At 35.1% G+C, this 72089-nt stretch overlaps 2 protein-coding genes and 1 non-coding gene across 4 annotated transcripts in view; 2 read left to right on the top strand and 1 right to left on the bottom strand.

Moving 5' to 3' along the window:
- Window positions 1-16039: 16039 nt before the first annotated feature.
- On the bottom strand, window positions 16040-50647 carry LOC123523311 (putative inhibitor of apoptosis). Of its 2 annotated transcripts, none has more exons than XM_045300999.2 (2): window positions 50569-50647; window positions 16040-19770 (listed from the first exon to the last, which is right to left on the bottom strand). In XM_045300999.2, exon 2 carries the CDS (start codon window positions 19760-19762, stop codon window positions 18815-18817), a length of 948 nt encoding a protein of 315 aa, XP_045156934.1. In that variant the 5' UTR covers window positions 19763-19770; window positions 50569-50647; the 3' UTR covers window positions 16040-18814. The 2 variants fall into 2 exon arrangements, with proteins under 2 accessions (XP_045156934.1, XP_045156932.1); XM_045300997.2 differs by lacking the exon at window positions 50569-50647 and adding an exon at window positions 36188-36296 and having other exon boundaries at window positions 16041-19770.
- Window positions 50648-66414: 15767 nt separating this feature from the next.
- The window catches only part of LOC128556001 (proteoglycan 4-like), a 7257-nt gene continuing 1582 nt past the window's right edge, over window positions 66415-72089 (top strand). The window contains exon 1 of the mRNA XM_053539880.1: window positions 66415-66486. Within this exon, the coding sequence (XP_053395855.1) occupies window positions 66415-66486 (72 nt within the window). The remainder of the gene's footprint in view (window positions 66487-72089) is intronic.
- On the top strand, window positions 69121-69192 carry Trnae-uuc (transfer RNA glutamic acid (anticodon UUC)). The gene has a single exon. It is a non-coding gene; the product is annotated as a tRNA-Glu (tRNA).

Below are 72089 nucleotides of genomic sequence, written 5' to 3'. Positions count from 1 at the left end.
TCCCTAAATGATATCAGCAGATGAATACATGGTCACAATCAATCAGTCAGTCATTCAGTCAGTCAGTCAGTCAGTCAATTAATATCTCTCCCAGCGTTTTGAAAACAGAACGGTTAACGGAACCTAGTTTCTTGTCTGAAGTATGATTTGTGGATGTTAAGTTGTTACGCTATGGAAGTATTTGTATACCGCAGGACTGAGTAATGCACGATCTTTTGTTGGTATTCATCAAAGGTGTTCAAGCATTGTTGTCTTGATCAAACAACGAAATAACAGTACTAGTATATGTCTAACTGTTTATTTACTATATAAGCCACTTTTTCTCAGTACGTGTAACGATTTATCCGGTTTGGTCTAGTGGTTAGGATTCCTGGTTTTCACCCACCCAATAATCTGTAGATTTTGCTCCTCAAGTTCCATGGAAGATCAGAAACATTTTTCTACAAAATTGTGATGGGTACACTACCTTAAGAACAAATATATTTGGGGACATACTGCTATCCTAAGACTTTGTTAATTTAATAGATGATGACAAATTAAAACATTTGATATGTGAATTACCTAGAAAATGTGCTCAATTTGTTGTAAGTGCTTATCTTCGCAGATGTTCTGTCATGCATTCTCTCTGAATTGCCTTTGCTATCTTAAAATATACAATGCTGAACTATTTGCTAACCAAACTGTATAAATACGCACTACTATAACTGTTATACAACACTTGATGCATTTTGTTTAACCTTGGGTACATATTGTCTTAGGTCATACTATAATTACACGAGTTATATATGTTTTATGTACATCAACTTTTCAGGATATTGTCATCATATCTTATAAAGAAACGTGAATCCATCTTAGAATACAAACCTAACATAATACAATTCCTTTCTTTCAATCAGTTGTTCTAAATATGTGTTAATATTTTCAATTTCGTTATTAACAAGGTTTCTAAACATGAAAGGTATATACATATTTCTGGAATCATTTCACGTAAATAGTTAGAATCTTTAAAGTTGAGTACTCTTTCATAACATTTTTCGATCTGTTTTCGTTAATAAAAGAGGTAGACAAAGATTAAAGATTCTACTGCATATTTTTTTTCAAATGTGATGACAATGATTGACGATGTTTAATGATTTAATTAATATGTGATATATTCAACTCATTACTACCTACAATTATCATGTAACATTTTGTATTTGGTCTAAGGAATTTTACTTTTAACTTATCGTGTGTTGGTAATGGTTAATACAAAAACAGAATATTTGCATTTTTATTATGTATATATACAGTATTTATTACCATAAATGGTTTGTGTTAAGGTTGAATTTTTGTAACAAGCCAATAAATCTCAACGAAACTATGAATTCTCTCTAGTTCACTTAAAATATGAACGATAGCTATTAAGGAAGCAAATTAATCGCAGAAACATATAGAATATACTTTTATCAATATAATCAAACGTTTTTTTTTTCTGAACACGTAATCCTTCAAATTCTTTTGTTTCATTGTTTACATGCACTGGTTTTATCTATTTATTTATTTATTAGTTACTTGTTGTCCACATATGTCAATGATATATATTTCTCAGTTGATAGTAAATTTGTATATTAAATATGAACCACAGAATATAGGGTAATACATGTACACTATATTTACTTTAAAATAATTATATAAATGATTTTAGGTGACTTATAGGCCCGTTGGGCCGGATGCTGTACTATTTTTGTATATATGTATTGTAATACTTATGCAAGTGTCACGTTAATAAAACATTTACTTATTACTTACTTACTCACTTACTTACTTAATCACTCATGTGAAAATTGGTGTAATCAGTCAAGTGATGTTAGAGGAGATGCGTTGAAATCTTTGTAACGGACAGACAGACTGACAGATAGACGGATACACTACATATAGGGGACATAATTATGTTCACGTTTAAACGACAGCTTGAAAATAAAGTATCTGAATTCCATGTTACATTTGAATTTTGAAATTATCGCTAAAAAGTTAGATTGTACTGTATGTTGAATATATAAACTTAATAAGCATTGTATGTTGATAAATAGCATTATGTTTTACATTATTTCACAATTCAGCCCTTTGTCGGCAAAGTTCAATGTATAAAAATCAATGAGCACATCAGAGTGTATGACGCTGAAATAGAACCGGTGTCTCCAGTGTATTTCAATATATTCTGTTTATATTATATAGTCTGATTTTGCAGATAATTTTCCTATTATAAAACTATAACGGTAAGTAGCCCGTCATGCAGTTTAGTTCTGTGATCAATTTACATCTAAAAGCGTCCTTGTTATTGTGATGAGATTCAGAAACCATTAGATATTCTAGAAACGAAAATGTTATTTTGAGTTTTAATTGATGTCATTAACATGTTAGATGCTACCAGAACCACATCTAGTGAACAAGTTTGAACCTCAGTGTGGTCATAAATGAGCCATGAGAAAACAATATAGTGCATTTGCGACCAGCATGGATCCAGACCAGCCTGCGCATCCGCACAGTCTTGTCAGGACCAATGCCTTTCGCTCTCAAAGACTGCATGGATGCGCAGGCTGATCTGGATCCATGCTGGTCGCAAATGCACTCTGTTGGTTTTTTCATGGTGCGGCTCATATTATCTTCAATAGTTTTCTTGCATTCTGGTCAATAGTGGGTATATCATCTGTCTTGACCAATGACTGTAGCATCATACTTTGCGTCTTAATTCTAGAAAAATATTACTGTTTATAGTTTCGAGAGAAACTCCTTACTTCGCGCACATTTGTATTAATGTTTTAAGATTGACGTTTGAGATCATACAAGCGATATGCTTGATAACCTATGTGTTGTAATGGAACGTGTCCTGAATTCAACTAATACTATATTTGTTGTACTTTAAAAACGTTTTCTTAGAAAAAAAAATAATATAATTAGCTTAAATTTATCTAATGGGTAATCTTTCACTAAAATATCTTATCTTTAGATATTTACTTCAAATGTATAACATCCTCATCAAATATATTTAATTTTACTATAAATATATAAATTAAGTTTGCACAAGGAGCTACATTCATACAGTAACAGTTTATTGTTAAAAAAAACTGCCAGGTTTTTTAGTGGAAAAACATATTTATACCGTGTTTATCTGTACAATCGTGTATACAGTGCGCACTATTTTAAGCCTAATGCATAGCACTGTTAATAAACATAAAATATTAATTCTTTGTTTACGTAAACTATATGAAGTAATTGTTAATTCATATAAATAATAAATTTGGATCTTATATACCATTAAAGAAATGTTAACTATCTGAGCTCATTTAATTAGTACTTTTTTGTACTGTAATATGACAATTTATCGTTATTTTCGTGAGTACAAATGAATATATCGACTCAAATTGCATGTTTCTAAAGTTTATTTTAATACCTCTCTAATTTTAAACTTAAACGTTCTTAACTAAAAAATGCATATAGCTTCAGAATTTATTACTTCCAACCTTTCATTGTTGAGCAAACAAAATAGGCAGAGGGAGATAGCAGCAATTTTACAAACTTTTCTGATGGATTTCGAATATGATACAATTGTTTTTTCTTTTCATTCGTTCTCTGACCAAAGTATATTTATAAGAAATTAGTTAATGCTTTGACAAATTAGGTTTGGCAACAATATTGGAAAATAAATTTTAACATTACCTCAGTGAAAATCTTACATGTATTAAGCGCTCATTGATCATATATAAGTGTAAAATAATTAGATGTTGAAGTTTCAAACAGATCCATTACTCGACCAAAGTCAAATTAATCACCTTATGTATATCCTTGAACTCAATTTTTCACAATCCAAGGCGTCACGAAATCATATCGTTTCATAAAGGTTAATTTTAGCAATTTGTGCAACTTCTAACTTAGTTTCTTTGTTTTGTTTCGTTCATATATCTCCGCTATTCATATACATGTATAAATTGATATATTGCTAACTGCGCCTTTGGTGTCAATGAGGTGTTGGAGAGTACGGTAATGGAGGCATTTCGAATTCTCTGTGTTAGCTCACCTGGGAATAAACTGCTCATTAGGAGGTCATTGTGAACATCCACCGTCTGGTGTACATCCGTCGCTCTTCCACATATCCCTTCAAAAGACATTTTGGTGAAAGTTAATGAAATTTGGCCCGGATTCTAGATGAATGATTCTCTACCAACCTTGTTTAAATAAATCTATTTTATGCAGAACACTTCTTGCCGCCCTACAAAAATATTCTTTTGGCGACTCTCTGTATTCTTTTTCTTCAAAAAGCACAGATACCAGATAGCTTAGCCACTTTTCAATATGTAGACTTTAAAATGGGAATAAAAAATCCTGTCACGAACTGCTTGTCCAATTTCGAAATGATATTTCACAAATGTTCCTTTGGTGACCCTGTACAAAACTAGCTCAAATTGATTTGATTTGTCAAAATTAAACATGGTCGCAAGAGATCAAGGTCACATTTCCTGATGTGTATGCTGTGGGAACTTAAGAAAAATCTTCTTTTACAGAGTCTGTCCTAATATGAAACGTATATTAGATAATAACATTTAATCAATAATTACATATAGTTAATGTAAACATAGAATTTACAAGCTTATGTGTAGTAACAGTGTTATGCATTCTGTTTAACCTTTTGCCTGCTGCGGCGGCAAGTCATTCTGCCTTTGCGACCAGTGCAGACCAAGGTCAGTCTGCACTGTTCGCTATTCAGTACGTACGTTTCAGTGAACACCTCTTCGAATAATAAATAGATCGCCCAAAATAAATGATGGACCAGTCCATTTTAGATATTTAGCATCATAGCACACTTCATACATGTATAGCTATACTCAGTAAGTGTTAAATAACTCTGGTGGTTGACCACAACTGAAGTAAATATTCAAAGATAAAATATTTATGTGAAGGATTAGCACTGGATATCTTTCTAGAAAGTTCATTTAATGTTACCTGGATGACATTACATGTATACCAAAATATGAAACTTTAAAAATCTTATTAGAAACTGATTGTATTATGCCTTTTAAAGTTACACCAAGTTTGTTAAAATTATTTGCGTTAGAATGATGTACACTAAAGTTAAAAGTTAAAATTTGCTAGATAACTCAGGGATTTTTCAAACAAAGTCTTTTAAGATGATGACGATGATGATGGTCAACAGATGACGTTGTCTCTTCCCGTTATATATAAGATTTGTAGTGGAAACATAACAATTGATGTGTTTGTCAGAAACCCGTTTTTTAACGTTTTATACAAACAATATCATGTTTAACATAAGCTGATATTCGTACATAAAATAAAACATGGCTGTTAGGGGTCGTGCTCATTTTTCCGTGTATGTATGTCACATAAACATTAAATGTCTTGTCATATGCTGCTTTTTAATGTGTATAGTAAATAGTTAAAACAAAATAATTATATTTTAATACCCAAGAAAGCATGGACACATCTGAAATATCAAGGACAGGTGAAAATATCCTTTACAGAGAGTTATGTAACTAAAGTAGAAATCGATTGAAATTTTATACCACGAGAGAAATCATTTTAGAGAAGATCAAAACTCAGCTGGGATATTATTACAATTGATGGTTGTGACAGGCATATCGTCATTACATCTGACACAAATGCAAATTAACATTTAAATTCAATTATATATGTACGAAATATGTGAAAAATCCTTTAGAAGCTTAGAAAGCAAGCAAGTAACACAATGGCCGATTCGGTTTGATTTAGTCTGTTCATGTGAGACAATGGAAGTTAAACATTCGTAACGGCCCCTAGCATCGATTTAAGCGGAAATTCTATTTTAAATGACAGGACAAGATTTGATCTATGGGTAGAAATTGTACAGCCGCCACACGTAAGAAAACAACCATCACATCATTGTACATTATCTAATTCATTGCCACTGTCTTTACTGGAATAGTGTATTGTTAGAAGAAATACACTACTTGTTCTACCCCTCATGACAAAGTAATGTTTTAAACATTTGTGTGCTTAAAGCAATATAATATTACATCTTTCAAACTTTGCAGGATAATAAATTTCCTAATGAATGTTTTGAACATGTTCTAGGATTTCTAAATATAATAATATTATTATTAAAGTATACATCCGCTTTTATTATTTTCGGCATACAGCCTCTATCGCATTCATTCAGTGTGGAAACGTGTTAACGTATATAAATAACGTTATAGTGAAAATAAGCTTAGCGTAAGCTGACTACTATTCTGCAGCAGAAACGCAGCAATTAAAAGTGATGAAACCCCATATTTGCCTCAGCAATTAAAAGTGATGAAACCCCATATTTGCTAGTTTAAATACCACAATAATTCCATTTGGCAGAAACTTTTACCACATTACAGTTGAATCATGATAAACGTGTTTTATTATCCCTTATTGGGTCACAGAGTCGACTCCATTCAAGATTCTTAATTTCTTAACATCTGATTGTTCGTGTCATCAATTTGATTTTGATACAGGATTTTCAAACTGATTTCAACATCTTTATTTCAAAAGTACAAAATATAATTATGAGATGGCTCTAAAAGCAGCTGCTCCTAAAACAAACGTAATTGAATGTTGTCTGACATTTGAAAACTGACAGATTTTCGTGATATTTCTGTCTAGCAGCACAAAACTGATAAAGGAGTTGCAAGTAAAGCTGCTGTGTACTATTTACATATCTTTTAAAGAATTTCTGATTTGTTTATTTTTTATGTGTCTGATAGACCGTAATATTCAACAAAGAGTATTTACTAGCAATCGGTGTTTCATGTACAACTTTTAACAACAGCTGACTATTATTCCATATTTAACTTTGATTGAAATCAATGGTCCTCACTCATGTTTAAATAGTTTACAAAAACATCAAAATCCTCAACATGTCTACACGCTTTTGCAAATCGAACTATTTTGGTATTATATACAGTCAACTCGCCAATAGAGAATCACTGCCAATAGAGGGTCAATTGAAAATAAAATGTGAATCTCTCTTAAACATATTTGAGTATACAATGTTTAAGTATCCAGTTATATACACTTATCATTTAGCAATTAATAGACAAAAGAAGATGGATCTAATCTAATGAGTTTGAGTTCCATGAGTAGATAACTCTTGCAACCATGTTTCCTGACTTGGATTTTAGCACTCTTGAATTCTTCAAAGTAGAATATTTTTTAGCGTACCTCACAATTTTTCCGATAAAACCACACAAATTTGGTATCATTTTGAAGAGTGAAACGCACACTTTCATAGGAATAATATGATTATGAATTTTAGATTGACTTCGATGGAAAAAAGTGCCATGAAACAGAGGCGGCCATTCAGCCAATAGAGAATCACCCATTTCAGGGATAATCAAAAGGTTGTTTATTTTGCTTAAAAATACAAATCAAAGGTTGATTTGATGTTGTACTGGTTTGAACTGGCAAACTTAGATAAATCAATAAGGTTCTGTGAATCAATATTTTGATTTTAGTTTTAGATATAGGTGGTGCTACTTATGCATAGAAATACAACTGTGAAAACTAATGTTATATTCTTTGACTTAATATCTGCTGTTTGAAATGTAAATATACTGTCTCACATTATATTCTGTCTTGAAATGTTTATTTCTAATACCACAGTCATGTTTTGTCAGAAAAAAAGACTATTTTAAATGGATAGAAAATATGATAAACCAGGTGACCCCCTATTGGCAAAAGTGACCCTCTATTGGTGAATCAGACAGGTATAAATATTTCATCATAACTTCAGACATAAAAGAATGATTCAAACAAATCAAACATTGATATGAATGCAAGCGATAGTTTAAAGTGTTAGTTAGTTTAGATATCATAAAAGTCTAAACATTCTTCATTATATGCTAAATGTTTAGATAGTGACCCGCTATTGGCGAGTTATCTGTACCTGATAAGATGTTGCCTGGGGAATATCAACATTCTAATAGGGAATATTTACAATGCAAAATTGAAAACATTCATATTGTCATTTATTTTGTGCATCATACTGCTATAAAAAGACATCTGAAAACAAAATATATAGAAATAGTATCCTTTCTTTGCTTTATATAATTTGAGCTCCTGGGGATAAAAATATCTACCAACTGAGGAAAAGTCATTTTCAAACAACGTCTCCTGTAAAAACATGATGTGTTTTTTTTCTCCCAATTTTTTTTCTGCTCTGTAACAATAATGTATTCAAGACATTCTTTGATTAACAAGGTTTTTCTTAAAGAAAATTAGAGTATGATTGAGATATCATTAGCCAATCGTCAATGTAGACAAAATGATGTATTTTAATTTTGATAGGAAACGATATAAACAACTGATGTAGTGTCATTTGTCTAAATTTCATTTGTTAAAATAATTTAGTATAACTTAAAGATATAAAAAGGTCTACAGAAAGTTGTTTTTGTCACACAAACAAATGTATGGTCTTGATTCTACAGACACCATTCTAATGGATGACAAAGAATCTACTTAGAACAGGAAGGAATATTCGTCGAAAAAGTACAAAAGAAGTTAGAATAGGTATTATAAAAGTATCGAATTAAAACTAAACCAGTTGTAGTTCAGGAGCAGCTTGCAGTAGGAATGAAAATATGTCTGTCATAGATGAATATTATTTCTTTGGTTTTAGACCGGGTGACTCATTTAAAATTTAGTATCTATTTTTGTTCAAGTAGTCCTAAACTTGGATATATGAAAGTACTTCTTGAGTATTCAAGTAGGTAGACTGACAGATAATCGCATTCGTTTATATTTGTTCTTCAAGTTTTATGTTTTTCATGCTTACAAAGCTTCTCCAAATACATCTCAACAATTAAACCACGTGACCTCGCTTTGCTATTAGATAATTCATTGCTCATCAGATCATATTCCTAGTTCATCTGATGATAATATAAAGGTTATTTATTGTTCATCAAGTGATAATATAAGAATTATCTATGTTTGATCAGATAAGAATGCAAGGGTATTAAACAAGACTCAGACATCGCTAGAAAGCCACAGGTCGACCAACACGACATAGACAAAAATGTTGCAGGCTCAGTTTAAGTTAGCATGTTAATGGACGGTAGTGGAATTGCAAGATACATGTACCGTCTACACCCCTCTAGCCCCGGGTTAGCAGAATTTAACATTTATGCATGTTACAAGTACCGAAATATAATTACAAAACACCCACAGATGTATAAATATGGAGGTACACATTGAAACTTCAATGGTACACAGATTGCAATTCCATGAAAAGCAGCATGTGGTCCGAATTGAAATAATTGGTTTGTCCTGTTTGTCCTAAACAAGAAAGCAATGGACATAACTAAACAAAGAGTGGGCGCCTGAGGTAATGGGGCCTGCATATCAAAGAAACTGCCAAAAGACAAAATGAAAGACAAGCACAGGGTTATCCAAGGGGTGATTAAACAATACCCAAAACTATTTAAGCGGGAAAATGCGAACCAGCCAAGCTGAAGAACTCTGACATGATATAAATGATGTGCTGAACGATTTGAAGAGATCGAAATATAACAGCTCTGAAAGCTTACAATAATTTCTCAGCAAATTTCGGTTGTAACAACAGAGTAAAATTGATTTCGGTAAATACAGGAAAAAGTCTTGATATTTGTGTTACAGTGTCAGTATTTAAATTCGGGATAAAAACCTGCCGCGTCCAAACTGTCTTCGTTTTTTTATTCATGATAACACTGGCTTCTTCTACGATATATGCGTTTCGCATGTAAACTTGCAACCACCAAGGTGTTTCCTAGGACAGTAACGTCTTTTAAAATGTAAATTTCGAATAAGTAAACAAAAATATTTGATCTTAATTTTTGTATTATATACCTTTCTATTCCTCAGACTTTATAAAAATAATTTCTCATTATTTATAATTTGAATCACGTAAAATTCACTCAGATCTTATCTTTCAAATGACATAAACTGTTTCGAAAACGAGGGTGTGAACGTATCCCCTCGCCCCTTCACCTCTCGACCTTAAATAGAATTTGATTTCTTAAGCAAAAACAGTGTGTATTATCAACAAAATTCATCATCTTGGTATTGGAGCAAAAAGCTTGTTCAAGAAAGCTTGTAATGAGGTTAAACCCTTATTAAAGGTTGACAGAAACAATCGTTAGCCTGTCACATGTTCGTATTCAATTATGCAAAAAAAAAGGCTTTCAGAATTTCTGCTGATCAGGGAAACGTAAGGAATTACAGCTGCCAGTGTTACTCTGAATGATGGTAGGAATACGTATTCATTTTATTAAGCTTTCCGAATTATAAGCGAATTGCGATGCTGTACGTTTTACCAGCCACAGACAGCGATTTCATTTGAAAAGAAATGATTTTGGTTTTATAGTTGATAAAATCAAGTCTTAGAACGAGGATACCATAGATCGGCTAATGAACACATTGACTTGTAAAATGTTGTATTAACGAAAACTTTTAGGTTTGTGAGTTTTCAAGATATATCTGGACAGTCTACTTAATCATCCATTAGGAGTAAATAAATCTTTACTTCATATTGTTTGCCAACGCCAACATTTCGTTTCAGAAGGCTGATTTAGCATAAATTTGCAAAAATGTATATATCTTACCAATTGAATATCTACCTCTGTATTTTGCCAACGCCAACATTTAGTTTCATGAGGCTGAACAGCAATGTATTGGTAATACATGTCACAAAATTGTGTTTATATTACTTTATGGTAGCCAAATCTAAAACACTAAGATACAGTTTAGTAGCATAGTTCGTAGTTTATCATGACGGTAGCTCCAACAGTATTGTTAATAAATTGATAACGTCCATTACAGTCCTTAACATTATGTCACGCTTTAGCAAGTCTTACTCACTGTTTGCAAGTCATGCTATTATTTAATTATGCTACATGTAGCTTTTGTTTTCTTTGAAACTTAATTTATATTATCATACTTACTCACTGGTCATTTTCAATTACCATATTTTAAATAAGAATATTTTTCTTTTACTTTCTTAACATTTTAACATTTCTAGCCAGAATTGAATTGTTTTAAGAAATAAAAGCAACTGCTTTGCACTAGTATTTTAATTTTACAAGTATATTGGATTTTCTCAGAGATTTTGACAGCACAGACTACGCTTAGCAAATCTTCGTTTTTGTATCTAATCTTAAATCAGCTACAGCGTAAATAAACCAAGGTCGTCTGGGAACCTTAAAACAGACGCATTTAGCTGCAATTTATTGCGGTAAAGTTCAGAACTACAATGCAATAGCGGTCACATATGAATGCTCTCTCTACAAAGATGACAATAAATCAAAGCTACTCCCAGGTTGTTTCCATAGTATTCGCAATAAATAACATATAAAAAATATACAATAATATGTATATTTGCAGCAGCTGTTTGAAGGTCATTTCAATTCATATATTATATGTATATTATAAGAATAATGGTATACAGTTCTTTGATAGGTCTCACGCAAATGACATTTAATAAAATACGGACTGCATAGTTTCAGTTCTAAATTAAACAATATCAATGCTGAGATAACCCATATTCGACGTTTTGGTTTTGTAACAGCTGCAGCATCTTGACAGACTGGTTAGTGCCTGAGCGCGATAAAACAAAAGATAAAACATTAAAGGTAAGGGGAAAAGCCTGATAAAATATGTCAGTCATCTTTTGTGCTGATGACGCCAAGCGAAACTCCACCTTCTCAATCGTTATTATAGGTGTGCTGTCTAATTATGCGTTCGGAACAGTAATGAAAAAATGACATATCTAATCCACTGGTTTTCAATGTATGTCTTGGAAGACATTTTTCATTATTCATAATACTAATATTTCAAGTTGAAAAATAAAAGCTAATTGCAGTTAAATAGTTCCAATACAGATATGTTTTATAATATTTCACGTTGCTTAAAACATAACATGCTCATTAGATTTACAAAGAACTTGAACTTTTCTTGTAGATACCGAATCTGTGATCGTGTGATCTTGCAGGAAAGTAAGAGTTCAGACAATTGATTCTATTATAACATTTTTTCTACTTTCTAATTCCTCTTTCAATGCTCAGAATATAAGACTTTGTTTGATATCCAAGTTTTAGTCATTTAAACACGAGTCTGTCTGAAGACTTGCCGATATATATCCTTTTATCGTAATCATTACTGAAGGTCTTACGGTTTATTTACCATATGAAGTGTCTGTCTGTTCAATAATTAGCAAATGATTACAGTCTTACTGTGATCTTGTTATCTTGCAGAGAATAAGACTTGAGCAGAAAATCGATTAAATAATTTTGGATTTTACAAGCAAGAGGTAATAAGAATAGTTACATTTCTGTGGTTTTATTTGGGGGACACATTTTTAAAAAATTTAGATAATTCAAAACTTAACGTAAAGACATAACTGTGCAAGCATTAGTCGTTTTTTATGGAAAATGCGCTTGGTTTCTTTCTGAAGGAAAACTAATTTTACAATTCAGCTTGTACAGCAGATACAGAACAATGAAAATATCAATAAAAGTCTTTAGTAGCATAGATACTACCAATATCTTAAACAGCTTACTGATTAATAAAGATACCACCTGATATCACACTATCCATGTATTATATTTTTGTTATATAACATTATTTACTTTCCCATAACAGACGTAAAGTAACATGTTTTTGCGTCATTTAAGGTGGAATGGCACTTTGTAATCATTTTACAATCCGCATATGATTTTGATATCATATTCAAGTAGAAGTTACCCCTGGCATAAATGTGTAACTGTTTTCTTTGTTATAAGTAAAACTTTCTAGCTGTGACGTCGCAAACATTACCATGCATGTCTGTTTTGGAGCCACGTTAAAAAGCGATAAAAAAAACGGTTTATTTTCTCTCATTTGTTTATTTTTCAATTTACAGCAACGGAACTTACATCTTTATGTGTATTATACAAAGGTCTACGGCGCTAGACAGTATTTGTCACTTTTTTTCAAATTATGGGGAAAAAATGAAGAAAAACGACATTCTCATTTTTTTAGATTTTTAAAAATTAAATTATTAAATGGTGTGTATTAAAAACAACGACGAGCTTCAGTTGGTCTTCTAACGTTTTCGCCACGATCATACTAACCTAACATCGCTATAGCTACTGTGCAATTTATACTTTTATTATGCATGTTTGACATTGAAATACGCCTTTTGCGGTTAAAACGTAGCTAGGGGAATAACGTCCATACTGGTTGGGAACCATTTTCCAGACACATTTTCATATTTCGGCTCCATTATTTCCTAAAAAGATATTTGACATAAATGAATCCCACACTGCACAAACTTCAGCTCCTTCCACGTCCGATGTTGTAATCAGCATCGCGTTGTTACGTAAAATATGGGTTCCATGGAGCCTCAAATGGGGTCACTAAAATAAGTTATTTTTCCCGTCAGGTAAACCAGTATCCGGACAAAGATTTTGACGGTGTTTTGTTGTTAATTTGATATCAAAATAAGTATTTAAACGATTTCTACACATTTCTTTATCATTTATCTCTACAAAATTGCACATGAAACATAACCCGACGTTCAATAGCAACTACGAAAGCAGACCGAGGTTGACTATAAAACTCGAATTTCGTCTTATACGAATTCTTGATAATTCCAATAGATATAGAATAAAATTAGTGCAAAAATCGACAGCCCTGCATCTTACATAACTTTTAGCGTGAAATTAAAAGTGGAACATGTTATCAGCGGACAGTCATTATGTAGTATGATTATTTCTTCCCCACATGATACCTCGGCATGTGTGAACTACTGCGCGTGCGCAATGCTATCTACATGCCCCGTTAAGACTGAAAGTTGTTTTGCAAACGTAGGTGAGTTATCATCAAAAACCCAAACATTATACAGCCTTATAAAATAGCGGTTTGTTTTTGACATGAAGAACAATCATTTAAATGATCTAGATGAAACAATTACATAGAAAACAAAGAAATAAAGCGCATATTACATGTGTCCGAAAACTGGTCCTGTCCGGAAAACGGTTCCCAACCAGTAAATACAAAAGACGTCATGACGTTTTACAACCGAACAGCAGTACAAAAGTCAAGTTAAATTGTATGAAGTTTAACATTACGTACTTTCTTAAACTATTCTTAAAATTGCAAAATATACTACAAGAAACATGTGGCTATATAACATCCAATAAGTCAAGGTCGGGTGGTTTAAAAATATTCTGGCAATGTTGCATTTTCTTGTTCGGGCCATATCACATCAATATGAGGTGCAGTGCAGGATATAGCTTGTAATTGATAATGTAATTTTTATTTTAATTTTGATAGATTTATTTATAACAACACTGTGGTATGCACTTGAAGTCATGAAATCTTGTGCCCGCGACATTATATTATTTCAGGCATTAGTTTTCACTTTTAATAAATTGAGAATATTAAAGTCCACTTTGGACATCAGATATGAGTTATTTTACAAGCTTTTATTATTGTAATGGATTAATAAATGAAGCAATATACATTTATTAAAACGATCAGGGTTGACCCTGAAGTGGTACTTATCATGACTAACCTACAACGTACACGCTAGAGTGCAAATATAGGTTTAGCGGCTTTGTAACTAAGTCTGACAGGCCATTGCTGTCCTATGCAATTGTGTTACTGTTTATAGTAAGCTACATAATAATACCTTATACACAATGATTTCATATGGTAGAGATGAATTAAGGTAAGTAGTACCATTTCCTATGGCTATATTGTAAACGTTTTATATAAAATATGTATTTCGACATAATTATTAAGCACGTTTCCAAGCTTCATTTGATATATAGCATGTACACTCAAAGACTTTAAGAATGCTTTTGATAAATGGATCCAAGATTTTATGTATTATGCAGAATGGTTGAGGGTAATAAGATGGCGATTTTCTGTGCTACACGAAGCGTGAATACCATTCATGAAGCTTATATTCGGATAAGATTAATTTGGTTATACAGATATAAGGTTTTTGGGACAGAATACTAAATGTCCGTGTAAGTTCGTTAACATATAAATAATATATCTGGTAAAAGAATGTCCCATGAGGCTGTTATAGGACTGTTTAAAAGTAATCCATTCAAACACAATCTGTTAATTTCTCCTTTAAATGCAGTACCAAAGAAGTCGGTATCAAAAACACGAATTATTTTACATCTCAGTAGTCGTACTTAAAATGCAGTCAATGACTATATAGATAAAGATTTTTACTTGAGTGAAACAGTGTTTCCAAACATTGATGACTTTATTAAGGTGTCAAGATGTTTAGTGTTTAAAAAAAGACTTAAAACGAGCATATAGGCAAATCAGTATTTGTCCTTCACAATATGATTTAATGTCTTTTGTTTCGGAAAAAGCATATTTTTGTAACACTTTGTTATCCATGGGTTTAGTGACAAATGCTTTAACATTCATTTTATTCAGTATTGGGATATGTATTCTTAATTATCTGGATGATTTCGCAGATGTAGAGAGGTCAGAAAATGCTCAAATGTCATAGCATATTTAATATTAGGTATGGTTTTAGAACACAGTGGTATTGAGGAATCTATGGAAAAGGGTTGTGCCCCTTCACATATCATGACCTTTTAGGTGTATTTTTTTGATACAGTGAAAATGACTATGGAAATTACCCCTGATAGCTTGAGGAAACTTTGTTATTAGTGACAGAATGGTTGCAAAAAGAAAAGGCCTCAGTGAAGGAAATATAGTCATTATTAGGGAAACTTAATTTCATAGGTTCTTGTGTAAACTCCAGTCGGATTTTTGTTAATCGTATTTTAAGCTGGTTTAGAGAGCTTCATAACACGAACCGTCATGAAATACATGAAATTCCGGTTGAGGTCAAAAAAGACATTCAGTGATGGAGTGTCGTTTTACCTTTATACAATGTAGTGTCCATGATATCTCTAGATTCTTGGTCAAAATAATTTTGCACGAGATAGTGACAAGATCTCAAGAATTTTCAAGAAGTGGTGCGAAAACTCTTGCGCGTCGTTAGAAAAAAAATCTATTCGGACAGATAAAGATATTAACGAAGTAAAAAGGGCAATGCTGTCCTCGTCAATTAAATATTTTAATACATATTAAAATAGTCCAATGCGAAGAAACATGAATGTCTGTGACAGGAGAGCGAATGATATGTAAAGTCAAACAGGATTTTGAGACAATATGATACAAACAATACACTTTGAAAATGCTGTATACTTTCAATATTTAAAGTTCAATTTATACCTATCAAATATCTAATGAACCGATAAGCAATGCAAAATATCAGCCTTGATACACGTCACCTGAAAAATGTTAATATAGAATACCATCTTAAAGGTTTCAATAAAAAAGTTATTTTTTGGTTGGGTTTAACGTCGCACCGACACATTTTAGGTCATATGGCGACTTTCCAGCTTTGATGGTGGAGGAAGACCTCAGGTGCCCCTCCGTGCATTATTTCATCACGAGCGGGCACCTGGGTAGAACCACCGACCCTCCGTAAGCCAGCTGGATGGCTTCCTCACATGAAGAATTCAACGCCTCGAGTGAGGCTCGAACCCACATCGATGAAGGGCAAGTGATTTGAAGTCAGCGAGCTTAACCACTCGGCCACGGAGGCCCCCTCAATAAAAAAGTGAAACTAAACAAACATCTTAAGTAACGTCAACGCCGGCAATAACCTCGTGATACCTCGATATTTTTTTAATCATATGAGCTTAACTCCGACATTTACCACTCGACTTCTTGTGTATGTGCATGTACACTTAATATAAATATAAATGATTTATATCATTTTGTTTTCATTTGAATTGGCACATTAAATGGATAGAAACTGCAAGATGAGTTGAGCACACAAGGTAGAGATGGAGCATTTCAAAGTCCAAATAACTAAAAAAATAACCAGTGGCTATAAACGTCCCACAAGTTGTGTATGCCAACTCCATCATTTGTCATTGATGATGTATACCAGTTTCAACTTAAAGTAATGCAAAATGTAGGAGTGACTGAGCACACACGGTACATGTGTGGTTATAATAAAGTACAAATCCATGATGGCCATAACTCAACGTCAAATGATCGAATATTAAAGTTCCGAAAATATGCGTATGTCCACCTTATACGTATGAAGGTTTATCTTTATATCCGATTGAAACTAGAGATGCTTTTGAGAAAAGCGCATGTCTCCCACAACTGCCCCTATGAAAACTGTCTAGTTTCTCTAGATGGTTTAGACGAGTGGATCCAAGAAGATGGTCTGGACGAGTGGATCCAATCAGGAATTCAAGGACCATAATTCGAAAGTGTCTGGGCGGATTTGGCTAGTTATCAAACTTGGCCGAGGTCTCATGGTCAAACACATTTTGTTCAAGTTTGGTGAAAATCGGATGAGAAATGTTCGACTTAGAGAGAGGAAAAGAGTAAAAAGGCTGATTATTCGGTAATTCAAGGGCCGTAAATCCAAAATGCTTAAACCGATTTGGCTAGTTATCGTACATGGCCGAGGTCTCATGGTCAAACACATTTTGTTCAAGTTTGGTGAAGATCGGATGAGAAATCTTTGACTTAGAGTGCGGACAAGAGTAAAAAGGCCGATTTTTCAGTAATTCAAGGGCCGTAACTCCTAAATGCCTAGACCGACTTAGCTAGTTATCAAACTTGGCCGAAGTTTCATGGTCAAACACATTTTGTTCAAGTTTGGTGAAGATCGGACGAGAAATGTTTGACTTAGAGTGCGGGCAAGAGTAAAAAGGCCGATTTTTGGTAACTCAAGGGCCATAACTCCAAAATGCCTGGACCAATTTAGCTATTTATCAAACTTGGCCGAGTCCTCATGATTAAACACATTTTGTTCAAGTTTGGTGAAGATCGGACGAGAAATGTTTGACTTAGAGGATGGAAAACAGTAAAAAGGCCGATTTTTGGTTATTCAAGGGCAATAACTCCAAAATGCCTGGACTGATTTGGCTAGTTATCGAACTTGGCCAAGGTCTTATGGTCAAACACATTTTGGTTAAGTTTTGTGAAAATCAGATGAGAAATGTTAGACTTAGAGTGCGGACAAGCTTTGTGACAGACACACACACACACACAGACTGGAGTAAATCAATATGTCTCCCATACCACTGTGTGGTGGGAGACATAATAATAGGAGGAGTCGAGTACACAAAGAAAATGTGATGGACGGACGGACGGACACTACACGTCTTCCTGGTCTTCCACAGAACTTTCAGAAAATTACTTTCGAAATCTGTACACATATTAAGAATATACTGACACAATTACATTTAGGTACTAGATTATCGAATAACAGAAATATATCAAATATCACGTGCACAAAATCGATTTACCTCTCCAATGACTTTATTGTGCATTTATATTTAAGTAATTATTGGGCAAACAACGCGTAGTAAATAGTCTAAACTTAGAAACAGATCATTTGTTTTCGAATAATCCAAAAAATAGATTAAATTTATTTCAATGATAACAGAAATTTAATTCGAGCAATCGTTGCAGTTTTTATTCGAAAAATTCATAAAAATTAGTTTAATCAAAATGTTTACGAAATCATAGACAAATGTTTAAGAAACTTTACTTATTAAATAAGCTTTTTCACAAACCTTAATGCTATCAGATATTTACTTGCCGAAAAGTAAGTTATATCTATGTAGTGATGCTTAAAGTATGAGAAACTTGAAGATTGAAAATGAAAGAAAGCTATCAACTTTAGCAGCCTCTTTCTTTATCAAAATCAGCAAATTTCATGTATTAGTATATTATTTCAAACAGCCATCAGAGCTCGGACGGTGCCTTTTATTTGGGTTCTACAGACTGCACATTTAGCTAGTGCTGAAATACATTGGGAGCAACAAACCATGTGGCCGCATGGTAACGTAATAATACATGCAATTGCATCATAACATATTTTGCAAGTTACTGGCTCCTTTAGTTTTCTGTTTGTTTCTTCCATATCCTCTTCTTCTTCTTCAGATCCTTCATCGTCTGTTTCTGTATCGTCTTGCTCTTCGTCATCGGTAAGCTTTGATGTCGCGTTTGCAGTTTCGTTTGTTTCCTCAATTTCTTGTATAACTTTTACAAGTTCGACAGCTGAGAATTTTTTCTGTGCGTCTTGCTTGATCAATGCTTTTATTGCCCTTTTTAAGATGTCTTCATCTGTACAATATTCTCTTGCAACAATAACAGCATCTTCGTTTCTATTTATAGCTAGCTGTACAGTGTCCACTATTTCATCTGAATCATCTACATCAACATCAGAGTCTTGGTCTCTTTCTCCAAGAATCTTTCTGATATAGCCTTTACCTTTACAATTAATTACGTGACCACAGTTGGGGCTGGCAAGAACATGTTGTTCCCAGGGACTAGCTCCTTCAGGCCAATCTCTAAGTCCTATACTGCAATAAAAACACCTTACAGAGTCGTCTACTCCTGTATACCCAAATCCAGCTTCAGCTAACTGCCTTATCTCCTGTGTTTTATTATGTGGCCAATTTTCGAATGAACCAATTCGTGACTGTAGAGTACCGTACTGTTTATGTTTTGGTTTATCAGTTAGTATTCCCAAGGTATCACACTTAGATTGTTTGTCTCCATTTCTTGGTGATTTTGTACGTGACGTACTTACTGAAGTATGGCTGTTTCCCTGTTGTCGTCCTCTCTCTTTGCGAAAATAATTCTGAATATCCTCTGGTCTCGATAGAACTCCGGCCATCTAAGAATCTATAAATAAATAAATTGTTTAAATATCTATTAAGGTTCAATGTGATTAAATCCATAATAGTGTACCTCCTTTTAAAGACTGTTCAATTCCTACGATAAACCTAATTTGATTTTAATTTTTCAGGGGGCATAGGTTCAAGCCCTACTAGGAACATTTGTTTTCCTTTACATTCCTTTTATCTAGTAAGGTTTTTACATTTTCATGAATTATCGTTGATTTGTTTTACAAAAGTGAACATTTTTCATTTGGAAATCGATTTCTTGGTGCTCAAAATGAACTTACTTCTGAAACAGAAGGGGGGAGAGTTAGACATCTTTAAAAATACTAAGTTACATGCGGCAAAGGTGGTCTATTTTGTCTTTACTCGATCGATTACATTTTAGTGAAAAAATGTAGGTAAGTTTTACTTCTGCCCCAAGGTTATTTTATTGCACGAAGTGAGCAAATCTTAAAACAGTCCCACAGGACCTGGCCATATATTTTCAATGTATGAGTTACATTCTTTCTCATAAAATTACTTTTACTTGAGGCACCCTAGAAGAATGATATTGACACTTTTATTTTGTGTTTTATAATAGTTCGCCAATAGTTTGATGTTTCTTTTATCAAAATTAATGGGATAACGAATTCTCTGCAAACGTTTTGGACAGTAGCCGTCACTCTGAAATTTGTCTCTACTTGAGCTTGAGGAAGTATCATAAATTATTCAATGTATAAAAAAAACGGTACGATAGAAGCTGTTTAAAAATTGCAACATAGTGTGAAACAAGTTCAACTTTACGAATTTACCAAGCAGATGCCATTTTTTAAAATAACTATTGTATTAGGAGTCTAATACCTTTAGTTACGATACGAGTTACGATATTTACAAAACATATACTCGATATTTAACGGGTATTGTATTTGGCAATATGTTTCCTTTTAATGTCATTATGATGAGTACTCATTGTTTTCGATCGCCAACATGGTAAACAAAAGTGTTGTGCATTGCTAAAGTTAAAGACTCTGGGATATATTGCATTGTATCGCCGGATGAGAAATATGCATATACAATTGGCAACTCGTTTCACCAGGGTTTATCAAGTGAGCAGTAACACAAAATTCACACAAACAGACGCTGGTCACATGATCAACAAGAAATAATTTTTATTTCAATCTTTTATGCTTATTCACACTTTTAAAAGTATCTGAATTTTTTTCGGACTTTATCTGAATCGCGAAAGTCTTATTAGACATTTACAAATTAAGTCTACGTGGACTGTGAACACCTAAGACGATCGATTTTTCAAGGGGACCGTCTCAACATGATTATTTTAATTTATGTGTGGTAGGAAAACATTCCTATAATGATGGTAAGGTCTGGCTTATTATGTAACTGCACAGAAAAAGATTTGGATTGGTCTGCCCGTCCGTCAGTTCGCCAGAGAAATGTTTTGTTATACATATCGCAAAAAGTAATTGATCTAGCGTCATAACACTTTCCTGAAATGTTATTCAATATCATAAGTTGCTCATCTGCGACAAAGTTGAAAAGATGAGCTAGTCTGATCGTAATGTATCCGCATTCCATCGTCGTCTGACATGAAAAATCTAAACTGGGTCAGCTGGGATCAAAATGTAGATCAGCAGGTAAACCAATGTGAAAACTGTAGAAAACGTAATATCTGGCGTCTTCATTCCTTTGTTGTTATTATACGCCCGAAGGAACGTTTTTTGTTATACCCCAAGTGTTTATCTGGTCGTCTTTCTGTCTGTTTGTCTGTCTGTGTGTCCGTCTCTCCGTTAGCAATTTCGTGTCGACTCAGCTCTGTAACTCATGAACCCCTTGAAGGATTTTAAACAAACTTGATACAAATGTTCTCCACGTCAAGACTACGTGATGAACGCCTGTATCAGATGGCCCGCTTTAAGGTCAATGTCACACTTAGGGGTCAAGGTCATATGCCTTTTATTTTTCCTTGTCCGCTCTGTAACTCGTGATCTGTTTGAAGGATTTTAAATAAACATTGCACAAATATCCACCACATCGAGACGACGTGCAGAGCGCATGTTCTGGATAGCTGGTTACAAGGTCAATGTCACACTTAGGGGCAAAGGTGTAACTTTGTTTCGAGTGCGATGTGTAACTCTTGAACTGCTTGAAGGATTTTAAAGAAACTTTGCACAAATGTTCACCACATTGAGACGACGTGCAGAAAGCATGGCTCGCTTCAAGATCGAGGTCACACTTAGCGGTCAAAGGTCACATGACTTTGTTTTGTGTTTATGTTGCTTTGCATTGCGGTGCTCTTGTTTTTATTTGGCAGATCTCTTTTTTGTTCACTTACAATATTTTTCATTGAATTACTTCCCTTTTATGTTACTATAAATAGGTTATTTTGTAACTTTTTTATTATTGGCCGTAGGGAAAGACCGAGCCCACTTTCCTGTGGTACAACATGGATGGTACCTGCAATGTTAGGTGTATTTTGACATATCTGTACATGGTAATGATTTTTAGTGGACTTTAAGGTTTTTGGGGAATTTCTTCCCTTTGTTGTCCTTTTCCTTTTGGCTTCAACAGTAAAGTTCTTTAAATTTTGCTCCCATCCTCTGATATAACCCTTCGGGCTTATATTGCCCCGCTTGGCGGAGCACTTGTTATTTCTGTAACGGCCGCGTTAAAGACTTTGTATTCGTATAGCTTTATTGTTTTTATTTGTCAGTAGTGGATGGACGAAGAGATAGACAGCCTTTTTTGTTAGAAAAATGAACGGACGATAGGAAAAAACAAAATAAAATTCTTCCCATTTATACTGTATTATGGCATAAACCATCATTATAGGAATGTTTTCCTACCACACATAAATTAGAATAATCTTGTTGAGACGGTCCCCTTGAAACATAGATCGTCTTAGGTGTTCACAATCCACGTAGACTTAATTCGCAAATGTCTATTTATTTGCCGCTTACATACCTCTCGCTTTGTGTAAACCGGTTATACCGGGCAGTACTGTGAACATGGTTCCTTCGAAGATACGGCGTACGCCGCAAAATTTAAACGAACTGGCTTGATGTAAACTATTGTCTTCTCATGGGAAAACGTACATGAAGACAGCTCCTGTTCTAAATTATCTTTATTGAATATATCTGAGCGACAAAAAAACGCCACCAAAAGTATATGTATTAGAGAACATAAAATGTGAATGAATGAAAATATAATGAACGTAACTAGAAAATCTATATGTATGAAAAAAAATGTGGGCAGAACTAGTAACAGATAATACAAAAGGGTGGACCAGGGGTCGAGGAGATTATTTTTTAAATGCACTTGATGTGTATTAACTCTGTTTATATAAAGCTGTATTATTCATGAATAATTTTGCCTTAAAGTCTATTTGACCCGCGCCATGAGAAAACCAGCATAGTGGCTTTGCGAACAGCACGGATCCAGACCAGCCTGCGCATCCGCGCAGTCTGGTCAGGATCCATGCTGTTCGCTGACGGTTTCTCTAATTGCAATAGGCTTTTAAAGCGAACAGCAGGAATCTTGACCAGACTGCGGATGCATTTGTCTACAGGTTCTTCAGTCACTGCATCTACATCTATATAACATTTAATGTTCTTAAAATTACCCCAAAATACCATTAAGGCAATATTGTTTATACGGAGAACTTGTTGAGCAGAAATTGTCCGTTATCCATGTGTATATTTTCGCTGGAATAAATTTGTTGCTGTTTTATGCCCCCTAGGGTAGGCATATTAAAACCGCACAGTTCGTCCGTCCGTCCTTTCGTGTGTGCGGCCATGTAAATTCTTGTCCGGGCTATAACTATTCCACCCATAAAGGGATGTTAAAAAAATTTGGCATAAATGTTTACCATAATGAGACGACGTGTCAAGCGCAAGAGCCAGACCCCTAGCTTCAAGTTCAAGGTTACAGAGGTCAAAGGTTAACATGGTCTGTTTCGTGTCCGGTCCATAACTCTTGTCATCCATGAAGAGATTTTGAAATAACTTGGCATAAATGCTAACCATAATAAGACTACGTGTCATGCGCAAGAACCAGACCCCTAGCTCCAATGTTAAGGTCACACTTAGAAGTCAAATGTGAACAGGGTCTGTTTCGTGTCCGGTCCACAACTCTGCTACTCATCAAGGAATTTTGAAATCATTTGGTGTAAATAATCCCCATAATAAGACGACATGTCATGCGCAAGATCTAGACCCCCAGCTCTAAGGTCAAGGTCACAGTTAGAGATTAAATGTTAACATGATCTGTTTCTTGTCTGGTCCATAACTCGGTCATTGATGAAGGGATTTTAAGATTACTTGGCATAAATGTTCCAAACAAAGACATGACATGTCTTGCACAAGACATAGACGCTTAACTCCAAGGTCAAGGTCACACTTAGATGTCAACAGTGTTTCTTGTCTAGTCCATAACTCTTCCATTTATCAAGGGATTTGAAAATATTTTTCGACACAAATGTTAACCATATTGAGATGTGTCACGCTTATGACCCAGGTCTCTTAGGTCAAGGTCAATGTCACAAAATGATTTGTACTTCCGTAGCGTTCTTGGGCACGTTCGGGGGCATTCGTCACACTAGTGACAACTCATTTTTTTCAATGCCATCATTTTTCTAGATCATTAGTGAGTTAAAATTTTACGACGTGCGGCATAGTTTATATGAAAGAAGTACTCCATACTAGAATTCTGGAAATACCTAAAGTTATATATTAAAACTAGCTTAACAAGCTTGATACACTAGTTTATCTTTAGTCCCTGATCTTTGTTTTATTGAGAACTGTTGGTTTAAACTAGCATATTTGTGTCGATCCCTATTCACAAACTGAGTATTTAGTGTACTAAAGACGAATTTTCAGATTTTCATTGTACCCGGTGAACCTGACCTTGACATTGTCATAGATTTTTCGTAAACTTCCGGTGTTATGCACTGTTTCTGCGTTTGAGACGATCATACATGTATGACTTCCCAAAGAAATCGCATTATTCCATGTCTCTTGCTTACTTGTCCCTACTCCTGCTGTCACTCTCAGCAGATATTGAACTAAACCCTGGTCCTGGTGCAAATTATCCATGTGGTAGTTGTGGTCTTAAGTTTTATGATCATGATCAAGCCTTAGAATGTGGAGAATGCCAAAGGTGGCACCACGTTGCCGCCAAGGTGTAGGGGATAACACAAATGCCAAGTTGACTAATCTAGATGTCTCGTTCTCATGACTGTGCACTGCAATGCAATAAACATCTCCAACCTATCAAGCACCTGTAACTCACCCACCAACCATCATATTTAGCTATTCAATCCTTTCACATCATAGCCCCACCTCAGCAGATTCAGGTTCCCACAGGTTGCCTAGAAAAGCAGATAATAATCTTCCCCCCTATGCTAACTTTAAGGTTATGTACCTGATCATGAACTGCCAGTCAATTGTCAATAAAAACATGAGTTCCATGTCCTACTGGATAGGCACAACCCAGATATTGTTGTTGGATCTGAGTCCTTACTGAGCAAAGACCACCTCACAAGTGAAATATTCCCATCATCCTTAGGTTATACTCCCTTCCGTAAAGATAGACAAGTTGGTAAAGGAGGTGGAGTGTTTATTCTGGTTAAAAATAAGTATATCTCATCAGTGCAGCAACACCTTGATACGTCATGTGAAATACTATAGGTTAAAATTAATATGAATACAGCCAAACCTCTCTATGTTGCTGCGTACTATAGACCAAACGAAAGTGATATAAAAAGCGTCGTTGAGTTTGAAAGGTCACTGGAACTTACCAGACCCTTTAAAGGAACCAAATGGATATTTAGTGACTTTAATACCCCGAAACTATTCTTGGACTCTGATCACACATCTGTTCTTAAGCCCAACTGTAACTGTCCCCAAACATATGATAAGCTACCTGAAGTCCTTGATGATCACAGCCTCACACAAATGGTTAATTCTCCCAGCCGAAATGACAATGTTTTGGATCGGTTCTTAACAACCAAGCCCGGCTTAAACCGCAAATAAACAGACAGGTACCCAGAGAAATCCCATTATTTAGAAAAGCCAAATGGGATTATTTTAAGAATTTCATAAATAGGTCTAAGGTCAATATCCTCCAAAATGCAGAGGTTCTATCAGTGGAAGACCTCTGGACCAAGTTCAGTCAATTAATCCAAGAAGGTATTTCCAAATATGTTCAAATTAAGAAATTAGGTACCAAAAAGCTTCTCCCACGGGTCATCGAAGACATGAAAAGATTTATTAGAAAGAGAGGTATTTACCCATTTAAAGATCAGTCCAGTGGTACCCTCACCTCAGATAACCTAGGAAAAGCAAATATCCTGAGTAAACAGTTCCAATCTATTTTCTCCGGCATCTCCTCACTATCATTGTCCCAGCTGTCCAAAAATGCTTTAAGGAACCCAAAATACCCAGTGATGCCGAACATAAAAATAGACCAAAATGGTGTCCTGAAACTACTCCAAAACCTCAAAGTGGACAAGGCTGCCGGCCCAGAGAAGATTAAGCCCATTGTCCTTAAGGAACTCCGCCATGAGATCCTTAATATAGTATCACTGCTATTCCAAAAGTCCCTAAACTCCGGTCAACTCCCTTCTGAGTGGACGAAGGCAAACGTCGCCCTCTTTATAAGAAAGGTGATACTAGTGATCCAGCTAACTATAGGCCCATATTATTAACATGTGTTCTATGTAAACTCCTGGATCACGTCATAGTATCTAGCCTATCCACAAACTTCACAAAACATAACATACTCTATGAACTGCAGCACGGGTTTCGTGAAAGACGGTCCTGTGAGACCCAGCTCATTGAGTTAGTAGACAATCTAGCGAAATATATTTCCATTGGTAAACAGACCGATCTTACCCTGCTTGACTTTAGTAAGCCTTTGACAAGGTCAATCACTTAAAACTATTATACAAGCTCGAAGAACACGGTGTGTGTGACCAAATCGTGGCTTGGATACAGTTTTTCCTTACAGGCAGATCCCAATCAGTAGTAGTTGAGGGCATTACATCTGACCAAGTCCCCGTCACGTCCAGTGTCCCACAGTGACCTGTTCTAGGGCCCCTTCTCTTCCTACTATATATTAATGACCTCCCCGACACGGTCACATCCCAGATGCGTCTGTTCGCAGATGACAGAGCCATCTATCTCGCGGTAACTTCCCACTCTGATTGTCAAAGGTTACAAAATGATCTCCTTAAGTTAGAGAAATGGGAATCTTTATGGGACGTGGAATTTATTCCTAGTAAATGTCAGGTCCTCCATATAACACGCAACAGGAAACCCATTGAATTCCCCTATAAATTTTATCGCCAAACATTGTCCCCAGTTAAAGATGCCAAATACCTTGGAGTCGACATCAGTCACGATCTTAGATGGAACACTTGTATCTCCAGAATCACAACAAATGCAAACAGAAAACTAGGTTTCATTAAACGCAACATCAAAACAAAACACGAAAGTATCAAAACTCTAGCCTACAAAACATCGGTCAGACCGCAGCTTGAATATGCCTCATGTGCATGGTCACCACATACACAGGTCAACATTCACAAGCTGGAAATGGTCCAGCGACGCACAATCAGATGGGTCAAGTATGATTATTCCCGTTATTCCAGCGTAACACAAATGCAAAATGCCCTTGACTGGCGCACGCTTGAGAACAGACGTCAAGAGTCTAAGCTTGTCATGTTCTATTAGATATACTATGGCCTTGTAGTCATCTCCCTCCCCAATTACTTACAGGCCCCTACCAGGTTTACTTGGCACATGTATCCCTTAAGTCTTCCTCAAGTAAGTCCATGTCAGTTCAGATTACTTGAAATATTCCTTTTTCCCCCAAACTACAGTCTTGTGGAATGGGTTACCACCAAATATTGCAACCATGCCTGACCTTGAGTCCTTCAAGCAGGCAGTGGCCAAGCTCAGTTACTAAGTAAACTGCAATTGTTTTATTCTTTTACTCTATCCATTTTAACAAAATTCGTCACTTTCACATTCTTACTATTGCTGAAAGAGCTGTCTTTCAGTTTTCATTTAGTTTTAAGGACCACAATGGAAATAAAGGATTCGTTTATCTCTTTTTTTTTTGTCATCCTTTGCTATATAATGTTGTTGACATGGTTGTATTTAACATACATTTTGTTCGTTGTTGTCAGGATACTGGTTATATGACCCAGGGAAGTGCCTACGCCTTTAGTATCTTGAACAATGGTTTGGGTCCAATCGCTAAGGTGACTATGTCTTAGACTAGCTGACAAACGATGTAGAATGTCCTTTGTTAAAACGTAGAGCTGGTGAGACCAAATATCTCATATATAGAATTTTCCTCTGGCTACCTTGCCTAAATGACTCGTGTACCAATGATTCGTAAATGATTTTAATTATGAGCTAGACAATTTCAGGGATCAGGCAAATCAATAAATATTTCAAACTAACAATTTTCAATTAGCCCAAACTCCTATAGGCTGGAGACTCTATACTTGACTGGTCTTTTTGTTGAAGTTCCCGTCAGACAATGTCTTTGAATCAACAACATACGAGTCCTATCGCACAGATGCTCGGCCTCTGTCCTCTCAACTCTATATGAATGCCCTGACTCCTGGATGCTCAGCGCCTATATGCTATCATATGTAGCATTCAACTACCATATAAGTATATCCCCGATGCCTTGGCTGTACTTCGCCAATAATGCTGAACCGTCCATAAGCTGGAACTCTCCTACTATCTCAGTAGATTACCAAACTCTGGGTCTCTGTCTCAGCTTCCCGATGCTCAGCCTATATATGCTATCGTATAAAGCATTCAACTACACTTAAGGTAAAACTTCTATGCGCTGGCTCTATAACTCGAAACCTGGTTGAAATTCTGCAACTCTTCTTTAGTGTACGAACTTCCAAAGTCTTCTTTTTAATAATTTATCCGCCCTGACAGGGTAACTGCAATAGTCTCCTTATCAAGGCACTGGGATAAATTATTAGTTGAATCCTCGATGCGTCTTCTTCGACCGCTGGATACCGAATGAGCTCTCTGTCATCCATCTACCTATTTATACCCAGCAGACGTGCTATTTTTAGAACTTGTTTCTGATTGGTCCAAATTTAAACATTATGTTTTACAACGAGTACTTGCTCTATCAAATATCTGGTACTCTTTAACTTTTGTATATGACATAATGTGCGAAGCTGGGACCCAGTTAGCCATATAATGAACCCAAATCAGCCACAAATGACCCAAATTCTATTATTAACCACAATTCAAAAATAATTATAGCAATAGCAACCTAAAAAGGGAGTCAAGCACTATCTGTGCTTATGTGTTACGTTATCAATATATCAAATATACAAATTATTCTAACAAATAGCCCCCTTCTCAAGAAAATACTTTAAAATTTTCATAAACATGAAGAATAATTTGTAAACAAATCTCTTTTTCTTTTTACTATTTCTTGATTTTTTTAAAGATCTGTTACACCTAACGCACATAGCCCATTATTGTCTGCTTAAATAATCAGCACATACATTTTCTGTACCTTTAATAGATTCTATTTTGAATCTGTAACACTGCAAAAACAATGCCCATCTCATAATTCTTGAGCTTTCTACTTTACATTTCTGTATGTAACTCAATGGGGCATGATCAGTCTGCAGGATGAATTCACTGCCGTACAAATACTTCTGAAATTTCTTAACACCAAAAACTATTGACAAACATTCTCTTTCAATTATAGTTCCTCTCTTTTTGGAGCAATTTCTTACTGGCATATGCTATGGGAAATTGTCCATCTTCATACCTCTGGAGAAGTGCTGCTCCCACCCCAGTACCTGAAGCATCGCATTGTAATATAAAAGGCCGTGAAAAGTCTGGTAACCGTAAAATAGGTGCTTGTGTAAGCAAGGTTTTCAAAGTATTAAAAGCTTTGGCATGTTGTTCTTCCCATACGACGTAATTAGGTTTTCCTTTCTTGATTAAGTCTGTCAGGGGTGCTGCAACTTCTGAATACGATGCTATGAATTTTCTGTAATATCCTGTAAGACCAAGGAAGCTCCGTACTTGTCTCTTAGTCTTAGGTTCGTCAGCATTCCTTATGCGATCTAGTTTATCATCTTCCATTTCCAGCTGATCGTTTCCGACTTTATGTCCAGTGAATGAAATATTACTTTATCCTATGAGATACTTTGATGGTCTTTATGTAAGCTTTGCATCCCTAACTCTCTTAAAAATATCTTGTAACATTGACATATGTGTGTCCCATGTCACTGTGTGACCTAAAATATCGTCCACGTAATTGTCAGCATGTTTGCACCCTGTCAATAATTTTCGCATCATTTTATTAAATGTAGCACCTGAATTTATCATGCCAGATGGCATTTTCTGGAACTGAAAACTTCCCTCAGATGTTGTGAATGCTGTCAAGTGCCTGGATTGCTTCTCGACAGGAATATGCCAGTAACCTTTGCTGAGATCCAATTTTGTAAAGTATTTCTCCCCGTGAAGTTTTAGCCGAATATCTTCATCATTTCCCATAGGTTCTGTATCAAATTTCGTTACAGAATTCAATCGCCTGAAATCAATACAAAATCTGTTTGTGTTATCTTTCTTTTTTACCATGACAATAGGCAAGTTGTATGCAGAGGTGGCAGGCACAATAATACCAGTCTTTAACATATGTTGAACCTCTTGGTTAACCTCATTTCGTTTCGAATATGGTATGGGGTATTGTCTGACTCTAACAGGTTCTGTGGTTGTGAGTTCGACCTTATGTTCTACAAGATTCGTCGTTCCAGGACTGAAAATGTCTTGATATTGTTTTATAAGCGACTTAATTTCAGTAATTTGGCTTTCAGACAAATGAGGAGTAATTTGTACATTTTCATATGTTTCTGATCCTCCTATTCTGACAAGGTCGAGCAAATTTTCGTCATCAACTACCCCTGTCTCTGTGCTAACATCTGCCTCGATCACGGCGACACTTCCTGCAAGAATATCTTGTCTTTTTTCGTATTTTTTTAGTAAATTGATATGGTAAAGCCCTACCTTGTCACCGACTTTTACTTTAAAATCCATTTTGTTGACCACATCAACTACTTCATAAGGTCCTTTCCACTGAAGCATCAACTTATTGTGGTTAGTTGGTAAAAGTAAAGCACTTTATCCCCGACCTTTAAATTTCTGTTTCTGGCACTCTTGTCGTAATGGTGCTTGTACGTTTCTTGTGCTGAATGAAGACTTTCTCTAGCTATCTTACATGTTTCCTCCAGCCTATTCCGTAAGTCTAATACATATTCATATTTGTTTCTTGTTTCTGGTGTTTCAGCTTCAGTCCAAAGTTCTTTAAGTACTTGCATAGGTCCTCTGACTGTCCTGCTATAGAGTAGTTCAAATGGTGAGAATCCTGTACTTGCTTGTGGAACCTCTCGATATGCAAACATTACGGCTGACAAATATCTATCCCAGTCTTTTGGTTTTTCTTGACACATCTTTTTCAACATATTTTTTTTAAAATACCATTCATACGCTCACAAATACCATTGCACTTTGGGCTATACGGAGTTGTGAACATTTGTTTCAGACTGATCTGCCTACAAACTTCTTCCATCAGCTGTGAGGTAAACTGACTTCCTCTGTCACTCAAAATTTCGGATGGAAATCCTACTCTAGAAAATATATCTAGCAGAGCCTCAGCTACCCGTTCTGTCTCAATCCTAGGTAATGCAACTGCCTCAGGATATCTTGTGGCATAGTCGACCACGGTAAGAATATACCGATTTCCTTTTTCTGAAACAGGAGCAATAGGTCCTATTAAATCCACAGCCACCCGATGAAATGGTGTCTCCATTATTGGCATATCTCCCAATGGAACCTTTCAAACTTTTCCTTTTGGAATCATTTTCTGACATATATCACACGACCTACAAAACCTTGTGACATCACTAGTTAACCCAGGCCAGTAAAAACTTGTTTGTATTCTATCAACTGTCTTTCTTATTGATAGGTGTCCTCCAGCTATTGATTCATGAGCTAAAGAAATAACTCTCTTTCTGAACTGAGTTGGAACTACAATTTGCTTTATCTCTTTGATAATACTGCCTCTCTTTTCTTCGAAGGTTCTATACAATACAGCCTTCTTGATTTCGTACATAAATGTAAAACCACACTTTGTTTTCATTTTCTTCTTATCAGAGGCATACGTCCACAGCTTTCCTAAGGTATTGTCCTCCTTCTATGCTTTTTTTAAACGTTCGACATTAAATTCATCCTGTTTGGTTTCGGCAACCTTTAATGGCTTTATTGACTGTTTCTCTTTCTCAGCCTGTGCTCTTGTTACGACAGCTGCAACAATATTTTCTTTTGATGGAGACTGTTTGCCGTCACTATCCAGTTAATATCTGGTCTATCAGAAGCCCCTTTTATATTTCCTATAACTAAGTCGCAGATCAAAGTTGTCAAAACCATGACTTCAACTTCTCCTGTAAAATATGGTGTATCAACCTGTATCCTTGCTGAAGGAACTTTCCTTGTACGCCCATCAATTGCAACCATAAGATACTTCTTCTCTAACATTTGATTCTCTGATACGAAATCTTTCCTGACAGCCGCCAGCTCACACCCTGTATCTCGCAAAACCTGAACTTCTTTATCACCTATATATCCTTTCTTCAATATCAAGTTCCTTTCACCGTTTGGTGAATCAATGGTACAGGTGCTTGCTATGACCGAAATGAATTTTCCATGTGCAAACATAAGTCGTCCATCTTCTATGCAGTCTTTTAACCGTTCGTTATCTAATGATATTGCTATAACTGAGGCTGCAACTTTTCTGTCATCCGACTGTCTGTCTTTCTGTGCTTGGCCTTCCTTTCTCCAGTCTGTTGGTGTAGAATCTTGCTTGCCATGCCTATTTCTCTGTCTTTCCTCATAGGATCCCCTACTAACTAAAGCTGCACCGCTTACTTTCCTCTTGGATAGGTCTCTGCATTCTCTAGCTATATGACCTTCCTTGTTGCATATAAAACATACAGGCTTTTTAAAAGTTGGCCTTTCTCTTTGTTGGGACTGAGATGAAGATGTCATACTTAAACGTTGTGGTGGCCTATTGGATGAGGAGTTATTTTTCAAAACCCTGTTCGAGATTATAGTACCACCATGCGCTTCAATGTACTGTTCTACTAACTGCGTGATCTCAGCTCTCGATTTTGCAACATGTTTGGATGAACTGTTCTCTGATCATAAGGTCTTTCAGCATTTCAAACGTATTGTCAACTTCTGCCATTTCTGTCCATCGACTGAAATACCTGTCCAGCCTTGCCATAAACTGGGAAACAGTTTCACCACGCTCTGGCTTGCATTCCCTGAACTTCAATCTAAAACCTTCTTCTGTTAACTGATAACGCTTCAGAACTGCTTTCTTCAATGCCGTATAGTCATTGGCTTGGTCTGGAGGCATGCTTGTGTATACGTCCAGGCCTTTTCCTGTAAGTAATAAGCTGAGGCTCACAGCCCATGTCTCTTCTTTCCATCCCTGGCTTTTTGCAAACCGCTCAAATCGCTCAAGGTATGCATCCATATCATCCTTACTTTCCTCGAACTTTGGTAGCCTAAGCCGCAATGTTTTACTGCTCAAGTGCTCAGCACCTTTATCAGTTCCTAAAGCTCCGGCATCAGCCTTTATTTTAAGCAAACTCCTGTTCCTTCAAAGCTCGTTCTTCCTTCAAACGTTCAATTTCAAACAATCTTTTCTTTTCGGCCTGCTGTTCTTCATAATCCCGCTTTTGTTCCTCATAATGCCGTAACTTCTCGGCCTGTTCAAGCTCAAACAATCGTTTCTTCTCCGCTTCTTGAGCCTCAAACCTTCGCCTGTCTTCATCTCGTCTCTGCATACGCTCCTCACGTTCAGTGTACTCCTTTTCTTTTCTATCCACATAATCGCTCAGCTCTGAACCCGAAAAGCCCTTCGTTCACCCATCGCTACCCATTTATTGTAGTCCATCTTGAAACTTTAAGTTGGAACTATCTCTAAAGCTCAACTGTATGTAGCTCAAGTCGCCATATGACCTAAAATTGTGTCGGTGCGACGTTAAACCCAACAAAATAAATAAAGTATGTAGCTCAGACTACCTGCTGTCACAGCGCCTTCTGGCCTAAATGATTCGTGTACCAATTATTCGTAAATGATTTTAATTATGAGCTAGACAATTTCAGGGATCAGGCAAATCACTAAATGTTTCAAACTAACAACTTTCAATTAGCTCAAACTCCTATAGGCTGGAGACTCTATACTTGACTGGTCATTTTGTTGAAGTTCCCGTCAGACAATGTCTTTGAATCAACAACATACGAGTCCTATCGCATAGATGCTCGGCCTCTGTCCTCTCAACTCTATATGAATGCCCTGACTTCTGGATGCTCAGCGCCTATATGCTATCATATGTAGCATTCAACTACCATATAGGTATATCCCCGATGCCTTGGCTGTACTTCGCCAATAATGCTGAACCGTCTATAAGCTGGAACTCTCCTACTATCTCAGTAGATTACCAAACTCTGGGTCTCTGTCTCAGCTTCCCGATGCTCAGCCTATATATGCTATCGTATATAGCATTCAACTACCCTTAAGGTAAAACTTCTATGCGCTGGCTCTATAGCTCGAAACCTGGTTGAAATTCTGCAACTCTTCTTTAGTCTACGAACTTCAAAAGTCTTCTTTTTAATAATTTATCCGCCCTGACAGGGTAACTGCAATAGTCCTCTTATCAAGGTACTGGGATAAATTTTTAGTTGAATCCTCGATGTCTTCTTCAACCGCTGGATACCGAATGAGCTCTCTGTCATCCATCTACCTATTTATACCCAGCAGACGTGTTATTTTTAGAACTTGTTTCTGATTGGTCCAAATTTAAACATAACGTTTTTCAACGAGTACTTGCTCTATCAAATATCTGGTTCCCTTTAACTTTTGTATATGACATAATGTGCGAAGCTGGGACCCAGCTATCCATATAATGAACCCAAATCAGCCACAAATGACCCAAATTCTATAATTAACCACAATTCAACAATAATTATAGCAATGACAACCTGAAAAGGGAGTCAAGCTCTATCTGTGCTTATGTGTTACGTTATCAATATATCAAATATACAAATTATTCTGACAGTTGTTGTTTGTATGTTTTATATGATGCCATGAAATTGTACATTGTATGCAGAAATAAATCTATCTATCTATCTATCTATCTATCTATCTATCTATTCTTTTATTCTGTACTAATCACCGACACGCACCCTGCCCATAATACTCGTGATAGGTATGAGGCAGTATAAAGAGACAGAGATAGGTAGGAAACGTAGTTACTAAATAACGTGAATAAGAGAAACATTATATTTGGGAAATTATTATCAAGATACATGTTTCGAAATAAGGAAGCAGGAATGAATAAAACGCCGGCTTTACGGTTTGAATCTTTCCTTACTCAGTTTCTATTTCATTATAAGCTGCGCTCTTATAACACGTGAACAATAAAATTGAAACTTAATTGTACATGTACAACCATTTTTATCTTAATGATATAAATTATCGAGTCCTCTCTGTACTTTTAAATACTAAACGTGATGTCATTATACTGTTATCTTTTAATGTGATCATCGTATTGGAGGGATTAACCTACATATGCAAAAATCAATTTCTCTCAAAAATCAACAAAATGTAAGTGCTATGAATGTGACTGGTGTAAAAACTTATTGACATATGATATTTGCGAGATATTTTTATAAATTACGCTTTTGAAATAATGCAGAAAAACTTCATTCTTCTTGCATTTTTACCAATATCTAACTCATATTTTCACCAATGTTTTCTTTTTCAGTATCTTATATACATTCAATGCAAAACTTCGTGGAAAAGAACATGTCGAAAAATATCGACCAAACTGTAGGTGAGTTGCTCAAAATGATAAGCGTACCGGATCACCAGACTGTATACATGTATTTTAATGTTTATTTATGTTTATTTGGGTTTTACGGCGCACCAACAAAGTATAGGTTAACATGTATTTTAAACATGTATTTGAAACACCGCGTATGATCAACGATAGGGTATTATTACTTTTTTGTATACATTTTGTTGTACGTCATAAACAGCGATTAAAAACAGATCGGGTATAAACATGTGCCATCATTTCTTGTGTGTCCGTGAAATTTGCAAGGCAAAATTTATATAACATTAACTATTGCTGTTCTAAATGATCCTTATTGAATACTTATGCTACATTTTGTCAGACTTTACGATTTTAAGATGACAATACGTAATTACAAAGACAATAGTATATTTGAATGTGAGACAATAGTATATTTGAATGTGATTTTAAATGCATATGAATTTAAATTCTTACATACCCCTTATATTCCTTCCGTCACCTTTACGAAACTGGAATTCCATTCCAAATTCCATTTATAGATACTACGTCAGCTTATTCTTATTATTACAATATACAGTACATAGCGCGTGACATAAAGCTATAAATAGATAAGTTACACATATTTTGTTTAACAAGGACTATGCTTGATTTCCTTTTAAAATTATTATCACCATTGTTTATCTTTTCGTGACAACAGTAATTATGATAAGATAAGATAATTTATTAGAGTCTCACTGTCCATGATACATATACTTTACATTATTAATACAAAATTTTATACGACAGACTATTGTTAAATTTGTACACTATCTATGTTTAAAACCCAGTAAAACATAGCAAGCATTGCATATCAAATAGTAAAACGTATTGCATTTTTATTTTTACTCATGTGAGTAATCTCATTTTAAAACAATTGAATGAATTATGTAGGTACAATTTCTGCTTAAAGTCCGATTGTCAGATTCTCCATCACTGTCTACAACTATTCTATATATAGTATTAATGTTCTTAAAATGACTTTAAAATATCAATAATTCATTATTGTTTATAAGAAAACATTTGTTTTGCTTCAAAGTGCAAGTTTCTTGCAGTTGTTTCATATCCATTTGTTTATTTCCGCAAGAAGTAATCTTTTTCAATGTTGTCATGAACGATTATCATTTCTTATTGATCATAATTGTGTTAAATTTTAAAACCTCAGACATATTTTTTTTAAGGGGAGCATTCTTTTCACCACCTTTTAGTTTTTTAACAAACTTAAGATTAGAAATAATACTGAAATGCATTATTAATATGTTACATATCGTATATAATTTCACGGATTAACACTAGAATATTCTGACATGTAGTAAAACACAATATTTGTTAAATTACAGTTACGAAAAGTTGATTTTAAAGCTGAATGCCAAATGTCAAATATTTCGAAATTGAGAAAAGACTTTGGACATTCATTTAAAGAGATATTTCATGCGCTTTGGGGTCTTTTAATTAACACTTTTTAGTGATAAAAATGTAGAAAAGTAAGATTTATTATCCAACATGAAAAATGAAGGCCCTCAAACAGTGTATACAATGAAGTGTACGCAATAAACATATACACAAAAGTACATATAGACAGCTAGGACGAAACGAACATATAAAGGAACACAGTAGAACGCCGCCTTTGGAAGTCAATGGCACAATGGCCATTAGCAAGCAAACGCCCTAACATGTGTTATTGAATAGAAAGAATGTAGCTGTACTACATGGAAATATCACACCGAATTGTCTTATGTTTAAAGCGATATGTCTGCAAATCGTAATTAATGATTCATAAATATATTATCATTTTTTTCCATATGCTTTACTTTCAGGCTGTCGGATTTGCTTCGCATTGACACTTTCATTTATTAAATGTGCAATTCATTGATTAATGCGTCCTCTAATGCTCAAGTCAGACATGTTGCTTCTCAGTATGCTTTAACAGTACTGCCCACAGGTAGAACAGACAAGACAATACTGTTAAAATTTTGATGTACTTGCCTCATTGAACTTTGAGGCCAGATTCAAAACACTGTTCCCATCCACCGGGTAAATTGTCAAATTATCGCATAATCCATTTCTCTCTATGCGGTTAAAACCCAAGGAATATCTTTACCACGCAAGGGAATACGTAAAAAAGGAGCTGTAAGCATAGAAACTATATAGCTGGTTGTTACATTACAATATAGAGATTTATCCTAAGCCCTCTTTACACGAGGGAAACAATCTGTTTATATAATGAAATATTATTGTTGAGTGAACACCGTTTGTTAATCATGTTATATCAGTTCAATGGAAAATTAACCTATGTTAAATGCTACGCATTATAAGACAGTCATGCATCTAACAGTCCTGAAATTGATTTCTTTGATTTGCTCATATTTCTAGACATTTTTCCCATACTTTGACGTATATATATGGGTAATAGAGATTGTTCTCTTTCCAACAGTAGCCTTTTCAACATGTTTTACCTTGTGAAATTCTGTGGGTTTTGACTTTTTCAATAAAAAATTGTCCGTTTGTTGACAAATTTCACCAAAGAAAATGTCACACTTTCCCCAGGGCACTAACTTATTTGATCTTTTCTTAGTTTTTTCATTCAGATTGCTAATCTTTGTGGCAATTATATAATGCATGCTTTCCCCCTGCCTGGAGATAACAAGTGCATAGTTTGCATGAGGTACTAGGTCAATAGCCACCTAAGCTTACCATAAGGTTTTAGCGGAGTTGTCTTCATTTTTTTCTCCAAATATTTTACCCGTGATCATTTCTTTTCAGCTCAAATAACTTTTTTCTTTTTCAGTAAAAGATATTTTAAAACATTTTCAGTCTACGTACTTGGAGTTTACTACACATATATCTAAAAAAGATAGTTCCTACTTGAAGTTTGTACTTTTAGTTCCACTGCCTATACAATAGCGATCAACAATTCTTGTGATCACATGTTTTCAGGTAAGACTGTTTTGTAATTAGGAGTCGACAACAATAAGCAGACTCAGTTTACTGGATTCTCTTCACTGGGAGCTTCGAACTGGCTGCATCCATTAATTTCACGTTTATTATTACTTCAGTATTACATTTTTATATTTCTGTTGTTATGTAGTGTTAGTGATATCTCTTTTGAAATTGTGTGTTTATGGTTTATATATGGTTTATTTACAGAAAGTACAAAGGCCACCGGCCCATACACAATATACAACATACATACTGTCAGAATAATTTGTATATCTGATATATTGTTAACGTAACACATAAGCACAGATAGTGCTTGACTCCCTTTTCAAGTTGTCATTGCTATAATTATTGTTGAATTGCTGTAATTAATAGAATTTGGGTCATTTCTAGCTGATTTGGGTTCATTATATAGATAGCTGGATCCCAGCATCATACAATATGTCATATACAAAAGTTAAAGGAAACCAGATATTTGATAGAGCAAGCACTCGTTGTGAAACGTTATGTTTAAATTTGGACCAATCAGAAACAAGTTCTAAAAATAGCACGTCTGCTGGGGTATAAATAGGTAGATGGATGACAGAGAATTCATTCGGTATCCAGCGATCGAAGAAGACACATCGAGGATTCAACTAATAATTTATCCCAGTACCTTGATAAGGAGACTATTGCAGTTACCCTGTCAGGGCGGATAAATTATTAAAAAGAAGATTTTTGAAGTTCACAGACTAAAGAAGAGTTGCAGAATTTCAATAAGGTTTCGAGCTATAGGGCCAGCGCATAGGATTTTTACCTTAAAGGTAATTGAATGCTATAGACGGTAGCATATATAGGCTGAGCATTGGGAAGCTGAGACAGAGATTGGTAATCTACTGAGATAGTAGGAGAGTTCCAGCTTATAGACGGTTCAGCATTATTGGCGAAGTACAGCCAAGGCATCGGGGATAATACCTATATGGTAGTTGAATGCTACATATGATAGCATATAGGCGCTGAGCATCCAGGAGTCAGGGCAGACTTATAGAGTTTGCGAGGACAGAGGCCGAGCATCTATACGATAGGACTCGTATGTTGTTGAATCAAAGACATTGTCTGACGGGAACTTCAACAAAATGACCAGTCAAGTATAGAGTCTCCAGCCTATAGGAGTTTGAGCTAAATGGAAATTGTTAGTTTGAAATATTTATTGATTTGCCTGATCCCTGAAATTGCCTAGCTCATAATTAAAATCATTTACGAATCATTGGTACACGAATCATTTAGGCAAGGTAGCCAGAGGAAAATTCTATATCAGAGATATTTGGTCTCACCAGATTTACGTTTTAACAAAGGACATTCTACATCGTTTGTCAGCTAGTCTAAGACATAGTCACCTTAGCGATTGGACCCAAACCATTGTTCAAGATACTAAAGGCGTAGGCACTTCCCTGGGTCATATAACCAGTATCCTGACACATACTATATATACATCATTACAATTATGTTATCCAGCCGACATATAATGTGCACAAGACATAAGATATCTGAACACAAAAACACATAAATCAAGGTCGCAAATATTAAAGGTTACTACCACAATAAGATTATCTCTGCTTCATTGCATAATGTACATACATTGCCAAGTTTCTAACAACAGTTTTGTTTATGCTAGACATCAAAATATTAAAATTGTGTATATTTGGATCCTCATAGTATTTTGCTTAAATATATTTTTGTCTAATCAAGATAGTACGGACATATCAATACAAAGTGGTACTCATCCTCTAAACTTCTGCCACACAAAATACACATCCTATATGTCTACCATTTTCCATCATTAGCTAATGAGAGGATGATCTTAATGCATTTAAACTAGATCTAAATTTGATAATATCTATAAAGTCAACATATGGTTCAGGCTCAAAATTCAACTTGTAATTATAATATAGATTTAATTTACTATTTTCTGCACATTTTATATTCCACATTTGTATATTCTGATCTTTTAGCCGTTGATCATACATGTAAAATAAAAGCTTAGGATTTTCAACATTTTGACTCTCCTATACATATCCAAAACCATTTCTGTACAAATAAATAATTACAATTATATATCAAAATTATTATGCCCCAGAGGGCTCGAAATTGGAAATAAAAGATTCTTCTTCTTCTTCCTAGGTACCGGCAAAACCGGAATTGTGTTTTACAGGTACATTAAATGAACTCTATGATCAATTCTTTTACCTCAAGGAACTGCTTTACACAGCTTATTTGGCTCAAAAAAGATACGCTTATCATTGGACAGGAACCAGAATTAACAATTGTTTAGCTATTAAGATAATTGTCCTATAACCCGAAATGGTTGAATATATATTGTACCCAAAGCCATCTCTGAAAACTCACAATATTTATGTAAAAATCAAACTAATTTCTTAAGTATAAAATATGTCATTTATTGTATCTGCTATATATTCTTTTCATTGTACAACCTAACCTTTGGTTGTACAATGCACATAAATATACTGAACGGCAAAAGAATCTATCCAGGGGTATAACTGGGGAATTGTTTTAAATCAAAAACAATTTGTATTTGACTTGTTTTACACCTGAAGAACTTCGTCGCGTGTTTATTCTAACAAAATCGGTCAACCGTGAAGTCAGTAGTCCCACAATAGCCGTTTTGTACGGAATTCATGTGCGCGTGTACATAATGATTTTCTTTGTGAAATTTTACTGTCATTGGAAACACAGATGATTGACACACTCAGAAAAACAACAAAAAATATTGTTGGTTCTATGGCAGACTGAATCAAATTCAGCGCGAGCGCACAATTGGGATGTTTCAATGCAACAGACGCGCAGAAGATATAGCCAGAATTTCGCGCAAAACGGCTATTGTGGGACTAAGGCAAGTCGCTACTGGATACACAAAACGTCAAGAGTGTTGTTTTCATGGCATAGTACATTTATCACATGCATATAAAACAAATGAACTAAACACTACAAATAAATGAAAATCGTGAATATTTTCATCCAGGATGGAAGAACCTGATGAATAATAATCAATACTAGTTTTTATTGAAGTGTACTTCAAAGTGTTGACCACCTAATAACTTTGCACTTTGGTTTAAACATCGTATTTAAAACTTCATTTAATTTGGAACTTTTCTATGAACTGCATTATAAGTTAATGTCATTTGAACGTTTGCTTTTATTTCTTACATCGACTCAGCAGTTTCGTATTTACTGTACATTCTAGCACTAACCGTAAGCTAAGGAGACAAACGGCAAACGGGTTTGCTTGGAAAGCAATAAAGTATTGGACCCGTTACAGAGTACCTCCTTTTTGAAGAGTATTCAATTCCTACCATAAACCTACTTTGACTGCAATTTTCAGGAGGGCGTAGGTTCAAGTTCACTGGGACAAAAAAAAAATTCTCCATATTTTCCTTCTTTCTAGTATGTTTTCACTTCTTTCAAGACTTATTATGGCTGTATTGTACAAAAGTGGAAAATATTCATGCTATAAACGATTTCTTGCTGTTCAAAGTGAATTTACCTCTGAATCAGGATGGGTAGAGCTAGACATCTTTAAAAATACTGAGTTACATGCGGTAAAAGTTCTCTATTTTGCCTTCATTCTTTAGATTACATATTGTGGAAGAAATGCAGGTAGCTTTTACTTCCGCCCCAAGGTTATTTTTGAACGAAGTGAGCAAAATTCAAAACAGACCAACAGGATTCGACCTTGGTTTTTCAATGTTGGAGTTAGAATTCTGTCTCATTAAATCCGTTTACTTGAGGCACCCTAGAGAAAAATGACATTTACAGTTTTATTTTTTGTTCTTTAATTGTTTAACAATAGTTTGATGTTTCTTTTATCAAATGTAATGCTCTAATGAATTCTCTGCAAACGTTTTAGAAAGTGACCATCACATTGAAATTTGTCTCTACTTGAGCTTGAGGAAATACCATAAATTATACAAAATTTACAGAAAACGGCACGGTAAAAGTTGTTTAAAATTTGCAACACAGTGCAAAACATGGTCAACTTTAAGAATATACTAAGCAAATTCCATTTTTTAAACATTACTATTAGGGGTCCAATACCTTAATATGTCCTTCACAATTTGAAGTGCCCATATTTAGTGCGTCTAACAAATAAAAGACTCGCTTTCAAAAAACAAAACAAAAAAATCTTCAGACGTAGAAACTCGTATCAACTTTCACCACAATCACTTTAAGATTAAAAAATAGTTTGGCAATATATAATTTGATCAACCTCTGTTTCCTGTCTAAATATTAACTCTGCTAGACGTTTGTGAATATTTTGATTCTCTTTTCGTTAGCGAATGTAATCATTTATTGCATACTAGGCAATATAACATGTAACTTATCAGATCCTTTGGACACATACAATACAACCGAGCAAAATAATAGCAGGCTCGATTTTATTGAGTCTGTTCATAGAACTTGCAACACCCCTCACGCCCCTAGCATTGGCATAAATGGAATTCTATCACTAATATATTATATGAACTTCATTATCCCAAAGGAACAGATATGGTATAACAATACTGAATCAAAGTACGTAGATACTTGTGACGGCACTCGAAGATTGCCGTTGTTACAGTTAATAAAATTTATAAAAAAATGTTGAAATATATTATGTTTAAACTTAACTAACTTACCATAGGTCCAACTTTTGAAGTTTGAACTGGCTGTGATAAAAATGTGCATATAGATGAGAAAGTCCAGTTATGTATCGTTTGTTTGGAAGACTTAGTGATAACAGTAAGGTTGTAATCGTGATATCTTCTAGTCAGATTAAAAACGTATTTTTGTCTTTCTCAAAATTTCTTGTTCTAGTACATTGTGTTGTTTGTAGCGTCTTGTTGTGTTCAAAGAAGACATTTTGCTTCTTAGATGTGTTCGATAAGGGCTTTTAAATTTCTGCCCGCGAGTATAAAAAGAAGACGAAAAAAACGTGAAATCTTTCTAAGATGTTGCTTCACTTGCTTCACATAACCACAATTTAATTTACCGCCCTGATGATGGTTTAAGACGATTTAATGAAGAAGTTCCATTTTGTTAATAGTCGATATTTGCCAGGAAACACTGTGCCCGAAGTCATTGCATTGCATTAAAATTGTTTGTTTAGAGTTTAACGCCGTTTTCAACTGTATTTCAGTTATGTAACGGCGGGCAATTAACCTAACCAGTGTTCCTGGATTCTTTACCTGTACAAACCGCAGGTTACTGCCAACTTTCCCACATGAATCAGAGATGGAGGACGAATAATTTTAGACACAATGTATTTTATCAAATCGTCACTGAGAACATATGGTCCGCCAAAGGATCGAACTTACGACCCCGTGATCCGTAGATCGGCGCTCTCCCTATTGAGCTTAGCGGGCGTGTTGTATTGCATTAAGAGCTATGTAACAAATATCAACAATAACAGTGCTCATGGAGTCGATATCTTTGCAAGTATGTTCTTTAAAAGTAATTTTAATTTCATTTAAAAGACAGACACAGAAACAATTATTCTGTCAAGTTTTATTTGTAATCCTTTGAGCCTTGGAACCTTCCATTTCTCAGTGGTTTTACTATTTCTGTTAGGGTAGAATTCTGAAAAGAATCTTTGGCAACAGTCAAAAGAATTCCGATGTTTAGGTAAGAAAATGAATGCATTTTAGCTGTTAGATCAATTAACCTTGAGTACCTATAGGACTGCTGTAATAATGTATTGTGTAGCGAATCATATTTCGGGGTTAGTTTCTCAACTTGTACATGAGTGTATAAAACATTGTTGCATTTAAATATAAAGACACAGAAAATATTTTTTTTAGCAAACGTGTTCTGAAGATGAGAAAAATCAAAATATTTCCCTTATTTGAACTTTAAATATCGTTTACGACTTGAACAAAGGATCACGTTAGTTATAACGATAAACAATTGGAAATAAACAAACAAAACCATATGTAGAAATAGCAGGAAGGTACATCCCTGAAGAAAAGTTTCGTTTGTTTATACAATACAATACATTAAAAACGTAATGAAAACCAGATTATTTTATTATACAACGATGTTAAATTACTCTTATGACTAGTAAAGCAATTATCTGGTGCATGTGGAGTTACGGAATAAATTGTGGTTACGAGAATAGTATCGGTCGCCAACACATTTTACACTGGACCCAAATCGTTTTAAGTTTTGGAGTTTAGTATTTTATAAATATTTCGTCTGTCGTTAATAGTGCAGTGTTTTATTTTTTTAAATACTTCATGATTATTTACTACTTATGCCAGAACTGCATACAAAATACTCTTAAAAGAAAATTTTAAAATGACTTACATTGCATTAAACTTTCCATTACCTCTCGTGAACATACCCTATCAAACCGAGTCTGCTATTAATCTGCTTGGCTGCATTCTTTACTTCCAAAGGATCTGTTTTACAGATTTTGTTCATATAGATTTTATTAACTACCACAACAGCAATCTCCAAGTACCGAGAGGCGGCCGTAAAAGAATCCCCGTACTTGAATTCAGTGTTGTTAATCTTTTGTTTTTTTGGGTGATCATGAATTCCATTCAATATCTATGCAAAAGAGTTCCGCTTAAGCCTGTCCTCGGAGGCGTGAGGGTATTATATCTTCCATTACCTGTCATGAAAAAGACTCAATCTGAGTCTGCTATTATCTTCATTGGTTGCATTCTATGCTTTTTTATGTATCATAAATTCTTTATAGCCTTCCTTAATTGAAATAATTCACACTTGTTTTAGTATTTACTCCTGTGAGGTTTGGAACTACTTGTAATAAGTCTCACTTCTAATGGATCGAAAACTATTCAAGATCAATGAAATAAAACTGATATTGCAGACGAAAGAAAAATTATTGTTCTTAAATAGCTTGTGTTGTTTTTATTACATGCTGTAGTATCTTATAGGACATTGTATTCGAACTAAAAGATTTATGATAAATTTTACTTGACTAAACGGTGAATGTGCTCCCATGTGATGTAATGAGATAATCTAATTATTAACAGTCTGACGAATCTGTAAAAAAAAGTAATAATGACAACTTTGCATAATCTAAAGCCAGACCAAAATATATCTTTATCATTTTCCAAGTTGTTTCATTATATGAAATTTCTAGAGCGATATTTGATTCTATTCACAAGAGAACTAACCTTTTTATGTCACAAGTAAAGCAGTAACAATAATGTTCCATTAATGATGGTGTTCCATTTCATTCAAATAAAACATGTCGTGCACCAGGAACTTTTAAATGATTTTTGTATTCTTTTAGGGCAGCATTAAAGGCACTTCAAAACATACTTCACCTGTTCCGGTATGCAAGATATACTGAGTATCCATTTCATGATACAGCTGTCAGGACTCAGCCGTTACAGGCTATTAACATCGTTGCTTGTTGAAGGACATTTCAAAGAGTGGAACATTATCTTAAGTGAAAAAATTATATAGTCAGCGTTAATGGAACTAGATTGCATAGCATTGTAACAGCCAATAGCTAAGAGAAAAGGAAATGTTTTTATTAAATTTACATTATGATAACGAAATACAGTGCAACCTCGCCAGAGCGACCCTCTCTTTAGCAAAAACCTCTCCACAACAACATCATCAAAATTTCCCATAGCTGAAACTTACTATCAATTTAACCTTTATAGAACAACAACCTCTTAACAGAGGTCAATATCTGCCTCTCCCACAGACTGTTGCTCTGCAGAGGTTGCACTGTATTTCTGTTTGTATTATTTGTTTGTATCATAGTTGTTACAAAAGGAAAGATCCTTGTGAAAAAGCGCACTTTTTGATAACGTCTAATAGAAAGTATTCAACTGGTACTATGAAAGATTTGAAAAGCTAGAGAAGGGCATTGTCACATGTTGTACAATCTCCGTCGTCTTGTTTGTAATGGGAATGAACCTCATCATCAACGCAGCCAAGAGGGAAACCCGAGGTCCTAAAACTGCATCCGGGTGTACCTACCAGCACACAGAGGTTTCGTTAACGATTTTAAGGTATCAACAACGACTCATATACAGGCGAGATGTGTATTATCTGCACTGGACGAAGCTGCCACATGGACAATAATAAAATTCAAGGCAAAGAAGTCGATACGTCTGGTCATTAAAAAGGGACAGACCACAAAGAAGTTCAACCTCAAGGTTCAAGAAGAGAACGTACACTCCATTGTAGGTAGTCTAATCAAGTACCTGGGCAAATGATATGATCCAAACCTTAAGGATGCCAATCAAAAACCATTAGCAACAGGAAGGGTTGTTCAAAACAGATTAACCAGACTGGCCTGCCTGGGAAGTTTAAGGAATGGCTTTTCCAGCATTGGCTCCTACCCAGATTGATGTGGCATTGAATACTTTACAATATTAACAGTAGAATGCTTTGAAAGAACGGTCAGCAGATACCTGCGCCGATGGCTAAAGGTTCCATCCAGCTTCAGCAACAATGGCCTTTACAGCAAAACTAATCAACTGCAGCTCCAACTCTCGTCATTTGTGGAGCAGTTTAAGAATATCTGAGTCCGGAAAGAAGGAATTGAAACAAGGACAGGACGGAAATAGTCTGCAAGCCATGCAGTTAGTAAAGCCGAAAGTAAACTCCAGCACAAAGATATAGATAGTCGGAACTATTGCTGTTGGTCGTCAAGGGCTCGGTCTCATCGAAAGCCAGAGATGGGGATCCGCGGATAGTAACACGTTGAGGCAGATAATATAGAACGCTTGGTGGGAGAGGAAGAAGGGTGAAGTGCAGTTGCCATAGGGACCAAAGGCGTTTGGACGAAGTGGTGTACTACAGACAGAAAGCTGACATCGGCAGGAATCTGGCGCTACGAACAAGCCAGATTGAACTTCTTGCAAAGATCTGTTTCTGACCTGCTTCCGTCATCTGCCAGCTTACACTGATGGGGACTACAAGATAATCCAAAGTGTCCATTGTGTAACAAGGCAGACACTTTGGGGCATGTGCTGTCAGCGTACGCCGCATCGCTAACCCAAGGCATATACAGGTTGAGACACGATTGTATACTCGGAAAACTTGCAGACAAATTGGAACGTAAGAGAACTAAGGAAAGGGCAAAGCAGAAACCACAGATCATACAATTTATCAAAGAAGTCGGTCTACATCAAAAATAAAAAGCGACAACAACGTCCCTCCTCGATGAATCAGACAAGTGGGAAATGGCTGTTAACTTCAGAAGAAAATCCCATGACATCGTACAGAACAACACGAGACCAGACATTGCCATCTGGTCCCGGAAAGACAAACGCCTGGCGATGATAGAGTTGACAGTTCCTTGGGAAACTCGCTGTGAAAAGATTTATAAACGGAAGCGAGGCAAGAACATAGAGTTCCAAGAGCAGTACAGAGAGTGTGGATAGAGGACATGGCTCTTTCTTGTTAAAGTCGGGTCCAGAGGCTCCCCAGCACAGTCACTGTGGAGAATGTTCAGCGCCTCGGGCATTACATGGTAGAGCGAGAGGCATAGTCTTGCAGGGTATCCAACTTGTTGTGGCTCATGAAAGAAGAGACGAGCTGGAAGCCAACCACTGACACGCAGTGCCTGATCAACACTACGGACCCGCCGCCTAGAGAGTGTCCTGGGATTAAAGGGTCGAAATGCTTGATGACGGACGGTTCCTGGCTGAGGATTTCAGTGGCTAAAGCGGTACGGAACCGTATTAAACACACATACAAATCCGCGAATGCAAAACAATTACTATTCAGTTAGGGAAATAATGCAGTATTACATGCCACTGAATTTTGATTCTTTTCTTTTCACTCACATCAATTTCTCATGATCTTCAAAAGAACAAAGGTGTTTGTCATTCAAAACTATTGATATCACTATACACAACAAGTTTGTAAAACACGTAAATGCATTTGAATTTATGATGATAAAATTTCAAGAAGTTAAAATTAGTTGTAGAATTCACTTCTTTCATTTCGATGTTTAAATCTATTCAACGTTTTGCAAAAAATGTTATGTAATCTAACTTGTTATTTCAGATTAGCAGAGTTTTGAAATTATCTCGTGTACTACCAGTACCACGGCATTTTGTATAGAAACGACAAGGAAAATAAACCTGGAACGCTAACATTTTATACCAGGGTATTTGGTAACTTAAATATAATTAAAAAAGGTTAATAACAAGTATTATACATAATGAAGAATATAAGATTGAATAATTTTAAAAATTGATTAGTTTTAGAGATTTTGTTACTGTTTGTCCTTATTTCCTTACAAGGGATCTGACCGTTATGGATTACCCGCTTGAGGAGAATTCTTCAAGTGTTACTTTTTCTCCTAGAGTAAGCTAACACTGTCATTAATCAGCATCAATAATTAGGGTATGCAGGTTATAATTTACGTTCTCATTATTAGAAAAAAGTATCAGCGAAAATGTGAAAATTGCATTCATCATGACATGTATAAAATCTGGATAATTGTCACGTAGTCACTATAGCAACTGTGATACCAAGTATATAATTAAGCATTATTCAGGAATGTTATCGCGAGTGTCTAGTTTTCGAGTACGCCTTGATTTTAAAGGTTTTATTTTTGTGGGGTTTAACGCCGCACCGACACTATCATAGGTCCTATAACGACTTTCAAGCTTTGATGGTGGAGGGAGATCCCAGGTGCATTATTTCATCACGAGCGGGCACCTCGGTAGAACCGCCGACCTTCCGTAAGCCAACTGGATGGCTTCCTCACATGAAGAATTCAACGCCCCGAGTGAGGCTCGAACCCACATCGACGAGGGGCAAGTGATTTGAAGTCAGCGAAGTTGACCACTCGGTCACGGAGGCCCTCTGATTTTAAAGTGAAATGTTAATAAAACACTAGATTTAACAATGTATGAATCGGATTCACCTAACACCAGAACTGAGTCAACACGAGAAACGCAGGACCAGTCCGGAAAAAACCGAGCCAAGCATTTTGTGAAGTAATACCCGGAAGGCTAACACGGAGAATTTACTATCGGAAGATTTTTAAATGACTTGTTTTGTTAAAAAAAAAGATAATACATTTACAAAGGGTTTCATGTTTTTAGTAATGATGTCATGCGTAACTGATAGGGCAAACGATATTGAATTTCATTTTAACACTCTGATGGTACTTTCGTTTTAACGTTTCATCTCGCCAGTGAACATGGTGTCGCTGATACTAACAAACATGTAGAAATTATGTTCTAAAATGCATAATGCAGAATAAAGTATTTTTTCAAGACATCAATTTTAAAAAGAAGGGAGTTAAGTTAAAAAGCAACAAAAGCATGAACTGTAGCTTTCTGGAAATATAGGTCATCAAATGTAGCAGGAAGGTGTTACAGTGGGATGGTATGAACCTTCATTACCTTACCGAACTTGGTGACTACCGTTTTCCACTGCATACTAGGATAACAGTCCCATACAAAATGTCCAGTCACTCATGGTCGTATTTTGGACATACACAAACATTCAAAATACTTAATGATTAATTTAAGTTTTTGCTGCCAATATTAGCCTCGAGTAGAGACAAAACACCAAATACATTATAAGTAACGACAATCAGGAAGAATTTGGGCTTTTGACAGTCAACATTCTCGGTTGTTGTTGTTGTTTTTATCTTTTATTTATTTATTTTTTTGACAAATATTGATGTTTGCTCAGTTTTAACATATATATTGTGTTGTAAAATATTAACCAATTTGAGTACAGATTTATTTCATCACACTGAACCATTTTCATACGCAGTAGATGGACAGCTATGTAGTGATATGACCTTGGCACTGACTGATATGATATGTATCAAATAAATCTGATATATTTAAAACAACTTTGGAATAAAATAAGAGTTAAAAAAGCACTCACAACATTTTTCAAGGACGAGAACGTATCCGAAAATTCAAGTTAAGATTCCTTCTAGTTTCCATTTTCTCTGTATTCTATGCTTTATATAATTTGGAAGCCCATGCTTTATGTATAGTTCCTATTTATAGTAACAATACGAGGGTGAAATCAAAAGTAATGCCACTGACTATTGATTACCGCTATTTTTAGCGCCAGTACAAAATTCACGCCTTGCACGTGTTTCCCGTTGTAATAGCTTTCAATCGACGTATAAACTATACATGTAGACACAATATCTCGCACACTATTCACATTTGCACAAACCCTACTCGTAGGCGGTTAGGCAAAATGGTTGGTAAATGTGTAAAAAATGCAAACGAAATTAGGTCTTACATTAAGACTTGCGCTTCACTCGGAAGAGGTTCAAATGACATTTATTCTGACATATGTGCTGTTTATGGTAGTAATGAAATGTCCTTTTCCACAGTTTGCAGATGGGTTAGGAAATTTTGTGCAGGCGGAGTCTTTCAAAAATGCGCCTCAAACTGGTCGACCTAAGTGTGCAAGTAGTCCAAGGATTGTTGAAAAAATCAAACAAATAGTACTTTCTGACGCAAGATATACTTCTCAGCAGATTGCGGACATGGTTAGCATTTCAAAAGCATCTGTGTTGCGCATTCTGCGAAATATTTTGAAATTGAAGAAGAAAAGTGCTATGTGGGTCCCGCATTTGCTCACTGATGAGCAAAAACGCACGGCGCGCAAGCTTTTGAAAAGGTTTCCAAGATACGATCAAAAAACATTTATGAATGAGACGTTGTGTATCTGTCGAAGGAGATTACTGTGAAGGTTTGAAATAAAGATTTTCTTAATCCAACCTTTAGTTGTCATTTAACACCATTGGTTGCATTACTTTTGATCCCACCCTCGTATTTATTGTATTAGATAATTATCAGAAAAAAACGATGGAAACGTGAAAGCTGTATTGTTTATGTATAAAATTTCAATGAATGTCAGGTTGTCACCATAACAACTGTTTTATTAGCTCCATTAATCAGAATTATCCAGGTAATGATCCGCGGGTTTTGATTTTTATTTTGTTACCGGATACTTGGGCGTGTCAAAGTTCGGCGTACACGCGCAATTAAAACAAGGCAACCAAACATTACCATACCTGTAAGAAGAAATACCTATACAGCACAATGTTTCTGATTTCTTTTATTCAGTTTTATTTGGTTACGCTGAGCTGCGTAGTAATGGCCATTTCTGGCCAATCTAATCAATCGCCGACCTCTTGATTGCGAAGCAGATGCACTAACATTTGAGCAGTAGAACTGTGACAATGTTTCTGATTATAACAGTTTTGTTTAAATTCATCAAGTGTTGCATATACAGTAATTTTAATATTTCTTAAAACCGAAAGCGTTCTCTGACACGTGGAATGTGTCCTTTCCATAGACAACATCTGTTACAGTGCAGATAAGCTCATATGACGGCCTTGTGTATGTTCACAAGCTCAGATCCAATACAACTGAATAGATCTGGAATACGAGCAAATTAAGAGAAATGCATTATTGCCTAAATGTTAATTACGTATATGATATTAAATTGATCAATAAATAATATAGGTCGTGATCAGACAAAACTCGAAACGCGTATTTATCAATTAACATTCGTTCGACCTGAAACTACTTTATGCTTGTTATAATATCTGTTCCTTGAGATCATGGAATTACTTCAAGATATCTGTATATTAGAGTTACGCTGAAGTCGGTGCTAGTAAGCAAGGGGTGGGGGTAAGGTGTGCGTAATTTGTATTGCATTAAAGCGACTAACCCACACATTGTGAATTGTAATTTTTAAAATAATTTATCACCGAAAGACAAAATACCGCCACTGTTTCATATATTTACATGAATCATAATGGTTGACCAGTTTATAGTTTCCAGAATTACGGGAACATTCGAATTTTTGCAGTTTTTTTTCATGTACTTTTATAATCCGTTACAACGCTTTATTTTGTAAACATTGATAAATATAGAACAAGACGCGACAATATTTTAAACGCTATCATCACGTGGGCAGCAAGTCAAAAGTGCGCATGTAGTTTGATGGGTCAATTTATATACTCGTCTACCGATTAGGGAAGTCAGCATGATTTACTTTGCCTTATTTAGGTAAGAACCACTACATCGTACCGAATAACACTATCTAAATAACGGACCGTTTCATTATTAAAAGTACACAAACATCGCTTGCCACAAAACCGAACTATAGGTAGCACACAGTATTATGGCGTTTATAAGTGAAAACAAAACAATAACATAAAATAAAGTCAAAACACTAAGTTTACGATTTAGCCAGTGATTCCTCGTTGGCTGAGCGGTTACGGTATTTCTATTATACCTTTTCGTCGGGAGTTCGATCCACATTTTTTTTTCAGTTTGCATTAATACTTTATGTAAGTTTGCTTTTCTCTGGTTTCTAATTTCTTGTTTTGTTTCTAATTTTCGTATAAGATTTGAAGTATCTATTAATCAATCAATCCTAAAATTATGGCCGGGCAATGCTTGTATTAAAGTGAAGTGTAAGATTGTTACATAACTAACCCGTACAGGTTTAAAAATATCACAGGAAAGCTTAAAAACATTAGATCATATTAAAGGTGGAGTGTATTTAGACAAAATTACGTGTCAGTTGTGACATATAATTTTAGTGAACATGTTAGAACTAGATTTACTAACTTGTTTTGTCTTCATTGAATTGTAGTGAAAAAAATTAAAGACAGAATTTCACGGGTCTGGGAATCGAACTCTCGACGAAAAAGTATAATACGAATACCGTATCCGCACTAGGCCAACGAGAAATCACTGACTGCATTGTTAACATACTAAGTGTACTGACTTCATTTTATGTTATTGTTTTGTTTGTTTTTATTTCAAAACGTCACAATAGTGTGCGATACCTATACGTGTGCGCTCTTGAAAATGACGTGATGTTTGCTGACAGGAATTCCGTTTTTTTTATAAACCGGAAAACCCCTATCAGAAATTGTAGATGAATGTTTTTATTTAAAATGTATTAGTAAAACAACGATTTTCAACAGAATTTGATGAAAAATACATTGTAAAAACATCGAATATGTAGCATATAGGTGAATAAAGCAAAAGTTTGATTTTTTAAAGTCTGACACCACGATGTGTGGGTTAGTCGCTTTAACACTCACGAACAAGTCTAAGTCCAAACGAGTCCGCTATTATTTTGCTTGAATCTATTAGGATTATTTGACAGATCTAATGAACTGAGCAGCGAATAAATGATGTGTATAAATAATTAGTCAATGCTTATAGAAAGCAGTTAATAAAACCGAGTCGATTACTAGGCATTTCTAGCCTATCACGATGCTGACTTGGATGTCGTTTGCCGATTAAATACTGGGGTTTTTCTCAAATGCATTAAGTATATACGCATGTAAAGATACAGGGCTGTAGCAAGCGGTTATTTATTTCCAAGGATCATTAAAAATTGTTTAAGAAAATAAATCAGATACATTTGTTACAATATATAATAAAACATATAGCATTATTTTACTTCTTTTAATCGTTCGTGTCTGCGAACAGTTAAGAGACACACGTATGTTCACTGTTCGTAGGGTGCCTCGATGCATGTTTTAAGTTCGGTGCTTTCCAATACTTTTGTACATATATTGTTTGCGTTTATATATTATATTAGAACAACTGTATATTTAAATGACTTCAGTTGTTGATATTATTATCGACATTAAAGGATTTATATATTTATTAATCGACAAAATGACTTGAGATGAAATATGGTGGCAGATTTGTGATATTTCGTTATTTTGATCTGTTGCAGCGATACAACGACAAACGTCGTTATGGTGTCCTGCCGAACGTCGCCACGCATAATGTCGCCCTGCCGAAAGTCGCTATGGCGCCCCGACGAAGGTCGCTCAGCCGAACGTCGTAATGTAGCCCTGCCAAACGTCGCCCAACCGAATGTCGCCCCTATAAATATCACACCGACAAACGTCGATAATGCGCTCCGCCGAACGTCAGCCTGCCAAGTGTTGTCCAGTCAAACGTCGTTTCCGCCTTCCGGAATAAATTGGAGATCAAAGATTGTAACAATTTAACCTAATGGAATATTTGTATGTCTTTTATGAAGTGTTACCAAAGAATATTGCTCAATCTCACCACCATTCCCCTGCGCAAACTTTCTCACACTACGATCTTAAATTACACGATTTTTCTTGGAATATAGATAAAGGGCAATTTTCGCGCGTACGTGCGTGCGTGCGTCCGTCCGACCGTCTTATCTTTATCCAGATTATAAAATTGTCTAACATTGGAAATTCACCTTACTCTTACCTCAGCTAGATGAATTGTCGTGCGAGCACCAGACCCCTCTCCGAAAGGTCAATGCTACACTTGAGTGAGTGGGTTTGGCAAAGATTATGGCAAGTATTATCCGAGCAGTAACTTTAATACTGAAATCTGTATTACTTCCTCAATGATACGCTAGTGCTATGCAAAACAAAGGCCCTGAAGTCAAGGCGGGCGACGTTTAGTATGGCGACTTTCGGCAGTGGGACATTCGGCGGGGTGACAGTCGACGGGGCGCTATAACGACGTTTGGCGGGGTGACGTTAGGAGGGTTTGGTGGTGGAACATTCAGCGGGGCATATTTGACGGGACGAGACGTTCGGAGAGGCGACATTTGACTGTGCGCCATAACGATGTTCTGCGGGGCGATCTTTGGCATGGCGCCATAATGACGTTTCTTGTTATGTTGCTGCAACAGAGCAAACACCATACAAAAAGAATGGTAGCAAAAAATACAGTGATATACCGTGATACAGTGATTTCACTTTTCTTACGTGCGAATACGGATATGCGGTCAGCGCGTGATACGAAATATTTAGCATGGGTTGGAGCTATATAACTTTCGAATGTCGCTCGATCGGCCAGTCATGTGACTTCCAAAAAATGAAAATACAGACTGTTGGTCGATCAGCCATATAGTGTAGGCTATAAGACTGAAAATATGGCCGAATTGTGCACTTTTTAGAAAAGCTTTGATCTTTATCTAATACAATACTACTATCTATAACGGAACAGTTTAGATGTAGAACCCACCTCTACCAAGCTTTTTATGGTAAATAATAAGGGTCAGAGTTATGCCCCTTGAAATCATTTATAAAAGGTATTAGTATACAACACCCACCATATACTTTTTATGAAATACAAATTCCCAGCATTTTATGCGAAATGTATGTCGGAAGAAATTATTAATCAGTCTGGGAGCTAAAAATTGAAACAGATATGCACGTATGAGAGTTACGGCCCTTGAATTTGTAAAATTATAGAAAAATTGGACAACACTTATAATGGTACATTTAATGTTTGATGTTTTAAAAGTTTATTTAGCTATCTTTCCGAAAACGATGTTGTAAGTAGTAAATGACATGTTGATTAGTTGTGAAGCCCTATTTTTATGCCCCCGTTCTAAGAAGGAAGGGTATATTGTTTTTTAGAAGTCGGTCGGTCTGTCTGTCGGTCTTTTAATATGTTGAACAATCGGTTTCCGGATGATAACTCAAGAAGGCTTAAACCTAGGATCATGAAATTTAATAGAGAAGTTGGTCATAACCAGCAAATTTATTTGTATTGATTTTGAGGTCAGTAGGTCAAAGGTCAAGGTCACAGTGACCGGGAATAATTAAACAGTTTCTTGACAATAATTTGTAAACGCTTGGTCCTTGAATCACGAAACTTAAAAGAAAGGTCGATCATGACTAGCAGATGGCTTTTTTTGATCTTGAGGTCAGTAGGTCAAAGGGCAAGATCACATTGACGAAGAACATGTCTACAGTTTTCAGATGATAATTCAAGAATGCTTGTCAAGAAAGTCGATAAGGAGGTTGGTCATGACCAGCAAATGATCTCTATCGATTTTTAGGTCACTTTGTCAATGGTTAAAGTCACAGTGACCCGGAACATTTAAACAGTAACTGTTTCTGGACAATAACTTGGAAACGCTTGGACCTAGAATCACAAAACTTAATAGAAAGGTTGATCATGACCAGCAGATGACCACTACTGATATTGAGGTCAGTAGGTCAAAGGTCAAGGTAAAATTGATGAAGAACAGGTATACCGTTTCCAGATGAAATCTCAAGGATGTTTTGGCATAGGATTTTGAAAGCTGATAAGGAGATTTGACACGACAAACAGATGATCTCTGTCGATGTTGAGATCAGTAGTTCAAGATCACATGAACCCAGAACAGTCAAACAATTTCTGGACGATGACTTGAGAACCCTTAAGCCTAGAATCACGAACTTTTATCGGGTGGTTGATCATGACCAAAAGATTACTCCTATTCATTTTGAGACCAGTAGGTCAAAGGTCAAGTTCACAGCGATCCGGAACATTTGAACCGTTTCCGAATGATAACTTGAGTACGCTTAGGATTAGAATTACGAAATTAACGAAACTTGATAGGGTGGTTGATCATGACCAGCAGATGGCCCCTGTTGATTTTGAGATCAGTAGATCACAGGTAAAACATTGACCCAGAACAGTTAAAATATTTTGTCAAATAACAAGAAAATGCTTTGGTCTAAAATCAGATTTGATCTAGAGGTCATTTATGACTTGCAAATGACCCTTTATTTTGATTTGAGGTCAGTACGTCAAACGTTTAATGACCGAATAGGTTGTGTTTTTTCTTCAGTTACTGAATGCATCAAGGGTTGGAGGGGAGATTTCGTGATCTACGAGCTTTTTTCAATATTTTAAATCTGTCTGTCTGTCCGTCTGTCCGTGTATCTTTGGCTGTCAGTGTCCGACACATATCAGATTTTTGCTTTCAGCACCGTTATTTCAGTTTTCTGTACTTCAGAAATATCCAACAATTTGTTTCAGGGTCAAAAACAATTTTAAACCTTCAGATCAAGGTCAGATGCGAGTAAAGGAAAATTAAAAACATAAACACAATTATTGGCCATAGGTTTGTCACCATTACAAATATTTAAGATGTTCCCTTAATGTAAGCATTGCAGGACATAATTGCAAAAGGGGTAAGCCGTTTAATAAAACAATATTTATCTAGTGACATTTGAAATTCAAGTTAACCAGGAGTCATAAACAAAAATAACCTTTTAGTATCCGCAACGCAAAGTATAAAATGTTTGGTCATAAATGAACATGTCAAAGCCTTGTCTTCATACACGCATACATGTATATTGAGCTTAATATGAAAACGATTGTCATTGGGAATCTACAAAATGAGTCGCCAGGTGATAAGAGGGGGAAGGGGAGGGGGGGGGGGGGGGGGGGGGGGTGGAGGGGAATTGGCCCTTGTATTTATTCACATTTTCATGTTCTATGTATCGACACTTACCGGTGACCTAGGCACAGTGGTTAAGGCGTCCTCCTCGGGATCAGGAGGTCGAAGGGGGGTGTTTGTCATGGGACTCGTTCCGAAAATGCCGGTTCGTGAGCCACGAGCAGTTAGATAAACGGTTACCGACTTCTATCCGCCCGGCCCTTCGCAAAGTGCTAGAAGTTGGGAGGCAGGTGGTACGCATAATAAATGTGTCTCATAAACCGAATTGGCTAGCCCTTTTAAAAGGGGTGACACGATAATAAGCAAGACCTTTACCCTTATCTTTTATAAAATAGACATTAGAAATGCACAGAAACATCAGTGCCGTAACAAGCCCTGAAAAAAACACGGAGGCAGAATTCATATATTTGTATTATAACGTGTGTATGAATTATTATTTTGTAATTGATTTTATTTACTTTTATTGTCCATTCAATGTACATCTATTACATATATATTGCATTTCAATTTTATCTTAAAGTTAAACATGTAACCAATTTGCCGGGTCACGAATTCTGTTTGTAAACAACAGGTGTTATATGTATGCTACATCGCGTTCCTTATTAACAGTATCCTTGTATTTTTCAAGTAGTAACAAAGTCGTAAAGCTCATTTTGATACTTTGCCTTATTTCATATGGACGTCTTCTTGGCTATCATCTGCATAATTTTTTATAGCATTTGTCAATATATACAAATGAATACGTGCATACTTGCAATAAATACTATTTGTCACGGTCCAGTTGTTTTTGTCATAAGCTTCTGAACAAAAACATTGCAATGAAATTGTTAACTAAAAAGTTTCAGATCAATCTACTTATGCGTACATTGACATTTTATCCACTTTTATGTTAATTCTAGTTGGCACGGCTCCAACCTTAATCTTTACATGATTTTTTTTACAAAATAAGCCAATATATACACCTTTTACATGCAGAATGCTTAAATAAATAAAGTTCGACACGGTCCAATAATTTTGCAACAAACACTAAACAAATATATGTGTCGCGTCGGCATTTAAAAGACAAATACTTGTACCAGATATTTTTAGAATTGAGCAAAAAATAAAAAAGTTATGAAAAGTACAATGAAAATCTCCACTGGTAAAGTTTCCTAAAAATCGGCCTATATTTTGTAAAATACTTCATGCAGCGATTGGTTCTACATCAAAATTGTAATATTATGATACAATACGCGAGAATCATACAAATCTGAAACTCTTCTAAAAAGTGCACAATCATCTGGCTTATAGCCTACACTAAGGGCTCACCAAATTAAAAAGTTGTTCATCGGATTTGCCGCTCGTATATTTTCAGAAACACAAAAAAAATATTTTTTTTTTGTTTTTGGCTTGCGCTCGCCCCATTGAAAAAAATCAATCCAAATTTTTTTGGTGCGCTACTTTTTACGGACGTAAAAGTGTATAAATGCTTAATATTCCAGTCCTAGATTGTTCTCAAAGGGATTTTAATCAAAATAAATACATACTACGCACACATCATCTACAATAAATCACAGGCTATCGACCCCTTATGAATGATGGACCCCCACCCTGTTCTCTACAACCCAGATCCCCAACATAATAACAGAAAAACACATTTCCAAAAAAAAAATGCTATATATATAAAAAAATAAAGGTATGGTACTTTACGGTCAAACATTAAGGAAAAAATGGAATGGCCTCAGTAACGATCTCACTGCGTACACAATTTTCGGTCGATTTTTGAAAATCTGGTCTTAATCAACGCATAAAGCATAAATCTTAACGGTAAACATGCACTTTGGTCTCAAGGCTGCATCATTTTGATGCAGCGAGACGCTATTCTTTGACAAATATCATCTCGTACACGATGTGACCTAACCCGTATATTTCTCGGGCCAATAGACAAGTCAATGGCAGCCACCTATTCCCTTCGTTATTTCCAAGCACAATCGTGGCCAGCCTTTAGAAACATAAATAATTAGTCGCTTACCTATAATTACTTCGTCCAGTTTCCGTCAGTAACGATGCATCGAGTCAATTTCCCAACGCTGTATTTCTCTCAAAACAGCAGCTGCCATGTTTGTACCAGCTCACGTGGAGAACACACCTCCAGAATCGACCAATCGCAAAAAGGCTACGTAGTAAAAACCAGTTCCGGGTCTCCGTATAAACATGGCAGCTGATGTTTTGAGTGAAATTTCCCAACGCTGGATGCATCGTTATTGACGGAAACTGGACGAAGTAATTATAGGTAAGCGACTAATTGTTTATGTTTCTAAAGGCTGGCCACGATTGTGCTTAGAAATAGGTGGCTGCCATTGACTTGTCTATTGGCCCGAGAAATATACGGGTTAGGTCACATCGTGTACGAGATGATATTTGTCAAAGAATAGCGTCTCGCTGCATCAAAATGATGCAGCCTTGAGACCAAAGTGCATGTTTACCGTTAAGATTTATGCTTTATGCGTTGATTAAGACCAGATTTTCAAAAATCGACCGAAAATTGTGTACGCAGTGAGATCGTTACTGAGGCCATTCCATTTTTTCCTTAATGTTTGACCGTAAAGTACCATACCTTTATTTTTTTTATATATAGCATTTCTTTTTTTTTTTGGAAATGTGTTTTTCTGTTATTATGTTGGGGATCTGGGTTGTAGAGAACAGGGTGGGGGGTCCATCATTCATAAGGGGTCAAAGTCACACGCCGATTGCCTGTGCAATAAATCATAACACTTATATTTAGTTGCATTAAAGTTGTTTCCCCTTTATGCAGTTACGCCATTTTCTTCAAATGTTTACCAAATTACATGCTAAAAAAACGATTTATTTCATTGAAAACTGGATGAAGAAAAGCTTACCAATTTATTTGATAACATCAATCTACATTATTTTGGTAAGGGTAAATACTTATTGATGCATGTCACTTATCTGTTTTCTGTTTTTCCTGTCCAAATGATCAGCATTTGCATACGAAAGTTGGTGGGGTAAGGAATTTACATTATGAGTTGTTTTCAGAACCGTTTCGATTTTCAAATTTTCTAATCATTTGGTTGACTAATGTTAATGCACGTAAATCTCCATTTCAGACTTTAATTGAGACTTTGTTTCAACCAATTTATTATGTTATGAAAGTTTAAAGTTAGAAAAAGAGCTGTACAATAAGACATCATGCTCGACTTTTCTGAATTAGAGCTTTGCCAGTAAAAGGGGCATGATAGTCAGAAGCTTTGAAAGTACAGAGCTATTGGTCATTATATAAAACTTAATATTTGATGTATCAAAAACTTTGTAAAGTCAGCTAAGAATGCTAGATTTTCATAGCAGTAAATATTCACAGTTGTATGTGATAAGTATGGTGTAAGGTTTTGCATTGTTGTTTATTACATATTTTCTAACAGCATTTTCAAAAGCATGCATTATTTGATTACAGTGTACTGTATGACACTGTTAATACATTTTTTTCACAAGTTCGCTTTGTTGTGCGTCTACAGGTCAGATTTTCTCAATCCCTGGGGACTTACTTTTTAATTTAAACGGGCTATGCATTCTATTTTAAGGTTTTTATTAGTCAGCCGAGAGCCAAATGAAGATAAATATATTTCTTCGCTCTTCGCTTGCTCCTGATTTTCTCAAAAACCTAAACAAAGATTTAAATTATTTTTTCGCTCGCCGCCTCAATTTTTTTCAGAAAAAAATCCGATGAACAACTTATCAATTTGGTGTGGCCTAATATGGCTTTCAAATAAATACTACGACCAAAGTATCGTGCGGTCACCATATGGCTACGTAGGTGGCATTTTGCGTAGAAGATGTGCGAAATCTGGAAATGGAACTTGCTTAGTTTAGTTTAGTTTAGTTTATTGAATAAATCAAGGCCCAACTGGGCATGTGATATGACAATAAACAACAAACAGAATATCACATACAAATGTCAAGAAAACGAAACAATAATGATCAATATGAAAAAGGAAGAAAACTTATTTGCATGATATAATATGACAAAATACACAAAGTTGAATGGATGACAGTAAAACAAATGATGAATATTGGAGAATGAGAGTCTGTATTACTGGTTAAAAAAGAAAGAATTTTCTTACAAAATATTGACAGATTTAACAATTTTACCTTATCATCTATGTTCATTAACTGAGAGAACTTATAAGTATTAGGATATGAATAATATTCACTATCAATATATTTATTTCTAAACTTATTAAAAAAGGGACAACATATTAGATAATGATACTCATCGCCTAATTGCTCAAGATCGCATAATTCACAGATTCTATTATTCCGATGCAAGTTATAAAAACGACCAGATTCGATAGGCATCTTATGATTGTTACAACGAAATTTTAGAAAGGAAATAGCTAAATCCTGAGGCAAAACATTAAGATAACTTTCAAATCCAAACTGATTCTTATACAGCCGATAATTTAAACATTTACTAGATTCATGTACAAAAGAGCTCCAGTTTTGCATAAACTGGTCTTTAATTCTTGTTTTACATATATTTCTGAACTGATTAACAGAAACAGTATCTAATGGAAAATTATTCCAAAAGTTTGTAAGACCCAAACTATCTAAAGTAGTATGAATATATTTTAGCCATTGAAATTTCAAGTTATGGACATCATATAATTTTCTAGTTGTGGAATACAATACATGACAAATTTTATCAGATTTAGAATGCAACAGTTTACACCAAAAATTTAATGCACGACTTTTTATTTGTAGAGATATAGGTAAAATACCCAGCTCCCCAAAAATCATAAAAGTAGGAGTAGATTGTTTAAGATTGAGGATTAATTTTATATACTTTAATTGAAAACGGTCAATTATATCAATATTTTCACAGCCCCAAACTTCAGACCCATACATGAGAATAGGGGCAACCATGGTATCAAATAAACTTAGCTGCATGTCAACTGGTAAGTTGAGCTTGCGACTTTTTGAAATCACAGCAAACATTGCTTTACGAGCTTGATCAACAATATCTTTTTTATTAACATCAAACCTACCATTATAAGAAAATTTAGTACCAAGATAGGAAAAATAATCTACAAATTCAAGTTCGTTACCTTCAAAAACAAAAGAAGGTAGATTATTGAAACCTCTTTTGGATTTTGCAAGAACAACAACTTTAGTCTTGTTCGTATTAACTTTTAAACACCAGGTTTCACAATAATGAGACATCGCATCTAAAGCTAATTGTAAATCAGAGGTACTTTCCGCCAAGATTACTGTGTCATCAGCACACAAGAGCGTGAACAATTTTAAATACACATCAACAACATCATCACTTAACATTTCTCTAACATTATCACACAAATATTGAAGACCATTGAATTTTTGTGACAAGAAATTGTTAAGGTCATTTTAAAAACATAGAAAAAAGAATCGGTGATAAGTTTTCACCTTGTCTTACTCCGGTAGAGCTTGAAAAAAAGTCTGACAAATTATTATTCACTCTTACACATGACTTGATATTGGAATACATACTGTGTATTATTTTAAAACATTTACCATCAATATTTGAATTAAGAAGTTTTTGCCAAAGGGCTAATCTATTTACAGAGTCGAAAGCTTTTCGGTAGTCCACAAAAGCACAGAATAGTTTCTTGTTTTTACTCAAATACAAATCTATTATACATTTTAAAGAAAATATATGATCAACTGTACTATAGCCTTTTCTAAATCCAGCTTGTTCTTCGCATAAAATATTTGAAGATTCGAGGAAAGTATTAATTCTAGCATTGAGTAAGGCAGTAAACAATTTACCAACACAACTAAGTATTGTAATACCTCTGTAATTATCAGGATCGTTTACATCACCCTTATTTTTATATAATGGTAATATGACACCTTTGCTCCATTGTTCTGGAAAAATACCAGAGTCAAGAATGATATTAAATAATTTACAAACAATTGGTAACATACAATCAGGCATGAACTTGAGATATTCATTCAAAATGTTATCAAAAGGAGATGAGGATTTATTATTCTTCAATGACTTAATAATTTTACATAACTCTGGCTCGGAAACAGGAACATTAATAATATGATTATCATCATTAACATTTTGCAGTACCGTAGGCAAAACTGTGCATCATCCTGATCAGACACTACATTGAGTTTACTTAAGTGTTCCAAGAAGGTTTCTCTAGTAATATTGTTAACAACAGTCTTCTTCTCATCTGTATATTTATTAAGCATCTTCCAATAGGACTTTGGATCATTACTCTTAAGCTTTTTAATTTCAAAACAATGATTCTTTGAAATTCATTCATCTTCTTATTTATTTCTTTTTTATATGATTTACTCTTATCCAACATATTGTTAAAATTTTCTTGACATCTATTTTTACGAAACTTATTCTTTGATGCAAAATAATCCTTCCTATGTGAAATACAGACATCATCAAACCATGGTTTATTAATTTTGTTATTACAACTCTTGTTGCCCTGACTAACAAAAGTCTTTATCATACCAGATTGATTAGCTGCTTTGATAAAAATATCACTGACTTTCCCTGTCAAATTGTTAATCTCAAATACATTAAACTCATTACTTGAGATTACATTATCCAACTCAACTGAGATATCACTTATTTCTTGTTCATTAAAATGAGACAAAAATATGTTTTTATCACTTAAGTTCCAACAAGCACGAACAGATTCATTATTATCATCATTGTACAAATTTATATTTTCAGCATCTGTATTCTCCTTTACACATAGTATCTTGTAACTTAAATCAATAGCTCTATGCACATCTGATAACAATGGATCAAAATCAAAAACTTTAAAATTTGAGATTTTAGGAAAATTACAATGCGACAAGATAACATAATCAATAAGACTGTCATGAATTGTTGTAGGATTACCAACATATGTATCAAGACCACATCTACCGTTCCCGATTAAAAGACCTGTAAATTTGCACAACTCAATTAATCGTCTCCCATAATTGTCAGCTCTGTGCGTATCATTGGAATAACGCTCGGTTGGAAAACCAAGAACAGATAAAGCATTTATACCAACATTACGATAAGCAACATCATCAAAGTTAACATCAGCTATATACTTGTCAACATTTGTAAAATCCATAAGTTTACTAGTCTTAGCATTAAAGTCACTAAAAATACAAAAAGTAGCATCATCAAACTTACTTGAAAAATCTAAAATACATTCTTCAAGTTTATCAAATAAGCTTAGTGAGCTATACACAGAACATTCTGGGGGTAAGTACACAACACCAAAAATACAATTATCATTTTTAAACTTAAACCACAACCAGTTTTCACAACATTGATCAAGTATTTGTATTTGGATTTGTATCAAGAGTGGACTTAACAAATAATCCAACACCTCCAGATTTACGTTTAGTAATATCACGATTAACATTGTAAAAAGTATAACCTTGAATAGCTGGAGAATCAAACTGGTCAAGTTTAGTCTCAGCTATACAACATACATCTGACTTACTAACAAAATTTACAAATTCTGGCAAATATACTTTAGATGATAAACCATTAACATTGATGAAAGATATTTTAAGAAAAGTATACTCTTTCTGTGCACTATAAACATGATCATGAGAAATAAAATGTCTATCATAATCAGATTGAACATTTGTAATGTGTTCTGATGACAAATGACTAGATGAGGAATGACTAACAAAATCAACTAAGTGGCAATGAGAATCACAACCATTAAAACATGAAGAACATGAAGTGTTTGTATTTACATCCCTAACAAGTGAAAACGAATTAGAACATTGGGATGAACATGAACAGTTCTGAGTTTCCTGTAAAGTCTCATTCTCCACAGGCTCCTATGTTAGGTCTTTAAGCCCCAGAGCGTCAAGGTCAACGTCGATTTCTAGCTTGAAGAGATCATCTGGTGAAGAAACAACCACGTGTTTACCCTTGAACGTGCAGTGAACATTCCCGTCACGAGTAAAAACGTTACTGGCGGCATCATTCTTTTTCACAACATCGAATAGCCTCATGCGCAGTGGTGTAAGGTCATCAGTAATGTACACGCCCTTATACACTGAAGAATTTTTGAGATACTTCTTGATGCTGAATAAGACTTTCAGCTTACTCCGGGAAACAAATCGCACAATAACTTGTCGTTTCCCTCCCTTCAAAGGGTGACAGATACTAATGTCCGAATGAAAAAATTCAACCTTCTGATGCTCGGCATCCTTCTCATGGCCCTGCTCCGATAACTCTGAGATATGGTTAAACAGTCTTATGACCTCCCCAGTGAGGTTTGTCTCTGACGAAATATTTAAAATTATGAATGCGACAATTCTCTCGCCTAGTGTATTGTTCCAACTTATCACACTCGAACCTGGCAATACGAACATTTCACTTTTTCAACTTCATCTTTGGTGGCCAAATTATTAATAGCTTCATGTAATTCTGCAAACTTGGCATCCAGTTTCTCATTAAGCTTTTGTTCAAGAATGTCAGAGGATGCATCTAGATCACAAGATCCAACTTTGTTGCCTTTGCCTCTAGAGCCCATGATTGTGATGGTACGATCGGGCCAGGGTACGAATCTATGTGACCTTCAAAGCTGAGCAAGTTGCAATGCCTGCTATCGCAATTCAGTTTTATCATAGAATTGTTTAGACGAAATCTCGAGATACTAAGTCTAAATTTTGAGTATTAGGTATTAGAAAATCCAATTTTTCAACTTGCTGGTTTTTTTTTTTTTTTTTTTTTCAAATAAAGTTTTGGTGCATTTTCACTTAGTCTTTGTAATTACTAAATGGATTCGATTCAGTCTAAAAAAAAGAAATTAATCTACATCATCACCAACATTATACAACACAAGGTTCATAACTCATGCCCTTATATTTCATGTATTTTGCCCTCTTGTCACTGTCAAGCTGGCAAGTATTCAAGTTGGCTGAATTATGGACGTTTTAGGGATTGGCATTGGTTTAGTATATGTTATTAAATTCGAAAGGTCGATGTAGTAAAACGACATTTCTAGTAAGGTATATAAAACATTAAAAATATAGGGCTAGAAAGGTACGTAACTCGAAATTAAGAGTTACAAACTTTATTAAATAATACGTAGCTGGCATAAATGCTATTTCGTTTCGTGTAATGCAGCCTAAAATTCTATAGTTTTATCTATTTATTTAGACTAGCTCCTAGACTATGATATATCTTTTTTTTACATTTTTATGATTAAATGTAGTGAACTGAGCCAGTCTATATTCTATGTCCAATATCATAATTTCAACATCATTCCTCTGTGAAAATCTCTAAAATAGACTGGCTTTTGTCTCTATAAAATTAAATTCGTCGAAAAAGAAAAAATGTAGAAAAATATTATTATTAGTCTAGTGGCTAGTCTACTATTTATTCTACGTTTATCCATTTTTTTACATTTATGTTTGATTTTTTTTACATTTGTCTTTATTGAAAACATGGTTACAAAAGTCTGAATTCAAGACGACTTCCTGACGGGAAATTCATATACGTGTACAGCTTCACTCTAAAACGTTAATAAACGAAGCGATGACATACCCAGAATAAGATATTAACCACCAGATTGGTATGAAATAAATAAATAAAGTCGTGGCATTAATGCTACTCTTACACCGCGTTATATCACTTGAGTATTTTGAGATGTCCCCTTATACAGGTAAACAGGTAAATACGTCCTTAATCGGGTATACAACTCGTCATCGGGATAGACTAAAAATGCCTACTAGTAAGTGTTAGATCAGATCGTATTGTATGAAGATGTACAATTATTGGACACAAACCCGTTACAGATATTTTCAGTTTTTAAGACAACGTTATACATGTAATAAATTGTCGAAAATCATTGTTATTTATTATTTGTTTGATTTTCAATTTATATATTTATTCCCAACTGATAATGCCGTTTAGCATCTAATTGACGTTTATCTCGATTATAACTAAAACTAGAAAATTGGTTTAGTCATTATTGTATTTCTAGTGGTTATTCTGATGTAAATGAAAATCTCATGACATTCTTGAGCTGTTTTCTTTGCATAGGTAACTTACCATTTCAAGGCGGTGTCCTTATTTTCAACTTGATATTTTTGTCTTTTCATATATTAGGCATATATTGTTTATTATGTCGATGGTGATTCTTCGCTCTAACCCATTATATACTCCCTTCTCGTGCATCCCGATATTTTAATAACCATTATCCCCGCCACCCCTACCCCCTCCACCTCCCCCCTCCCCGTCATCTTGCTTATGTTTTTACTCCATTTCTATTTTTACGTCATATTTGAAGTAATCCGTAAGATGTATCTTTCCATTACCGTTTGTATTTTTGTTTGGCCTACTCTGAGGTGTGTGGAACTGGCTGCCATAAAAAGAGTTTGTTTTACCTTTATTTGTTCTCCTTCTTCTATACATAAATACTGACCCAGTCTTCAATGTAGAAACATAAATGGTGTACCTAGGAATTCGTAATTTGTTGTTCTGTCATATAAGATTTAGAAATGTAGAATTTACACAAATTATTTATCAGATGAACACATGTGAAAATAATTAATGTACGCAGATAGCGTAGGTAGTTCTCGAATATTTTGTATGGGACAACTAGAAATATTATTAAGTTAGAGGTGAAATTTTAAATCACAAGAGGAATATTGTTGGACTTGCAAAGCTAGGAGAAATATCCATTTATCAAAATCCTGTTTTGTGTCGATGATCTGTCATATATTATACATATTTATAAACATACAATGTAAAATTTTCATCGATCAAAAGGGATTTATCTTGAGTACAAAAAAAACAACAACAATATTTTATTAGCAATATCGACTGGCCAATGAACAGGAAAAACATACAAAATAATATGATATTACATGACATATTATGTATAGGTAATAAGTATGATAAACATGTATATAATAATACGTAAAAAGTATGATATGTGGATGTTACGTTGTTAGGCCTAATCTATGAATAAACAGCAGATAGTACCACGCTTTACAAAAACTTGTATTTGTACACCGCCGGACTGACTAATACACGATCTTTGTTGGTCTTCATCAAAGGTGTTCAAACATTTTTGTCTTGATCAAAAAACGAAATAACAGTACTAGTATATATCTCACTCTGTTTATTTATGATATATGCCACATTTTCTCAATATGTGTAACGAGTTATCCGGTGTGGTCTAGTGGTTAGGATTCCTGGTTTTCACCCAGGCGGCCCGGGTTCGATTCCCGGCACCGGAACACATTTTGTTCTCTTTAATGCACAATCATTTTGTTTAGCCGTGACATTTCAGAACACTGAAGTGATGTCTGAATATTCACTTATCTTGCACATCTACATCATATAACGTTCATCAGTTCATGTTACACCGTCTATTAAAGCTTCATACTCCTAATAAATGCTTAGGTACCTTGTATTTATAGAAAGACACCAATATTTGCACTGACGTGTTATGTATTTTTCATATTTATAGGGGGTACATATTGCTTAGTTTGTATACATCTAACTGCGTCTCTGCTTAAACAAGAGCACCGCCTTGCGGGTGCTGACGCTCATCTGATTTTTTTTTTGTATAACAGAAATATTTTCCTACCCATGATTTTCTAAGTCTAAAAAGGGCCATCACTCTTGCAAAAAGCAGGATAGAGTTATGTTTCTTGATGTACAGTGTCCACTTATGATGGTGAAAAACTGTTGCAAGTTTTAAAGCAATAGCTTTGATAGTTTATGAGAAAAGTTGACTTAAACATAATATTCAACCAAGAAAATGATTTTTCTAAGTCCAAAAGGGGCCATAATTATTGCAAAAAGCAGGATGGAGTTATGTTGCTTGCTGTACAGGGTCAGCTTATGATGGTGAACAAGAGTTGCAACTTTTAAAGCAATAGCTTTGATAGTTTAAGAGAAAAAGTTGACCTAAACATAAAACTTAACCAAGAAATCTGATATTTTCTAAGTCCAAAGGGGGCCATAAATCTTGCAAAAAGCAGGATGGAGTTATGTTTCTTGCTGTACAGGGTCAGCTTATGATGGTGAACAAGTGTTGCAAGTTTTAAAGCAATAGCTTTGATAGTTTAGGATAAAAGCTGACCTAAACATAAAACTTAACCAAGAAAACGATAGTTTAAGAGAAAAAGTTGACCTAAACATAAAACTTAACCAAGAAATCTGATATTTTCTAAGTCCAAAAGGGGCCATAAATCTTGCAAAAAGCAGGATGGAGTTATGTTTCTTGCTGTACAGGGTCAGCTTATGATGGTGAACAAGTGTTGCAAGTTTTAAAGCAATAGCTTTGATAGTTTAGGATAAAAGCTGACCTAAACATAAAACTTAACCAAGAAAACTGATTTTCTAAGTCCAAAAGGGGCAATAATTCTTGCAAAAAGCAAGATGGAGTTATGTTTCTTGATGTACAGGGTCTGCTTATGATGGTGAACAAGTATTCCAAGTTTCAAAGCAAAAGCTTTGATAGTTTAGGAGAAAAGTTGACCTAAACATAAAACTTAACCAAGAAATCTGATATTTTCTAAGTACAAAAGGGGCCATAAATCTTGCAAAAAGCAGGATGGAGTTATGTTTCTTGCTATACAGGGTCAGCTTATGATGGTGAACAAGTATTCCAAGTTTCAAAGCAATAGCTTTGATAGTTTAGGAGAAAAGCTGACCTAAACATAAAACTTAACCAGGCAACGTCGACGCCGACGCCGACAACCGCTCAAGTGATGACAATAACTCATCATTTTTTTTTCAAAAAATCAGATGAGCTAAAAATGAAAACTCAGTAATCAAACTATATACATGTAGTGTCTATAGTGTCATGTTGTCTACAATAACTGTTTGTGTCAACGTCTTTTTAAAGCGCTGTTTTGTTGTTGTTGTTTCATACGTGGTATGAGAAAATGACAACTCTCTAATTACGACTACGGTAGAGAATGAGAAAAAATGTTACGCCCATCGTGGGGCTCGAACCTACGAACCCAAGATTAAGAGATTCGTGTTCTACCGACTAGCGTGAGCTAGCCGGGCTACGTATACGTCTTTGAATATTACGTAGAATCTAGATAGACAGTGCGACAACGTCACCGCCAAAACAACTAACAACTGTCGCGAAATAAGAAAAAAGAAAAGAAAAAAAAAGCTTAGCGGGACACTTATTCTAGAGTAAACCTGAATTCTGTTAGGTCGCTCTATTTTAAAATTTAATAATTAAATACAACATGAGTAATAATCAAAGTAAAGGAAACATTTCAAACATGGATCTGTTATATAGATATCTTTACCAGAACGTGGAAAAATAGAAGGTCAAATGTGGAATTGGATAACCCATTGCCTCCGGACCTCCCGACAGTTTAAAGTAATCAATTATATCAATTATATAGAAAAATTATATGTAGTGGCTTTTGAAGATATTCACTATAATAGGCTTTGTTATTTGCATACATGTATTGTACATATAGATCTACCAACATGTATTGTATATAGATCTGTCAATACTACAAGTATATGTTCGACTGGGCGAATTCTCATATTTATGCATATTGCATTTTATCTTTGCATCTTTAATTATTTTTAACAGTTGAAAGTAATCAATTTTAAGTCACTTGCCTTCATTGTCCCAAAACGATATCGGCAAATGAATGCATGGTCACAATCAATCAATCAATCAATCTAGGCGGTGCATAATGCTTAGTTTACATGTATCTAACTACGTCTCTCCTTGAAAAATGAAGACTCTCAATAATCGGACTATATAGTGCCATGTTGTCTACAGAAGCATTGCACCATTCTGCGTCAACATCTTTTTAAAGCGCTGTTTTTCATAAGAAGCCCGAGAAAATTACAATTCTCTAATTACGACTACGGTAGAGAATGAGAAAAATGTTGAGCCCAAGTTGCGGCTCGAACCCACGACCTCGAGATTAAAATTCTCGTGCTCTACCGACTAGTGTGAGCTAGCCGGGTTACGTATACATCTTTGAAAATCAAGTAGAATCTAGATAGACAGGGCGACAACGTTACGGCCAAAACTACTAACAATTGGCGCGAAATTTAAGAAAAGCATAGCGAGGCATTTATGAATTCTGTTAGGTCGCTGTATTTTACAATTTAGTTGTTAAGTACAACGTGAAAGAATGAA

This window comes from Mercenaria mercenaria, chromosome 3, assembly GCF_021730395.1.
Source record: "Mercenaria mercenaria strain notata chromosome 3, MADL_Memer_1, whole genome shotgun sequence".
Taxonomy (NCBI): domain Eukaryota; kingdom Metazoa; phylum Mollusca; class Bivalvia; order Venerida; family Veneridae; genus Mercenaria; species Mercenaria mercenaria.
Note: the sequence above shows the minus strand (reverse complement) of the source record. Positions and strands in the feature narration are given on the sequence as shown.

Excerpts from the sequence above, each read along its gene's own strand:
- LOC123523311 (XM_045300999.2), bottom strand. The coding sequence starts at position 19,762 with ATGGCCGGAGTTCTATCGAGACCAGAGGATATTCAGAATTATTTTCGC.